The 72,089-nt window shown below is 39.0% G+C and overlaps 1 protein-coding gene across 1 annotated transcript; it reads right to left on the reverse strand.

The window, feature by feature from the left end:
* Positions 1-13,287: 13,287 nt before the first annotated feature.
* LOC101092919 (nuclear RNA export factor 2-like) lies at positions 13,288-46,952 on the reverse strand. Its single transcript, XM_045050388.1, has 22 exons — positions 46,762-46,952; positions 45,577-45,674; positions 22,756-22,939; positions 22,370-22,523; positions 21,999-22,082; positions 21,774-21,878; positions 21,574-21,654; positions 21,384-21,453; positions 21,148-21,236; positions 20,920-21,027; positions 20,635-20,744; positions 18,643-18,749; positions 18,247-18,311; positions 18,106-18,161; positions 17,873-17,980; positions 17,693-17,751; positions 17,466-17,581; positions 17,331-17,373; positions 16,701-16,773; positions 16,009-16,191; positions 13,682-13,742; positions 13,288-13,548 (listed from the first exon to the last, which is right to left on the reverse strand). The coding sequence occupies exons 1-22, from the start codon at positions 46,842-46,844 to the stop codon at positions 13,504-13,506; spliced, it is 2,082 nt and encodes a 693-aa protein (XP_044906323.1). The 5' UTR covers positions 46,845-46,952; the 3' UTR covers positions 13,288-13,503.
* Between the last annotated feature and the right edge of the window lie 25,137 nt (positions 46,953-72,089).

The raw sequence follows: 72,089 nt of genomic DNA on the forward strand, positions 1-72,089 counted from the left end.
CCAACTCATCTTTGACAAAGCAGGAAAGAACATCCAATGGAAAAAAGACAGCCTCTTTAACAAATGGTGCTGGGAGAACTGGACAGCAACATGCAGAAGGTTGAAACTAGACCACTTTCTCACACCATTCACAAAAATAAACTCAAAATGGATAAAGGACCTAAATGTGAGACAGGAAACCATCAAAACCTTAGAGGAGAAAGCAGGAAAAGACCTTTCTGACCTCAGCCATAGCAATCTCTTACTCGACACATCCCCAAAGGCAAGGGAATTAAAAGCAAAAGTGAATTACTGGGACCTTATGAAGATAAAAAGCTTCTGCACAGCAAAGGAAACAACCAACAAAGCTAAAAGGCAAACAACAGAATGGGAAAAGATATTTGCAAATGACATATCGGACAAAGGGCTAGTATCCAAAATCTATAAAGAGCTCACCAATCTCCACACCCCAAAAACAAATAACCCAGTGAAGAAATGGGCAGAAAACATGAATAGACACTTCTCTAAAGAAGACATGCGGATGGCCAACAGGCACATGAAAAGATGCTCAATGTCGCTCCTTATCAGGGAAATACAAATCAAAACCACACTCAGGTATCACCTCACGCCAGTCAGAGTGGCCAAAATGAACAAATCAGGAGACTATAGATGCTGGAGAGGATGTGGAGAAACGGGAACCCTCTTGCACTGTTGGTGGGAATGCAAATTGGTGCAGCCGCTCTGGAAAGCAGTGTGGAGGTTCCTCAGAAAATTAAAAATAGACCTACCCTATCACCCAGCAATAGCACTGCTAGGAATTTATCCAAGGGATACAGGAGTACTGATGCATAGGGCCACCTGTACCCCAGTGTTCATCGCAGCACTCTCAACAATAGCCAAATTATGGAAAGAGCCTAAATGTCCATCAACTGATGAATGGATAAAGAAATTGTGGTTTATATACACAATGGAATACTACGTGGCAATGAGAAAGAATGAAATATGGCCTTTTGTAGCAACGTGGATGGAACTGGAGAGTGTGATGCTAAGTGAAATAAGCCATACAGAGAAAGACAGATACCATATGGTTTCACTCTTATGTGGATCCTGAGAAACTTAACAGGAACTGTCGCGACCGGCACGACAAACACCAAGGCCAGGGTCCTGAGGGTAGGGGAATGCAAGAAAAAAAGAGAGAAGAGAAAGTTTGGGAACAGGAGGGTCCCCTGGGCTGATGGCCCAAGTGACGGCTTTATTGTTGCTGTACACAATCTTTTATAACCAGACTCTTATGGGTTAGGTCATTCTAAGAATAAACAGGTTTCACATAATTGCTGCCCACCAAAACATTTAGTTCTGTGTTTCTTGTGCATTTTCTAGACGGGTCACAAGACCTTGTTGATAAGATTGCTAGCAAAACACAATTCCCATGTTTGTTTCTATCTGACTCGGGGTAGAAAAAGGGAGGTAGCATTACTGCCAACACCTGCAGACCACAGGCTTCAGGAATTAACTTTCTCAGCCTTGACAAGGCTTTCGTATGCCCTTGAAAGTGGGGGACTGGGAGAGGGAACCACCGGGTTGGCTTGAGTCAACGGGGAACGTTGCTCGCCCCGGTCTCAGCCTGGTGCCGGGCCGGCCCCCCACAAGGAACCCATGGGGGAGGGGAAGGAAAAAAAAAAAGAGGTTAGAGTGCGAGAGAGCCAAAGCATAACAGAGTGTTAAAAACTGAGAACAAACTGAGGGTTGATGGGGGGTGGGAGGGAGGAGAGGGTGGGTGATGGGTATTGAGGAGGGCACCTTTTGGGATGAGCACTGGGTGTTGTATGGAATCCAATTTGCCAATAAATTTCATATAAAAAAAATAAAAAAATAAAAAAAATGAATAGCAAAAAAAAAAAAAATCAGTGCATATGTTTCCCCAAGTCCCTGGAAACATAGGAGAAATATAGATTTGTGTGAGGAATTATCCTGTATCCCCTTCTTCAACTTCTATTTCCTTCTCAAAATAACAACTCAATATATTTGTTAATATTCCCCATATATGTTTGTGTGGGATTGTTTATAATTTAAAATATGACATATGTATGTTCTTATGAAAATATAAATATTTCAAAAATTAGGTCATGTTGTACATTATGTTCTATATCTTTTTATGTATTTATATATCTCAGTGTTTCTATTGCATTTATTTTTCATTTAACTTTTGGTGTGGTTGAGCAATTTTACATATATTTGATTGACATTCATTTTTCTTCCTTGAATTATCTGTTGGTATATGTGAACATGACTCTTTCAGCTAGTCAGATTTCCTTATATGGAAATTAATGGTATATTAATTATATCTGTAAACTATGTTGCAAATGTGTTGTGTTTGGTACAAAACCCTGACCTGATCCCATGTCTACCTCTTTTTTCCCCTGCACACTTTATGGATACTCTTCTGGGAAGAGGTGGCCTGGTATCTACCCTGGACTTACACTACTGAGCTGTGACTGGTCCCTTCTGCCTTTAGGGAGGTGAAATATACTGGCACCCAGTTATTACTTCTGAGATCCAGACCACTGTTCTAAGGGCATTACATCTCTGTACATTATGGCCTCTTTGCTCTGACCCTAAGCAGTTTTGTCCACTGGCCTTCTCAGCACAGGGTTGAAGCGATTTAAATATGGCAGCTTTTACTATGAATTATACATTTTAAAATAAGAAAGAAGGAGGGTGCCTGGGTGGCCCAGTTGGTTAAGTGTCCAACTCTTTATCTCAGCTCAGGTCATGATCTCATGGTTTGTGGGATTGAGCCCTGGGTCAGGCTTAGTGCTGATGGTGTGCAGCCTGCATGGAATTCCCTCTCTCCCTCTCTCCCTGCCCCTCCTCTGCTCTCTCTCTCTCTCTCTCTCTCTCTCTCAAAGTAAATAAACTTTAAAAAAAAGTTTAGGGGCACCTGGGTGGCTCAGCTGGTTAAGCGGCTGACTTTGGCTCAGGTCATTATCTCACATTTCGAGAGAGAGTTCGCGACCTCTTCAGGCTCTGTGCTGACAGCTCAGAGCCTGGATCCTGCTTCGGATTCTGTGTCTCCCTCCCTCTCTGCCCCTCCCCTGCTCATGCTCTGTCTCTCTCTCTCTCTCTCTCTCTCTCTCTCTCTCAAAAATAAACATTTAAAAAAAAGTTTAAAGAAAAAGAAGGAATACAGTCATTTCAGAATAAGGGTTATTATTTAATTGAAAAGTATTTAATAACGAGTATTTAAAAATAAAATTTTGGGGATTTTATTTATTTTGCCAAATTAGTATATCAGGATATTAATTCTGTGGCCAGAACTCCCACACCAACCAGAAGATACTCATTATTAATTATGTGATGCATATTCTGTCAATTTTTTCCAGGATATATGCTAATAAAATGCACAGATATTTATTCAGATATAAAGTGTATATTTTTACAAACTTGTGATCACTATCTACATATTGTGTTGGTATTTACTTGTTTCACTTAGGATGAGAGCATTTCATCAGTTTTTTAAAGGATTTTATGGGGCATTTATGTTGCTTTGAATGAACATTCTCTGTTGTAATCTTTGGTTCATTTTCTTGTTGGTTGGAAGAATGAAGATGTTAACCTCATATCTGCAATATATCTTCCAAATATTTTCTCCCACCTTTTCATATACATGCTACTTTTAAATTTTGCTATTAAAACCATCTGTATAGCATATATAGATATATGTATATGCAGTGTATATATACATATATATAGTATACATCAGACATATACCGCCACCATATATATATTCGAATATATATATATATTCAAATATAAAAGTAGTAATGAATTATTAAAGCAAAACTCTAAATGATACACTTAGCTTCAATGACTCCTTACCCAAATAGCAGAGCAGAAAAACACTGACACTTTGTGTAATTCCAGGTTTTGAGTTCCTGAGCATTAATTTATAAGGTTATTTTCCCTGGGTAAAGTTACCTAATTTCTTATAACTCCTGAACTGTAATCTGAATAATGTCAACAATGAACACAAATTGAATAGCCATAAGGATTAAGTTAATGTATAAAGTACCTGTTGACTAAAGTCCTTGTGTAAATGTCAACAACCTTTTCTCAGGTCACCCTCCAAAACAGGCAACAGCTCTGTTGTCACAACAGCCTTGCTTAACACCTCAGAGACCAGCTCATCCATGTGGTTTCTATGCGCGGTCCTCCTGGCACAAGGTTCCATTTCTAAATTAAGTATCACATTGACTACCCATATGGACATAGTTCCAGAAGAGTTTAAAACAATCAGTTCTTAAACTGTGGAAGCCCAACAGCGAAAAGGGAAGCTGATGGGTATATTGTGGGGAGTGAGAGAGAGAGAACCCCATTCTTGTTCCTGACTTGATGTGTAACTCTGGAGATGTATAGTGCTCTGTGAGACTATCTTTTATCATCTGTATAATGGGAATAACAATACATTCTTCACAGAATGGGAAGAAATGGAAAAAACCTATAGAAACGTCTGGCACATTGTAGGATTTGGACAAACATTAGTACTGCCCAGCCTGCCTCTTTCTGCCCATAAAAGAGCTGACTTTGTAAAAAATTATGTATGTATGTATGTATGTATGTATGTATTTATAATTTACATACAAGTTATCATATAGTGCAATAATGATTTCAGAGTAGATTCCAGTGATTCATCCCCTACATATAACACCCAGTGCTTATCCCAGCAAGTGTCCTCCTTAATGCTCCTTGCTCATTTAGCCCACCCCCCACCCACACCCCTTCCAACAACCCTCAGTTTGTTCTCTATATTTGAGATTCTCTTATGTTTTGTCCTCCTCCCTGTTTTTATATTATTTTTCTTCCCTTCCCTTATGTTCATCTGTTTTGTATCTTAAATTCCACATATGAGTGAAGTCATATATTTGTCTTTCTCTAATTTTGCTTAGCATAATCAACTCTAGTTCCATCCACGTTACTGCAAATGGCAAGATTTCATTCTTTTTGATTGCCAAGTAATACTCCATTGTATATATATACCACATCTTTATCCATTCATCTGTTGATGGACATCTGGGCTAAAAGGGCTGACTTTTAAGTAAGCCAAAGGGCATATCTCTCATAGAGAGTATCCAGAAATGTAGCCAAGGGAGATAAATGTACAGACATTTTCCTGGTGTATGAGCTTTGGTGTCATTCCTGTGCTGTCGGATGAATTAGCCAACAAACTTTGAGAAAGGTAAGAAAATAGGTTTATTTTATTCCAGGTGATTTCCTGTCCCTTTCTTTTACCTTGTAGTTTGTTACTGGAGGAACAGTTTCCAACTGAGCCTCAGAAAAAGAGAGTATATATGGGAACAAAGTAATAAAATGTCTATTGGACAGAAGAATAGCTTCAGGAGACCTGTGCCCGTGTCAAACCACAGGACCTTGGGTGAATCATTTCTCCTGTGCTGGCCTCAGCCCTAACACAGAAGAAATATAACATAAAAACAGTGGTTCAGGGCATGGATTTGACCATGGGCACCTTTAGTTGCAGGATGCATTATTTTTTTCCTGATGTTTATTTATTTCTTAGAGAGAGAGAGAGAGAAAGAGAGAGAGAGAGAAAGCACAAGCACAGGAGGGGCAGAGAGAGAGGGGGAGAATCCCAAGGAGGCTTCATGTTGTCAGCATAGAACCCAATGTGGGGCTTGATCTCACCAACCACGAGATAATGACCTGAGCCTGTATCAAGAGTTGGTCAATTAACCAACTGACTACCTAGGTGCTCCAGGATGCGTGATCTTTAGTGATCAGTTTCCTTTGAGTCCCACCTTTTCTCTTGTATTAAACGGAATCGGGATGGTAGTTGTCCCTTAGAGTTGTAGTTGTAGTGAAGATTACATGAAACACTACATTGAAAGCAATCAGAACAATGAGCAATGAAAGCAATCAACACCTTTAGTGTTGAGTACATCTCTGTGTCATTCATTCTAATTACCACTACTCCCAGTCATTCAAAAGGATAATTGTGCGGATGGGCTTCACATTGCCAGGTAATGTGATTGTTCTGTGGTGCTGTAATTTCATCACTGCTGGGAAACAGACTGGTTGACATACAGATTAAGGAAGACTAGAAACCTCATGAGCAGGACCAGGTATTTCCATTATTTAATATGAAACAGGTGTGGCATTTCCAAGCCTAAGGATTAAAGTGCATTGTTCAAGAACTGGAACAGGTACAGTTGTAAAGGTTCAATAAAAATAGAAATTTAAAAAATGGATGCATGTCATCATACATTTGTCCAAACCCATAGAATGTACACCAACAGTGAACCCTAATGTAAACTATGTACTTTGGGTGATTATGACTTGTCATTGTAGGTTCATTAGTGGGAATAAAAGTACCACTCTGGATGTTGATAATGAGGGAAGTTATGCATGTTTGGGAGCAGGTGGTAACTTCCCCTCAATTTTGTTGTGAACTTAAAACCTCTCTAAAACAATAAATAAAGTCTTTAAAAAATCAGAGTTAAATACTTTCCTCATACCCAAGTGACTTTTTTAATGTTTATTTATTGTTGACAGAGAGACAGAGCATGAGGGGGGAGGGGCAGAGAGAGAGGGAGAGAATCTGAAGCAGGCTTCAGGCTCTGCGCTGTCAGCACAGAGTCCAACCCAGGACTCGAACCCACAGACTGCGAGATCATGACCTGAGCTGAAGTTGGGCGCTAAATGGACTGAACCACCCAGGCACCCCCAAGTGATTTAATGTTAATTACAAAAATCAAAAAGATGGTAATAACATAAAAACTGCATATATGGTATCACAGTTCTATGAAATGCCAATGTAATGTATATACAATATATTTACATATATGCAAGAAAATTAACGTTAGGGGAATTGAACACAGCAAAGTGTGACTCTTTTTCAGTGATAGTGGGATTGTTGATTATTGATGTTTTCATCTCTGTAGTTAACTGTAGTTTAATTGTTTGGTAAAATGAATATACATTTTTGATAAAAAATTCAGACCTTATAAGTTTGTTACTTATCAAAAATATAAAGTATACTAAATTTTACAAAGAGCTATAAAAACCCACTTGTGTACCCACAACCCAGGTTAAGCAATAAACTAGACAAATGCTTTGAGTCCATCTCCTTGATTGAACCATCCTTCTTTCCCCTCAGATGTAACTAATAACCAGAATGAGGTGTTTGTACACTCCATAAATTGCTTTATACTTTAGCTGTGAATGAAAGTATCTTTAAAAAATGTACAATAGCCAAATTATGGAAAGAGCCTAAATGTCCATCAACTGATGAATGGATAAAAAAATTGCGGTTTATATACACAATGGAGTGCTACATGGCAATGAGAAAGAATGTAATATGGCCCTTTGTAGCAACATGGATGGAACTAGAGAGTGTGATGCTAAGTTAAATGAGCCATACAGAGAAAGACAGATACCATATGGTTTCACTCTTATGTGGATCCTGAGAAACTTATCAGAAACCCATGGGGGAGGTAAAGGAAAAAAAAAAGAGGTTAGAGTGGAAGAGAACCAAAGCATAAGAGACTCTTAAAAACTGAGAACTGAGGGTTGATGGGGGGGTGGGAGGGAGGGGAGGGTGGGTGATGGGTATTCAGGAGAGCACCTTTTGGGATGAGCACTGGGTGTTGTATGGAAACCAATTTGACAATAAACTTCATATATTGAAAAAAACAAACAAAACAAAACAAAAAATAAATAAATAAATACATAAATAAATAAAAATGTTATATACAAATACATACATATACATATATATTAATCTTCCATTTGATAATTTGATATAACATTACATTTTTAAGATGTATATATGGCTTGATTTCTATAGGTCTAAGACATTCATTTTTACCACTATACAATATTACACTGTAAGAATGAATCACAATGCATTTTTTTGTACCACTTTTGATGGACATTTTCTTTTTTCCTATAGTTTTCTCTCACAAACAATGCTGAAATGAACATTATTATAAATGAAGCCATGTGCTCACTTGCCAGATATTCTCTAGTTTCTTACTACTCAAAATGTGATCCATGCAGTAGCAGTTTCAGCATTACGTGGTGTATTAGTTAGGGTTTTTCAGACAGAGTCAATAGCATATGTGTGTGCATGCATGTGTGTATGAGTATACATTTTTGATTTTATTCTTTCAGTTTGAGACATTATTGACATACAGAACTGTAAAGTTTAAGGTATGCAGCATAATGACTTGACATATATATTGTGAAATGATTACTACAATAAGTTTACTTAACATCCATCCTGTCACACAGATACTGTAAAAAGAAAAAAAATGTTTTTTTTCTTGTAATGAAAACTTTGAGGATTTGCTCTCTTAGCAACTTCCAAATATACCATACAGCAGTGTTAACTATAGTCATCATGTTGTACATTATATGGCCACTACTTTTTAATGTTATAACTTGAAGTTTGTACCTTTTTTCACTTTCATCCAATTCCCCACCCCTTACCCCCACCCCCGGCTTCTGGAAACCACAAATCTGATCTTTTTTCTATGAGTTTGTTTGTGGTTTTTTTCCCACATATAATTGAAGTCATACAGTATTTGTCTTTCTCTGTCTGACTTATTTCACTTAGAATAATGACTTCAAGGTATATCCATGTTGTCTCAAATGGCAGAGTTTCTTCTTTTTTATGGTTATACACACCACCAAGAGTAGACAAGTGTACACTAGCATTTATATTTCTTTGTCTTTTTGATGATAGCTATTCTAACATGTATGAGGTGATATCATATTGTGGTTTTGATTTGGATTTCTCTAAGTTAATTCCTTTTCATGTATCTGTTGGCCACTTCTATCTTCTTTGGGAAAATGTCTATTTAGGCCTTTGCTCATTTTTTAGTTGGATCGCTTGTTGTTATTGAGTTGCAAATGTATTTTATGTATTTTGGATACCCCTTATCATATATATGATTTGTAAAATTTTCTCCCATTGCATAGGTTGACTTTTTGTTTTGTTATTTATGTGTGTGTGTGTGTGTGTGTGTGTGTGTGTGTGTGCAGAAGCTTCTTAGTTTGACGTAGTTCCACTTGCTTATTTTTTATATTGTTGCTTGCCCTTAAGGTGTCATACCCAAGAAATCATGGCCAAGACTCATGTCAAGGAGCTTTTCTCCCTATGTTTACTTCTAGGAGTTTTATGGTTTTAGGTCTTACAAAACCTATAGTAAAAGAGAGAAGTCTAGTTTTATTCTTTTATATGTGAATATCTAATTTTCCCAGCACCATTTATTGAAGAGATAGCTTATTCTCCATTGTGTATTCTTGGTTTGCTTGTCAAATATTGGTTGACTGTATATACTTGGGTTTATTTCTGGGCTCTCAATTCTGTTATATTGGTCTATGTGTCTGTTTTTATGCCAAATACCATGTAGTTTTTATTGCTATAGCTTTGTGCTATAGCTTAAAATCAGGAAATGTATATCTCCCAGTTTGTTCTTCTTTCTTAGGATTGCTTTGGTTATTTAGCATCTTTTGTGGTTCCATATAAAGTTGAGGATTGTTTTTTCCATTTCCCTCACAAAAAAATGCCATTAGAATCTTGATAGGGATTGCATTGAATATATGGCTTTGGGTAGTATGGACATTTTTACAATATTCTTTCCATCCATGAAATAGGATACCTTTACAATTATTTGTGTTTTCTTTGATTTCTTAAATCAGTGTTTTGTAGTTTTCAGTGTAATGATCTTTCCCCTCCTTGGTTAAATTTATTCCTAAGTTTAATTGCTTTTGGTGCTACTGTAAATGGGATTGTTTTATATCTTTTTCAGAGAATTCACTGTTGGTGTATAGAAATGTGACTGAATTTTGTATGTTAATTTTGTATACTACCACTACTGAATTCATTGATTAGATCTAACAGCTTTGGGTGAAATCTTTAAGATTATCTCTGTATAAAATAATATCTTCAAATAGAGATAAATTCACTTATTTCTTTCCATTTTATGCCTTTTATTTCTTTTTAACACCTAATTTCTCTGGCAAGGACTTCTGTGCTATGTTGAGTAGACGTGGTCAAAGTGGTCACTTTTGTGTTATTCTTAATCTTTGAGAAAAAGGTTTTAACCTTTCACCTTTGAGAATTATGTTAGCTGTGGGCTTGTCATATATGGCCTTTGTTATGTTAAGTTCTTTCTATAACTAATTTGTTGTGAGTTTTTATCATGAATAGATGTTGGATTTTGTTAAATGCTTTTTCTGCATCTATTAAATTATCACATAATTTTTTCTTTTGTTCTACTGATGTGATGTATCACATTTACTGATTTACATATGTTGAACCATCTTTGCATCTCAGCGATAAATCCCATTTGATTATGGTGAATTATCCCTTAATGTGTTGCTGGAATTGGTTTGCTGATATTTTATTGATATTTTTTGCATCCAAATTCATCAAGGATATTGGCCTGCAGTTTTCTCTTCTGGAGTGCCCTTTTCTAGTTTTGATATAAAAGTAATGCTGGCCTCATAAAATGAATTTGGGAGTGTTCTTTCATCTTCATTTTTTTGGAAGGGTTTGAGAAGGATTGACATTATTTTTTCCATAACTGGTAAAATTCACCAGTGAAGCCATCTGGTTCTGAACTTTTCTTCATTGGGAGATTTTTTTTCATGCTCATTCAATCTTCTTACTAGTAATTGGTCTGTTCAATTTTTTTTTATTTCTTCCTAATTCCATCTTAGTAGGTTGTATGTTTCCAAGAATTTTTCCATTTCTTCTGGGTTGTCCAGTTTGTTGGTGTATAGTTGTTCATTCTTTGTTTTTAGTTAAGGAGTTCGCTGATGGTATTGTGGAACCTGACAAGCCCCAAAACTGCAGGAGAGGCTGGAAGGCTGGAGACCTAGGGAAGAGCTGCAGTTCAAGTTTGAAGGTGGTTCCTTGGCAGAATTCCCTCTTCCTTCAAGAAGGTCAGTCTTTTCTCAGGGCTTTCAAATGATTCGATGTGACCTACCCACATAATGAAGAGTAACCTGCTTTTCTCAAAGCCTACTGATTTAAATATTAATCTAATTCCTATCCTCACAGAAAAATGCAGAATAATGTTTGACCAAATATGTGGGTACCACAGTCTAGGTAAGTTGACACATAAAATTAGCCACCACAGCTGGGATCCTGTTAAAACTGCAAAATTTCAGACCCTGACACAGACACTTGCCTTTCCTAACCCCTCCCCCCCCCAAATCATGCCATCTTACCATTACTACCTTTCTTTGATGCAAGTTAGGGTGCTACACACAGCACTTCTCCCTGCTTTATTTTATACTGCTGGGGTGTGGGACAGTGTCTAATTTTGCATGATCTAGGTCTAAGACTTCTGCTCTTGGATATAGTCACTGAAGGGGTGATGTGATCACATCCAATGACTGACTTTATCCATCACAGAGGTTATAGGGTGATAGAAATAAGGAGCAGTGCCTGAAGATAAATTTTGTGATCATTAAAAAATGGTAACATTAAGGCCTTATACGGAGGCAAATAAAATCCATATTTAGGATGATTAAGCAGAAGTTATACACTAAAGCTAGGGGTGGACTTCCCAGGCATGGATCCTAGAGATGAGGGTATTAGTTCAAAGCAAGATCTGGGACAAAGTGTTGGAAGCAGAGTAACAAACTGGCATCAGAAGGATTTTTAGTGAAGGCACGGAAGTTACTTGGAGATAGAAAAAGTCATCAAGGCTGCTCTTCCTGGAGTTCCTGCAGCTGCTTCTGGGGTTCCTTTCCCACAGAGGCTTCTAGGTCATGATAGGGTACAGTGAGGGGTTCACCAGCCATCTTCAGCAGCAGCCTTTGTGATAAGTGCATCTTGGAGTTGTCCATAAACTTGATGCCTTTGTACCAAGGGACCAAAGGAATTGGGAGGATTGGCAGAAGAATGAGTGACTGGAGGACCATGGCATCTGAGTTAGCTAGGGGATGAGGCCAAGGATGTGGAAACCTAATGATGTATATGTAATGATGTGGAGAGAATAAGTAAAGGGGCCATGAGATAGGTACCATGGTCCCTGCCCATGAGGGAACTCAGACAACTTGGAGAGCCTAATTTGAGCCAGATACTGAAATTTCTTGCTAACATGTGAGGCTGCCTCTGTTCCTCACAATGTGGCTGGAAGGTGTGCACTGCAGTCTCTGTCTTTGCACTTCTTGTCTTTGATCACTGAGACACTACATGGAATAACATGGAATTACTCCTTATGTAATAGCAATTATTCCCTTAGTTCACATTTCCAAGAAATTCACACACCACTATATGGGTTCCTCCTGTAAATGTACATAAAGAACTGTAAAGTGGCAAGTGGTAGGAAATAACTTGTGTGAGACCTGATAATAGAGGCATAATTTGTAAACTGGTGGTACCTCACCTGTGTCATCACTTATAGGATGGCAACTTGAAATTTGTTACTGTTATTATTTTAATTTCAAAAATTTCAAAAATGCCTGCTGGTGGTCTAAAGTCCAAATGTTACAGAAGCATGGAAAATAAATTGTACAAGTGTCCCTTTCAACTTTTGCCTGCAATTCTGAACTTCCAATTGCCAGTCTTTGAGAAAGGTCCTACAGAACTGGCCATAATGTGAGATTCTATGCTACTGTTGTCTGTCTGGAATGAAGCAAAATGTCTGAATCCCCTCCCCACCCCAAGTACATGGATATAGAGCACCCTTGTCAGCTGTCTGAGAAATTAACTGGGGAGACAGTCTGACTCTCCCTCACTCTCAGGTGCTGAAGTGAGATCCCTCCTACAGTGCACTTTCAGAAAGGATGAGGGGGCAGTAGAGTGGATGGCTGAGAAGACAAATGCAAGCATGGTGAGAGGTGTGAAAAGGCCCATTTCCCATTCACCTGTGTGCAAATCATAAAACTGTTGATGGTGTGCCTTTGAATGCATTCAAATGATCAGGAATAAGAAGTAAACTAGGTGAGTCCTCATCTTCCTTCCTTCCACAGCCCTCACTAGCCAGTAGGCAACCCTTGCAAAGCCCCTGTTGTTCCAGGTCACATGGCTGCTTCTGCACGCCTCCAGGTAGAGCATCTGACTGAGCCACACTGTTTCCAAAGGCCAATCCCTGAAAGCAGTGCATGTCCCTTCTCATCAGAATTTATTGACACACTACCTATGAAGTCAAGCCTGGTGTACCTGCAAGGGGCCGCCAGTGTGAATAATGTGGAGGAGAGGGCAGGGCTTTTCAGTCCTGGACCCATTGCCTCATGCTTGGGGTAGGGGAAGAGCAATCTTGGACACACATACAACATGCAGCATCACTCTTTATTATGAAGATAAACAGAAATCACGAGTGGGGGAAATACACAGAACAACTAATACTTCAGGTGGTTATGTCACCTGGCCTGCTAGTTAAAGATAACTTTGGTTTCATGGTTAGCCTGGCCTCCATCCCCAGCCATGAACATGACCTTAGGCTGGAGTAAAGACAACCAAGATGATGTGGACATCCAAGGCTTCTTCTAGGCGATTTGCTTGAAGGCGTCCTCTGGGATCTTTCCCTCATTCTGAAAGGAAGGAGTTGGGACGTCAGAAGAGCCAGATCCCAGAGTTTCATTCCCAGGCTACCCAGCCTCCACCTTCTTGGCCTTCCTGAAGGCCCAGAAGCACCCATCCAACCTAATGGATCCCAGACCTCACCTTGAGCATAGTGAAGACCTGACCAGCTCTGGTGTAGTTCCACTCATTGTCCTGAAGGCACCTGGAGTGGGAGGACAGATGACCTCCATTAGTACCACAGTACAGAGACGCTGACCATGCGATGCTAAATATATGCCACCTTTTTGCTGGTATTCATGTACCACCAGTATGAGCACTATGTGTAATGGTGAAGAAAGACCTAGTGAAAATGTCTATCACATTGACACAAAATGCCATGCCCACTAGACTTCAAAACAGAAAATTAGAGCTCTCCAAAGAACAAGAGAGTTTAATATATGTTGATAAAGAAAAACATTCAAATAGATAAATGGAAATTTATTAAAAGTACAAGTTTCCAATCATTTTTTATTGAGATATAATGTACATACCATTGTGTTATTATTTTCGTGTACATGCCATTTTAAAGTGTACAATTGTTTTCTTAGTATATCCACAAGATTGCTCAACCATCACCACTATTTAATTCCCAAATAATTTTATCACCTCAAAAAGAAACTCCCTAGACATTAGACATGGCTCCCTATTCCTCCCCTTTCCCCAGGCCCTGGAAACCACTAATCTGCTTTTGGTCCCTGTGGATTTGCCTATGCTGGACATTTCATAGAGATGGAATCATACACTATGTGACCTTTTGAGGCTGGCTTCTTTCTCTTAGCATAATGTTTTCAAGGTTCATCCATGTCATGGCATACATCAGAACTGTATTCTTTTCTATGACTGAATGATATTCTACCATATGAATGTACCAGTTTCATTTATCCATTTATCAGCTAAAGGGCATTTGGGTTGTTTCCACTTTTTGGCTATTATAGATAATGCTGCTATTAACGTTCCTGTACAAGTTTTAGAGTGAACATACCTTTATTTCTCTTGGTGTATACTTAACAGTGGGATTCCTGGTTTATATGGTAACTTCATTTAACATTTTAAGGAACTGCCAAAACGTTTTCCCTAACCACTGTTCCATTTTACACTCGTAATATATGAGAGTTCTAATTTACTCACATCCTCACCTATGCTGATCTTCCATTTCAGTGACTAAAGCCATCTTCATGACTGTGAAGTGGTATCTCATTGTTTTTGATTTGCATTCCCTAATGTCTAATGATGTTAGGCATGTTTTCATGTACTTGTTGCCCATTTATTTGTATATCTTAAGATAAATGTTCATCAAACAATTTCCCCATTTTTAAATTGGGTTGTCTTCCTATCATTGAATTGTTAGTCTTTCAGGTATGCTCGATAGTAGACCTTATCACATATGAGATTTGCAAATATTTTATACCATTCTGTAGGTTGTATTTATATTTTCTCAGCAGTGTCCTTTGATGCATGAAGGCTTTTAATTTTGATAAAGTCTAATTTATTTGTCTGTTTTTTATTTGGTTGCTTGTGTTTTCGTGTCATATATGAGACCATTATCTATTTTAAGTTCATGAAGGTTATACACTTATATTTTATTCTAAGAGTTTTTATAGTTACAGATCTTACATTAGATCTTTAATCAATTTGAGTTGATATGCGTGGCATGGGTCAAATTTATTATTTTTTATTTTTTATTTTATTTTATTTTTTTTGCATGTGGATATCCAGGTGTCTCAGCATTATTTGTTGGGAAGATTTTTTTTCTTCATTAATTTTTTTGGCACTTAGCTGGAAATCAATTGACTATAAATGTCAGGGTTTATTTCTGGAGTCTTAATTCTATTACATTGACCTATATGTCTACCCAAATTTTAGTACCATGCAATCTTGATTATAATACCTTACCAATGAATTTCAAAATTGTGAGGATTGGGAATTCTGAGTCCTCCAACTTTATTCTTCACTTTAAATATTGTTTTGGCTATTCTGAATTCATTGCATTTTAATGTGAATTTTAGGGTCACTTTATCAATTTCTGGAAAGCAGCAAACTGGAATTTTGATACGAATTATGTTGAATATGTACACCACCTTAAGTAGTATTTCTATCTTAAAAAGGTTTTCAATTCATGAACATAGCATATCTATTCATTTTTTAGGTCTTCAGTTTATTCCAACATATTTGAATGAACTTGTGTATCGATATTCTAATAGTTTCTTAGTGAATTACCTAGGATTTTCCATATGCAAGGTCTTGTCATAGGAACATTATAATGTTTTAAAAGTTTTTAATATATATCATCATAAAATTAGGATACTTTATTCATAGGCCTTCTTTTTTGGGGAAGCAAAATATCCAAATACTTATTTTTCAAATTGCCTATGCATTCCTATTATTTATTCTCCCAGCTCCCTCTTATTCCCCTGTATACCCAATCTCACTTCTGAGACCACTCGGGTTTCATCCCAGACTGAGTGGAGAAAGCCTGCACCATTTCCTGCTGCTCCTTGGAGAGGATGAACACAGAGCTGGAAGTGGATGAGGACACTGGGATGGAGGACATACTCTGAGTCTCATTTGGGCTGGCATCTCTCACAAACAGCTCGTCATTCACGATGCATAAACTGGAGGAAAAATGGACCCTCAGACAACTGACAAATGGACAATCCCACACCCCTAACAATGACCCTGCTGCCACTGTCTCTCAGCAACCAGATTCCTTCCATACCCCTAACTGTGCCTGTCCCATAGCTTCCCTGGGTGGTAACTCTAGCCCTCCCACAGATGCACCTGTGGAGAGTTTGTCTACTAGCTTCACTAGATTTGTAAGTTTAAATCCAATGCATTTATTATGCAAAAACAGTCCAAGGGGCAGGATAGTCTAATACCATTTTCAGAGGAAGATGCTGTTTCACTGAAGGATTATGTGATTTGGCCAAGGTCACTCACCTAGTGAATGTTGGGGTCAGGAAAATAACACAATGCTTTGACTCCAGAGCCCACGCTCTTAACCACTAGGCAAGAATAATACTTTCCACAATACTGACAAAACCTCAAGGACATACAGTGCTACATTCCCAAACCCCTGAATCTCAGCTGAATGGGGTGTTTCTACACACAACACAGCACTCACCTGGAATTGTTGGTAGGTGTAGCAATAAAGGTCCGGGTGAAGGCGCGAACAGAACCCTGAGACCTTCCTTCCACTTCAACAACAAACAACAAACAACTGTTCAGTTCATTAGAACTGAACATGCTTCACATGCTTACATAGCATTCCCCAGTCAGAGTTTAACTTGATATTCATGTTGAAGGGTACAATTGTTCTATGAAAGTCAGGATGCCGGGAATGGGGAGGGCAATAGGAACAGTCTGCTCCCAGTGACACAGACCTTTTTATGTGCTAGGCCCTGTGTAAATAACTTTATGAATTCATTTGATGCATTTTCACAGGCACACAAAAGATGGGTGTTATTAGCCCCATTTTGAAAATGAGGAAACTTGGAAGCTTAATTAATGGGCCCTCCTTCTCCGAGTGAGGATCTGGGATGAGAGCCATCAAGCTACATAGCCTGTGTCCCTAACGCCTGAGATCTGCAGGGCAGATAGGCATGGACCCATGTCAGATCAGGATGGTTTGGGAGCTGAGTGGAGGCAAGAGAACACTGCAATATGAAGAGAAGGGGAAAGAAAGTTGAGAGGGAGCCCAACCAGAGGGAGGGAGCAGTGGGGAATCTGCAGAGGGCGTCCAACATATACTCACCTTCCTTGAACACCCCATTGACAGAGAAGCAGAGCATCATCTCCTAAAAAGGAATAACCCAGGTGCTAAGTCACCTAAACTTCCTACCCACCTGTGGCTTTCTAGAGATGCCCTTGGGAGGAAGCAGGTGCTCACCGTATGGAACCACATGTCCACCACGAAGGAGCTGATGTCATGCTGAGTTTTGGGCAGTGTGCTGAGGGAGCACACAATGTCATGTTTTGTATGCTTCAGCAGCTGAACACGCAGATCTATAGGGGGGAAGAGAAACAAGTGAAGGTCAGGGGCTGCCACACCTTGTGCCTTATGATTACCCCCTCACCCCCCCTTTCTCTGCACAATCTTCCCCATCAAACACGCACAGGGGTCCTTGATCTTCTTCATATTCCTGCTTTCCTTGAAGTACTTGCATAAGCTGCTTCTAGGGAGACAAAGAGGAAGAGGAGGTGATAGTCTGGCCAGTGTGGGTGTTTCCAGGAGCTGTCCTTCATCCACTGGGGAGTCACACAACCCAGGATCAGAGTCTGAGCTTTTCTACTCACGGGGCTGGGTCTTTGGGGTTGAAGGGAATGGTCAGGGAGAAGCAGGCCTTGTAGTGGTAAGCACAGAGGAGACCTTGGCGGTCTTCAGAGTCATAAATCAAATAGTACCTGTGGGGAAGCAATGAGGATAGTATATCTCTGGGGTCTGGACCTCAAATGAGACTTGAGAACCCCCATGAACAGACCTTTCTCAGCATCCAGTCCCCATTTCTTGTGGTCTCTAAAGTACTTACTGCTGAAGAAATTGCAGGATTAGACTCTTTAGTTTCTCAGATCCTCTGGAGCTTTCCTGTAATTAAAAGACATTTGAGACTGTGTAGCTGATAAAGCCTCCCTTGTAATACACCAAATGTTGTTTGATCCTACTTCCTCACCTTGCTGGACTTTATTAAGTATGGGGCATCAGTGTCAATAATTGCAGGGGTAACGTCTGGCCATCCTGGAGAAGGGAAGAGGAAGTCAGCAGTGGAGACCAGGGAGGTGGCCCTGGATACTTAGGGAAAAGGATGAGCCCAGGAGAGGATGAGGGTCAGAAGACAGGTGTGAAAGGGCACTAGAAATGCCCTTTCTTTCCAGGGGCAAGATTACAATGGGTGTCTTCATCATGGGGTCCTGGAAGTCTCTACTATTATATGCAACAATGTGTGTGTGTGTGTGTGTGTGTGTGTGTGTGTGTGTACATTTTTTCCAGGAAGAATATCCTTATCTTTTTCAGGAGTCCATGTTTCCTAGTGCATAAAGGTCATGGATACATGCAATCTAGACAAGACCAATGAGTTTGAGGGCAGATATGGAGATGATCAATGTTAGTAAGAGACAATGATGAGTGTAGGCACTTACCAGATGTAACAACTTGGGGAAACATTCCCTGATGGCACTGTCCAAGACCAAAAATAGAAAGAAGTGGTTGATAGCCTGGGGTTGCAATTCTTCATTTGTGTTAAAACACTGATGCCATAAACAAAGACCAATATGTTCTGCCCATCCAGAAGCCCCTTTTCCCATTTCAGCCTCTGATTTCAAGAGGTTTAGGTCCACTACTCTGCTGAGCACTAAACATCTTCCATATGGACTCTCTGAAGGTATAGCCTCCTTATCTCTCTCCACAGCTTCACATTCATATTCCCTACTGCTCTTCTTCCCTCCATCACTTTCTCTCTCTCTCTCTCTTGCTCTCTCTCTCTCCCTCTCTCTCCTCTCTTACCTACCTGCTGGGTATCTCCCACCTACGCTGTCCTGACTCCCATCTCCAGTGCCACCAGGAGCAACATTTGGAGCCCAGCCTCTGGGGCTCCCTTCCCCTCCCTGCCTCCCTTCCTTCCTCCAGGTCTCCACTGAAGACTCCAGACAGAAGAGGGAATGAGGTGGGAACCCATGGCTCTGCTACCTCACTAGGGGCCCAGAATTCTGCAGGATCATGACACCTCCCAGGGATGTCCCAGAATGCCAGGGCAGACAGGTGAGTGAGGCGAGACCCAGGAGGCAGGGAAGGAGGGGGAGGGGGTGGGGGTTCAAGAAAAAAGAGGGAGTAAGGGGAGGAGGGGAAAGGTGAGAGAGACATAGGGGAGTAGTGACAAAGGAGAAAGAGAAAGCAAAGCAAAGTGAAAGGAAAAAAAGCTCCATTATGTTGGTGGGGGCCAGGGAGGAAGAGAGAAGAAGGGGGGAATGGCTCTGTAGCTGCAGCCCTCTCCTTCATCTGCCCTGGCTGGCCCTGGCACCTGAGGTAGGAATGGAAAACATGCAGGTGTTAGGCTTGGGGCCCATTGGATGCTGGTTGAAACTTTGTCACCTGTGTGAGCTCAGCTGGAGCTGGGTATGGGAAACGAGGCAGATACAGGGGAAGGAGGCCTTCCCCAGAAGGAGCAGAGGGTCAAGCCCCAGCTCACCATGGGCCTGAGGGTCCATGTCCCCCTCTAATTGTCACTGCCTTCTCTCCTGATGGCCCCTGTGCACCTGTGCCTGTCTCAATAGATTCCTTGCCTGTGGAATTATACCCATGTTAGGCTACCCAGGGCTCTTCTGAACGACCAGATGGGATGATGTGACATATGTGGGAGGTGGATAGGGGGCAGTGCCTCTGAGAGGCCTGTCCTTCTGTATTCTCAAGCACTTCTGCCCTCTGCCTTCCATTACTACCTTGGGAAGCCCTCTGGTCACTGGCAGTGGTCCAGTTCTTGCCCCTTGACTCAGGGAACCCTAGTTTCTCCCAAAGAAGGTTCAGCTCCTGGCATATGGCCAGAGAAATAGATGTAATGAGAGAAGCCATCCAGGGCCTTGAGGCACAAAGCCACCATGGAAACCTGGGACAGATGGGGGAACATTTCGTTTAAGAGAAGGAAAGCCCTTCTCAGAACAGTTGAAGAAAGCCCCATACCACCACAGAGGCAGGGAGGCCTGTCTCAGCATGAGGCTCAGGGCTGGAGGACCCTACTTGGTCCAGGTCACCAGCATCTGTTTCAAGGCTGCTTATCCCTGGTCCTGGTGAGGAGGGGGAGACCTGCTTCTTGGAGCACATCATAGGTGGGTATCAAAGAAAGCTAAGTGCAAAGTCAGAAACAGATGCCAGAGCATGTAAAGAGGTGAGCAGGTCAGAGGGATAAAAGATCTTTAAGTGAAGGTGAGGGACACAAACAGAGAAGGCAAGGCTTGTGATACTCCCAGAGGACTAAGGATGCCACCACCAGCAGAGGGGCACTGTCAGGGATAGTTCAGGACCCCATGGGTGAAGTTATCCAAGAAGGGTGACAGAGGTTCACACTGACCTTATGTAGGTGGACTGGTCTGGGAAGGTGTCGCACAAAGGGTTCCCTTCTAGCCAAAGCTCTTCAAGCTTCAGCCCTTTCATCTTGTTTAACTCCCACACCAAGGTCAGCTGAGAAATATGGGGAGGAAGCTGGGAAGGAGTCCCAGGGAAAGAGACACGCGGGCCCTTGCACCCCCAGCCCCCACCCTTCTACATAGGTACCTTCTCTTGCCTACTGTCATCACTCGGATGAGCACTACCACCCACCGTCACCCCCAACTTTGATCTGGCTCCCTCTTCCCACCTCATTTTTGGAGAGGTTCAGGACCTTGACTGTGGGGACCATCTGTATAATGTCAGACAGGCCATCCAGCTGGTATAGTTTGTTGTTGCTCAAGTTCAAGGACAACAGCTTTTGGTGAAGAAGAGTTAGAGTGACAGTTACTATCTAGGGCCTCAGAGACAAATCTGTCCTCCACCTCATGAGTTCCACCCCCTACTATTGATAACAGCACTGGGACTAAGGCCTTACCTCAGGGAAATTCTCTTCAATGATCTGCAGGGTGGCAGCCATGCAGTTTCTTCGATTCAGTATTATATCAATATCATGGCCCACCAAGTCTTCAGGAAGCCAAGAGGAGGCAAACAGAAGGCTGAGAGGGGTCCAGGGCCAGCATCAACCCCTCCCCACGTTACCACTCCTCAGTCTCCCTCCCAGGCAGATCCCTGTGCCCTCACCTGCCCTATCATTACTGCTATCAACTGTACCTGGGTCAAAGCGGAGACTCTGGAGGTCAAGAGCTTCATGGGAGACATCATAGCGTTTGTGCATGGTCAGCTGCAGAGAAAGGCAGAGAAATCCACTCTGAGGCTCTGGTAGGGATAGGAAAATCGGGGGCTGGAGGAAGAGGAGGTGGGTCTGGGTGTGGGCATGCAACGGGCCTTGAGTCTGCATTACCTTTAGCTGCTTCATTTCTTCTGGCTTCAACTTATACCGCACAGAGTAGGGTTCATTAGAGGGATTGACAAAGATCGATATCTGCAGGAAGGTGAGGTGTTTGGGTAAGCACCAATAACTCTGCTTCCAAAGAAGACCACCAGACCCTGGCCTGTCCTCCCACCCCGGGACTAGGTACAGGTAATGCCCTCAACACATACCTTTTGGCTCTCCTCATCACATATCTTGTAGCTGACATCTTTCAATGCAGAGGCAATGCCAGCATCCTGGACAAAGAACCGAGCTTCATTTTTCACATAGTGAAACTACAAGAGAGGGAGGCAACAATAATTTTGAAGGATAGAGTCTACCTACTCAGTGGGCTCCCCCCGCCCCAGCCCCTCTTTCCCTGTGTCCACTCATATGTCTTCACCATCCTCTCTTACATCCACTGGAGTGAAAGGGACACTGCAATGGTCCTGGATTGAATTCACTAGCCATGTCTTCTCATACTTTCCCCCATAGGGAATCTAAAGATGAAAAGAAGGGATGGGAGTGAGGAGAGACAACACGGAATTAAAGCTGGAAAACAGACCCAACAGTGTTCTTTTCCAACTCTCTACTGAGCTGTACAGGGCTTCTAAAGAAGGGACCACCAGCATTATTTCTTATTTTTGTGCAAAATACGGATTTTCTAAACCCTCTTTCTCTCCATTGGAAAGCTCTCCTACAAATAATCGATGTAAAGTTGTTTAAAGTGGTATTCCTTTGATAAAGTTCCAGGATATTCTAATGAAGATCTTGCCAGGACACTCACGGTGATCTTGAACCAGCTCCCTGGGGTTCCATCTTGTGTGTTCTCCCTCATTTCTCTCTTCAGAGGTTTTCTATCTCTCCACACAGTAACATGGATATGGCCTTCATTATGCCATTTCACTCTCCTCTTGTTCTGTTGGTTGCTATAGAAAGTGCTGCAGAAGGGAAGTGGAGAGGAGAATGGTGGCCATAAATGCTAAGAAAGTCTTCATTTATACACCCTTACCTCTCTGCCACCAGGACTACAAGTAGGATTGCTCAACCATTATTCCACTTTGAGCATTCTTCAATTTTCCAGTGAGAGAAGGAAAAGAAGAGCAAGTAGAGTGAAAGAGTTGCATAATCCCAGGGGTTGCTACATGCAAACCAGGCTGTATGGTCACTTACTGTCTTACTTGGGGGTACTCCTGGGCATTCCTCATCATCACATTTCCATCATCCTCCTGGTGGTGTGAAAGCTGAGGCTCATATCCACCATGTTCATATTGGGGGTTACTCTTGCCAAAATTACCTCGCAAAGAACTCCAAACTCTCTGTCTTCCTTGAGGTGAGTTACCACCATCGTTGGATTCTAAAAGGGGGACAGAAATACAAGTTTGAAGATACACCAGTGGTCCACTTACCATGTACTATGTCTTAGGCTCACACCATAGTAGGGCAAGCAAAATGCCAACCTGCCCTAAGGGTCCAATCCCACAACCCCCAGAAAAGAAACTCCTCTGTTTGTCCAGACAGGAGAACCTTATTTTACAGATGGCACTATCAGGGGAGGAATCTTGGGGGAGGAGAAGGAGGTGACTGAGTAGGAGCAGGGGAAGAGGAAACTATATTGAACCCTTTAAAGAATGAAACAGGATTTATAAAAACAAACAAATAAAAACAATGTGTGATCCATGGGTTAGATTGCAAACCAGCCATACACCAGGAAGGCATCTGAATTGTGCCTTCTCTCAGGCTTAACAACCACACCAATACCACAGAGGCAATCTCTCTCATGCTTCCCAAATATAATCAGCCACCAAACTGATCCCGCTAACAATCAGCAAGCTGTTTCCTTTGCTGGTGTAGTACAAGCTTTAACGTCAAGAAAGACTGATGTAAACAGCCTCCTAAGTTTTCCCTCTCCCTCCAGCTTGCTGTCAACAATACTCAGTTTGAAACATCCAGAGTGAGCTTTCTTTTTGCCCAGCATGAAATGCCTTTCAGCTGAGAAGACAACTCTTTCTAAACTCAGCTCCTTTATAACAAGTATCTGAATGACAACGTGGAATAAGTCAACTACCATTTCCAAGTGTGTAGGGATTCTTTTTTTTTCTATTATTGATTTCTAATTTAGGTCCATTATAGTCACATAATGTATTCTGTGTGATTTCAATTCTTATAAAATTTGTGGAGGTTTGTTTGATGGTCTAGGAGATGATCTAGATTGATGAATGTTACATCGACATTGGGGGGAAAATGCACTCTGCTGTCATTGGGTGGAGTGCTCTATTTATGTCATATAGATCCTGTTAATTTATTATGTTATTCAGATGTCCTATATCCTTGCTGGTTTTGTCTCTAGTAATTTTATACCTTGCTGAGTGGCGGGTGTTGAGGCCTCAACTATAATTATGTATGTGGTTATTTCTTCTTTCAGCTCTATCAGGCTTTGCTTCATGTACTTTGAGGCTCTGTTGTTTGCTGCATATACTTTTAGGATCATGACTCCCCAGTGGATTGATCCTTTTATCATTATGTAACACCTCTTTCTGTCTCTTATCAATTTTCTTTGCTCTGATGCCTACTTTATTGGGCATTGTAGCCACAGGTATACTTAGACTATGTCTTGGTGGTATATCACCCTGTATTCACCCCTAGTTGTATTGATGTTCACCCCTCCCTCCACAAATACTCCCTGCCAACATATATCACTCACCACGTAAATTATAGATTTGGGAGTTTTCTGGCATCTACAGAAATATCAGTCCCAATTCCCTCTCCCACAGTGGATTCACTAAGGGTATTTTATTTGTACCATGTTAAACTCAAACACTGTACCAGCAGATAATAATACTAGTGGTTTGGGTGGGCAGTAGGGGGAGGATTAAGGTAACCAGACTGGTAGAAACCAGCTTCCTTTTGGATTCTAATATTTAAGGCTCTCTTGGTTTGTGTGTTGTACATTTTGTACCTTAATTATTCCATGCTGTCTCAGGGCACGATTATGAGTAAAAATCTGTTCACTGCTGATTGCTCCCTGATGTAGTGATTACGACCAGGCCTCAGATTTACTCCTCTGGGAAGTCATTGCTTTCACTCTGTGGCCTTGCTGTCAAGACAATCCTGCTACTCACAACCTTTGGGACTTTTCCTGTGTGGCACTGGAAGTGGAATTAAACATGGATAGAGCATTTGACCCAGAAATGCCAATGGCTCAGTCCTCAAAACTTGAAAGCAACCTGGAGTGCTCTCTCTCTCACACTCCATATCTAACAGATCAGGAAATTCTTTCACCCCCTCTCTCCAGTACATCCAGAATCTAGCCACTTCTTACCACCACCATTATTACCACCACCCTGGCCAAGACACCAACATCTATCTATCTCCTGGATTATACTGCCTTCCAGGTCCAGGTCACCAGCAGCAGAGCATAAGTCAAATCATTTGACTTCTCTGCTCAAAACAATGTAACAATGGTTTGATGTCATCAACATGTTAAAAGACCATGAGTTTATAATGATACTAAACAATAACAACAACAAAGAGGAACCTTATTGATGACACTTGGAGAATGGCAGGAAACCAACCGGTTTTCCTGAAAATCCACCAATTAAAGGAAAAACTTAAATATTAAAAGGAGATGGGGCGCCTGGGTGGCGCAGTCGGTTAAGCGTCCGACTTCAGCCAGGTCACGATCTCGCGGTCGGGAGATCGAGCCCCGCGTCAGGCTCTGGGCTGATGGCTCAGAGCCTGGAGCCTGTTTCCGATTCTGTGTCTCCCTCTCCCTCTGCCTCTCCCCCGTTCATGCTCTCTCTCTGTCCCAAAAATAAATAAAAACGTTGAAAAAATTAAAAAAAAATATTAAAAGGAGGAATAAGGGCTTGTGGTCAACGTATGGTGTATGGGGGCATCAGAGTCATTTTTGAGAAGTGACATTACTTCAGAAATAACATCGACAATGGGAAAGTGTAAAAGTGAGCTAGCTAACAGCTACAGCAATCCCCAGACTGACCAGTTAAGTTGGGTGCCTAAACAGGGACAGAGGCCTCCCTCATCAAGGTGATTCATACCAGAGCAATCTCGGGAATAGCCTTGTTTTGGGAATCTCAGAGGAGAGTGGGCACGTGATTAAAAAGCCAGAGGGACCACGTGTACACACACGTGTGTGCACACGCATATCCACTTACTGAAGGTTTTCATCTCAACACGATCCCTGTCTTGCCGTCGCTCTGTGAGAATCAAAGGCAATAACAGGAGTATCACAAATCACCTGGTAGCTCTCATCCAGGCTGCCTGAGTTACCCCTCAAGCTCCACCAAGCACCAACTGATCCTCCCTCCCATGGAGAAATGGTCGCGAGTATCATTTATGACATCGTATGTATTCACATGGCTACTTCCTGTGTCAGTTTGGAATTCTGCCTACATCATTGCTAGGCCTCTGAGCACATGGCAATGGCATCCCTGCTATAGTATGTAAAGAACAGGATGAGAAGTAAATCAAAACTTGCCCTGAGGCAGCCAACATTTGCTCAGTGTTGGGCAGACTCATTAGATTTCTTTGACCTCCTCACAGAAACCCCATGATGACTGTATCTACAATTCCTTCTCAGACCACAAATGTTAGGCTCACAGGGGTTAAGTCCATTTCCCAGTATTTCTCAGTCAAGTTAGTGTCAGAACAGAGATTGTATCCTCACATTTTGGTCTGCCTCCTAAGTATTTGGTCGACATCCTAAGTATTCCTCTAGCTACTATGCTGGTTCTAATTTAATGGTGAACTTTTGGGCCTCAAGGATAGATTTCTTTGACCAGACAAGGGATGATGTTTTGTGAATAGGATCTAGTAACTCTTGCTTGGGGGTTGGGAGGGGGAGTGTCCAGGTGCCTTGGAACAAATGGAGATATCTGTCTTGAACTAAATGTACAAATCTTTTTTAGATCACAGTTTTCACAGATTAGAAGTCACTTTGAGCTGTCAGTGTCTGGTATATAATGGGGCTTAATTAGTATTTGTTAAAGGAATGTAGACAACAATGTAGATTTGGGATCAAGAAAGCCACTTTGGAGAATCCATACATCTCAACCATTTCTACCCACATCTATTTATTCCATAAAAAATGGGCTGCAGAACTGTTTCATAACCTGTTTGTATAACTAACATCTTTTGAACTTTTCTTATGCAGAATTAGTATTTTTTCATTAGTGTACAGTTAGAAATACAGCTAATTACCCCCCTCTTGATTAATGCTAAAACTACTGATTTTCTTAGGAAGGGAGGGTTTTGTAACTGGTGACAGAAATGAGGAGACATTTCCCTTAAATCCAGCACAGATAGCTTCCTGAGTATGTGGTATGTGTAGTATGATTGTTCTGGACCTACATGCATGTCTGTGTGTGTTAAACCTTTTGGTACCATTATCGTCCTTGTCTCAGAGAAAAGTAAGAATGTGTGTGTGTGTGTGTGTGTGTGCGTGCGTGTACATGGGCATGTGTTAATATTATCTGTTTTAAATTTGCATAATTAGATTACACATACATATATTTCATATCATGTTGGAAAATGCATTGCCACAGAAAACTGGACCCTAATGTACATTTTCTTTTCATGTATTATGCATTATATATGGCCAATTTTTCCTTCTTGTTTTTTTTTAAATCTTGTCATTTTAACATTTGAATTGATTTTCAAATTTAAAGTCTTAGATTTCTGTATACAAGGTATTCCTAATGGTGGAGGCCAAATAACCCTGTGTAGCATGGCTTGGGATTTAGGGTGGTTCCAAGATTTGAGTCCATGTTCTACAGCTTCCTAGAAGAAGCACATAAATATCTTAAATTATAAGAGACAATTTCCTACAGATATTTACACCAATATACTTCTCCACTAATAGTGCAGGAGAGTCTGATTTCCTAGAGTATGCTCAACCATTCAAAAGTCATTCTTACACTTTCACCCAGACATTTCATTTTTAAACTTTATCATACAAAATATTCTCTGCTGGAATATATGCTTATAATTATATGGCTGTGCTTTACAGGCTCTTTGACACAGAAAAACAATGGGACCAGAGAGTGGTTGATATTGACAGAAGAGGGGGTAGAAATGATTGTCCCTGGAATCAAGGGCAGATGGGAAGTAAGGGACATGGATACCCTACATGCAGAGAAAAAAAGCCAAGGGATGGATGTATGGGCCAGAAAGGTGAGGGTGATCATTGGTAAGAAAATGAAACACAACTGGAAAAAGCCTCTGAGGACCTGAATTCATCCTGGCAATATGCACCTCTCTGGAAACCTTCCTTTCTCTCCATGTATAACCTGTCTGTTACTTCATCTTCAAGCCAAACAGTTTCCACACAGAGAAATAGTTCCCACACAGACAGAGAAAGGAGAGATGGTACAGGGGAACAGCATGCAGTGATGAGTCTCTTGGACAGAAGGCTGGAGCTCAGGGCATGTTGTTCCCAGACACAACACCCATCATTGCCCCCTGGACTTTTTGAGTCCTGTCCCAGTGCTCATTTCAGCCCTAACATGGGGTCACACATTATTGGTTTGGGGCATAGGATCTGAGGTCAGATTAATCAAGATTTGAATTGTGCTGCTAAATTCTATGGTCCAGGGAAAGTAACTTTGACTTCATGGTGACTCACCTTATTTTTTTTTTTCCTCTTACATTCAAAATAGTCACAGTTTTGCCTCATAAGATAATTGTGACAATTGAGTTAATATATGAAAATATATATAAAACACCTGGAGAAATGCCTGTGGCCCAATAAGCATGGTAAGTAAGTTAGCTACTACTATGTCATTACTTAGTACAAAATCTGGTATTTAGTAAAGGATGAATGTGTGTTATTTGCATTTATTGTTATTAGTCTTCTGGGAAATGAGAAAGAAAATGGAAGGGTGTATGGGAAAAGATTGTGGTGCCATCTATTAATGTATTTTACCAAGTAGCAACAGTAAAACGGGATAGCCCTGGTGAGAAATGATCTGACATACTGATTAAGAGAACCAAAGTAAAAAGCTTAGACTCTGAAACAGGCATACAAAAAGTTTTGAAGGGGGATTTACATTCCCAGTTGCTACATTTTTGCTAAAAATGTATTATTATTCAAAAAATGGTTCAGCTTTAAGTGTTAGGCCAAGTAAGTAAGATAGAATACTTCTGGAACCTTATATGACACTATATGAAAGAAAAAATACAGGATATAAAACTGTATATTACAGAGTGATGTAAGAAACATGGCTGACCAGGAAGCTACAGGTCTTCCTTCTGCCACACAGACATTGAGTTAACAGCAATATACGAACCAGAATACCTCTGTAAGAACTCGGGAGATCAACTGAGAAGATACGGCACTCAGGCCATTATAAAACCAAGAAGGGATTTTTGCTAAAGGGGTAGGAAAATTCATGTTGTTTGGCAGTACTGTTCATGCCCATCTGCCTATGTGACATACCATGAAACGACTGGGAGAAACTCCCCCTTATTCCCTTTCCTTCATTAGTATGGAAACAAAAGTAGACCATGTATCCAACATTCTGGCTTGTTAGGGGGATGATCCAGGACTAATTTCTGCTTTGTTTAGATTAGAAAACTTACTTGACTTGCATCAGAATTTAGAAAGTGCTGAAAACAGAGGTGAGCAGTAAGTTAGAGGTTCAGTTTCACAGGCAGATGACAGGGAGAGTAAAAGAGATCAGAAAAGTTATGAAAGGTCTTAGAACTTTCAGCAAGGTTGACTTTAGTGAAGGTCATCCCCTGGATGAAGCCTGTATACAACAAGTGGCAGAGACAGTTGTTTTTTCTAATGATCAAGTCTCAGGAAAAATTACAAGGCCTACAAAGAAACAGGGAAACATGGCCCAATTAAAAGAACAAAACTCCAGAAACTGACTCTAAAACAAAAAGCAGATCCATGAGCTGTCTGACAAAGACTTATAAAATAACTGTAAGAAAGATCCTCAATGAACTAACAGTGAAAACAGATAGACAATTTGATGAAACAGGAAAAAAATCTGAACAAAATGAGATCATCAATAAAGTGATAAAAACTTAAAAAGCAGAAATTCTAAAGCTGAAAAATAGAAGAACAACTGAAAACTTTGTAAGAGGAGTTCAACAGTAGAATTGGTCAGGCAGATGAGATAATTAGTGAATATGAAGACAGGTCATTTGAAATCAGTGAGTCAGAATAGCAAGAAGAAAAAAGAATAAAGGAAAGTAAGGAGAACACATGGGACTTATGATACATTATAAAGAAGAGCAATATGTGTAGGAGGGGAATCCAAGAAAGAAAAGAAAGGGACAGAGATCTCACTTGCAAAAATAATGGCCCCAAACTTCTCAAATCTGAGGAAAGAAAGGGACATGAAGATTCAAGAAGCTGAAGAAACTCAAATTAGGATGAATTCAAAAAGAATTACACTAAGATATATTATCAAATTGTCTAAAGTCAAAGACAATGAGAAAATCTTGTAAGCATCAAGAGAAAAGCAGTTCATCATGTGCAAGTGAACTTTTTATAATATTATCAGTTGATTTGTCAGCCAAAACTTTGTAAGCTAGAAGGGAATGAGATGATACATTATAAGTACTGAGGTAAATAAGAAAGGAACTGTCAACCAAGAATACTGTACCTGGAAAAATTGTCCTTCACAAGTGAAGGGGAAATTAAGACTTTCCAGATAAATGAAAGCTGAGGGAGTTCATTATCACTAGAATTGCTGTATAAGAAATGCTAAAGGGAGTCCAATTTAAAATGAAAAAAAATAGTAGAAAGAAAATAGTAAGCTGTATGAAAATAATATGTTCTGCAGTAAAGTTTAATACATGCACAAATATAGTAACCTGTACTATTGTAACTTTGGTGCATTTCATGACAATAATAATTTACATGACAAAAAATATTTTTAAAAACCTACAAATCTATGTTAATTAATATACAATATATAAAGATATGATGTGCAATCTCAATAGCATAAAGTAAGGAAGGTGGAGGTGTAAAGCAGTAAAATTTTTGTATGTAATTGAAGTTAAACTGTTACCAACTCAAAACAAATGCTATAACTTTAAGATGTCTTATGTAATTACAATGATAACCACAAGGAAAATACCTACAGAATATACACAAAAGCAAATGAGAAGGTAATCAAAGAATATCACTACAAAACATCAATTAAATACAGAGGAAGACAGTGAGAAATGAAAGTAGGGACAAAAAAGCTACAAGGCATACAGAAAACAATGAAGAAAATGGCAGTAGTAAGCCCTTCCCCATCAGTTATCACTTTAAATTTAAATGTATTTATTTCCCCAATCATAAGACACAGGCTGAATGGATTGAAAAAAACATGATCCAACTATATGGTGTCTACAAGAGACTCACTTTGGATCTAAGGACATACATAAGTTGAAAGCAACAGGATGGAAAAAGATATTCCATGAAAATGGTAACAAAAAGAGGGCAGCAATGACTATTCTAATACCAGAAAAAATATACATTAAGTCAAAAACTGTCAGAAGAGACAAGGAAAACATTATGTAATAATAAAAGGATTAATTCACCAAGAAACTATAACAGTTATAAATACTAAACTACAGACTCTCTAAATACATGAAGCAAACTGATAGAATTGAAGAGGGAAATAGCAACACAATAGTAGGAAACCTTACTACCTACCTTTCAATGATGGATACAACAGTCAGAGAAAAGATCAATAAGGAAATAGAGGACTTGAGCAACAGTATAGATTAATTGGGCCAAACGTATACAAAATGCTCCCCCAACAGCATACGTTCTTCACAAGTGGCACATGGAACATTCTCCAGGATAGACTGCATGTAAGGCCATAAAATAAGTCTTAGCAAATTCAAGAAGACTGAAATAATACAAAGCATCTCTTTCAAACACAATGGAATGAAACTAGAGATCAATAGTATGAAGAGAACTGGAAAATACATGATTGTATTGAAATTAACACATTCATAAATAACCAATGGGTAAAATAAGAAGTCACAAAGGAAATTAGAAAGTACTTTGAGACAAATTAAAATGAAAATACAACATTTCAAAGCTTATGGGATGCAGCATGAGCAGTGCTAAAAGGAAAGTTTATAGCTTTAAATGTGTACATTAAAAAGATGAATGATCCCAAATCAACAACATACTTTTATAGTTCAAGAAATTAGAAAAAGGATAAGCTGAACCCAAAACTAGCAGAAAACAGTAAATAATTAAATAAAAGCAAATAATAATGAAATAGAGAAAACAAAAACAATAGAGGGAGGAGGAGTTAAGATGATGGAGATGTAGGGGGACCCTAGACTTGCCTCCTTCCTCAAACAAAGCTGTATTGAGGTCAGATTACTTGAAACACCCAGGAAATTGATCTATGGAGTGGCAGAAGGATCTCCACAGTGGGAGGGAGACAGCTTGGCAAGTGTGAGGTATGTGGATGTAAATTGGGGGAGAGGAAAACAGTGCTGCTGTGGAGTGGAGGGAACCCTTTCTGTAGAGGGACAAAAGGGAGAGAAGAAGGGAGGTGTTGAGATAGTGCTGCATCGAGTTAGCATAACAGGAAAACCTCCTGGGACCACGAAATGGGGAGCAAGAAGTACTGAAGTACTGAGGGTCCCAGTTCTTTTTTGCAAACAGCATCTGGAGCTCAAACAATGAGGTTTGGGAAGCATGTGACTTTCTCCAGAGCAGAGCTGTGGTGCATGCCCCTGGAGAGCAGGGAGCTGGCTCTGGAGTGCATAGCATGGTGTAGAGATCTCCAGGTGGACTGGGAAAGAACAGTCCCCTTCCCAGAGTACTTTTTGGAAGGGGGTTTATTGCCTTCTCAAGGACAAAAGAGCCTGCAGGTGCCAGTCAAAGGCCTTTCATCAGAAGGGTGGCGAGGCTCTACTCCAGGGGAACGGTAGCAGATCTATGCCATGCCGAGTCCTTTAAGACTTTGGATTTTGAATCCAGGCTGAGTGCCAAAGTAAAAGAACAAGAGAGTTGTGGCACAGGGCAAGCTAACTGTCCTTGCCATTCTGTGAGGACTGCCTGAACAGCAGGGGTTGAGATCCCCAGTCAGGGAAGAGATTGGGGTGGCACCATTTTCCCCCCAATACCAGCACAGTGGGACTTCAGAGAGCAACACAGCAGCCTCTAATGTAGGCGGAACCCACTTACACCAAACCTTGCTCCTCCATGCCTGGCAACTGCTTATTTACTGGTGCAAGACTGAGCCAATGCAGCTAGCTTCTCCTCTAGACCAGCACAGCCAGAACCTCCCAGGCACCAACAGACAACTCTTTTTTTTCTTTTTATCCTCCTTTTTTTTTTCTTTTGGAATCAGGTGCATAGTTCCTTTCCTTTCCTTTCCTTTCCTTTCCTTTCCTTTCCTTTCTTTTCTTTTCTTTTCTTTTCTTTTTTTCTTTTCTTCTTTTCCTTGTCATTTACTTTTCTTTGTCATTTACTTTTCTCTTGTTTTTGGACCAGGCTTTTTTTATTCTTTTCTTTTTCTTTCTTTTCTGCTTTTTTTTTTTTTTTTTGCTTTTTGTTGTCTTTTTTTTCCCTTTGGAATCAGCCTTATAGTTTTTTGATTATCTGTTTTTTTTTGTTCCCTTTATTTTTCTCTTTTTATGGAATCAGGCTTCCTGACTCCTTTTTTTCCAGGTTTAAATCAACAAATGAATCAAAGCACACCTAGTTATTTAACTAGCCAAATAATCCACCACTGGAAGCAAGGAGCAGCTCTGCAGAGAACTGACTCATGGTAAAGAGCAACCAAAATGCAACAGCAGAGGGCACACAGCATAAAAAAGAAACACTTCTTGAAATGCCAGGCCCTGGAGAACATATGACCATTTTTTAATATAGTTGTGCATTCAGGTATGGGAAACATAACAAGTTTTTAAAATATGAAAAGACGAAAACTTAGCCAAAATGACAAGACAGGAATTATCCCCAAAAGAAAGGTCAAGAAGAATTCACAGCCAGGGACTTGCTCAAAACAGATATAAGAAATATATCTGAACAAGAATTTAGAACAGCAGTCATAAGACTACTAGCTAGGCTTGAAAAAAGCATAGAAGACACCAGAGAAACCCTTGCTGCAGAGATCAAAGACCTAAGAACTAGTCAACATGAATTAAAAAATGATATAAGTGAGATGCAAAATAAACTGGATACAGTGACAGTGAGGATTGCAGAAGCAGAGGAGAGAATAGGTGAAATAGAAATAAAATTATGGAAAATAATGAAGGTGAAATAAGAGAGAAAAGAAATTATAAGAGCATGAGGGGAGACTTAGAGAACTAACTGATTCCATGAAATGAAACAATATCCATATCATAGCAGTATCAGAAGAGGAAGAGTGAGAAAAAGGGGCAGAAAGTTTATTTAAAGAAATTATAGCTCAGAACTTCCCTAGTCTGGGGAGGGACACAGGCCTCCAAGTACAAGAGGTACAGAGATCTCCCTTTAAAATCAACAAATAAAGTTCAACATCACAACATACAATAGTGACACTTGCAAAATACAAAGATAAAGAGAATTCTGAAAGCAGCTATGGAGAGAATGTTCTAAGTCTACAAGAGTAGACACATAAGGTTAGCCACAGACCTGTCCACTGAAACTTGGCAGGCCAGAAAGGAGTGGTAAGAAATATTCAACATGCTGAATGGGAAATATATGCAGCCAAGAATTCTTTATCCAGCAAAGTTGCCATTCAGAATAGAAGTAGAGATAAAGAGTTTCCCAGACAAACAAAAACTATAGGAGTTTGTGACCACTAAACCAGCCCTGCAAGAAATTCTAAGGGGGACTCTCTGAGTGGGGAAAAAAAGAAGCCCAAAGCAACAAAGACTACAAAATATCAGAGAACATCATCAGAAATGCCAACTAGAGATAACACAATGGCACTAAATTCCTATATTTTAATAATAACTCTGAATGTAAATGGACTAAATGCTCCAATCAAAAGATATAGGGTAGGGGCACCTGGGTGGTTCAGTTGGTTGAGCGTCTGACTTTGGCTCAGGTCATAATCTCACAGTTCGTGGGTTTGAGCTCTGTGTCAGGCTCTGTGCTGACAGCCTGGAGCCTGGAACCTGCTTCGTATTCTGTGTCCCTCTCTCTGCCTCTTCCTTGCTCAATGCTCTCTGTCTCTCAGGGAATAAATAAACATTAAAAAAAAAAGATATAGGGTATCAGAATGGATAAGAAAACAAGACCCATCTATCTGCTGCCTACAAGAGACTCATTTTAGACCTAATGATACCTGCAGATTGCAAGAGAGGGGATGGAGAACTGGAGGTAAAAAGAAAGCCAGAGTAGGAGATGCACCAACATGACGGAGAAGTTGTCCCTCAAACACAGCAGTGTTAAGGCCAGAGGACTTTGAATTCCAAGAGTCCGGCTGCAGAGTGACAGAGACGTCTCCAGGGACCCACGGGGACAACCTGGCAGGCTACAGGTGTTTGCAAATTGGGAGAGATAAAACGGGCTGCATAGGCATGGAGGGGAGGGATCCCCTTCTGTGAAGAGACAAAGGGAAGAGAAAGGGTGTGGAAGTGTAGGACTGTATTTGGACAAGAGAAAAACCACGGAGAGGGGATCAGAAAAAAAACGGAGAAAGATCCAATCTCTAACTGCAGGGCTTTCTTCAGACTGGGGACAGCTGTTCTGTGTGAGCACCTGGGGAGAAGGGGAGCCAGTCCTCGCCCCAGTTACTAGTCCAGAGGCACAGTCCGCAGTGGGAGAAAACAATCCCCTCCCTTGAGTGCTGTGGGAAGAAGGTATGCAGGTTCAAAGGACAAAGGACCCTACCTGCGCCCTCTAGCCAGAGGCCATTTATCGGCTGGGCTAGCGGCACTTCCCTGGAACCGGGTGCGTGCAGAGTGGAACCTGTTAAGACATCTGGGTTTGAATCCCAGATGAACTCCAGGGAGGTACCGGAGACTGTGGGTGGGGAAAAAAAAGAGCCCGCTCTCGCCCCTGAGGAGAGGCTGGATTGTTGCCATTTTTCTCCCCATCACCAACAGGTGGGGCTTCAGGGAAAGGAAAACATGTCCATAGTGGAGGCAGGACCTGCCTACACCAAACCGCGCCCCTCCACACCTGGTAACTGTGTATCTACATGAATGAGGTTGATGCTGACCATCCAGACAACCCCTCCTCCAGGTCAGTGCTACCACGGGTTCCAAGGCACCCAGCGGTTTTGCATTTTCTGATTTAATTATTGGGAAATTCTTATTTTATATACAATATATATTAATATTAATATATAAGTATATATTAATATTAATATTAATATTAATATATAAGTATATATTAATATTAATATTAATATATAAGTATATATTAATATATATAAGTATATATTAATATATATCTTCCTTTTCTCCTTCTTATTCCTTCCCTTCTCTAGTCGGGTCATTCTGGCTGTTGGTTTGTTTCAGCAGACATATTTAATCTATTCTCTTTATACCTGTTCTCTATCTCCTTCTTTATTTTCCTCTCTCTCTCTGGATTAAGCTGTATAGTTTCTCTGCCTGATCATTTTTCTTTTCTTTTCTTTTTCCTTCCTCTGTCATTTCTCTCTTTGTATGGGATATGGTCTTTTCCACCACTGCCTCCACCTTTTTTCTTTTGTAAGAAAATATTTTTTCCAAGGATACTTCAATGAACAAATCAAAGAGCACCTGGTGGAGGGTCCAAAACATCACTACGAGTAGGGAGATAAAGCAATCAGAGTCACAACAATAGACAGCATGCAACACACTCCAAAACACAGCTACTGAAGGACCAGGCCCTGGACAGCATATGATCTCTCTTTAATACAGTAGTGCTCACAGGTGCAGGACACATAACAAGCTTTTAAAACACATAAGGGACAGAAAACTAGCCAAGATGATGAAATGGAAAAATTCTCCTCAAAAGAAATTCCAGGAAGAAATGACAGCTAAGGAATTTCTCAAAACAGATATAAACAATATATTTGATCAAAATTTAGAATAATAGTCATAAGATTAATCACTGGGCTTGATAAAAAGCATAGAGTAGAGCAGAGACTCTATTGCTGCAGGTATCAAGGAACTAAACAATAGTTATGATGAATTAAGAAATTCCATAAATGAGGTACAAAATAAACTAGATGTGGTGACAGTGACGATTGAAGAAGCAGTGGGGAAATTAAGTGAAATAGAAGATAAAATTATGGAAAAAGATGGAGCTGAGAAAAAGAGAGATAAAAAAATTCCAGACCACGAGGGAAGAATTAGAGAACTTAGTGATTCAATGAAACATAATAATATCCATCTCATAGGAGTTCCAGAAGAAGAGAAAGAAAGCAGCAAATTATAGCTAAGAACTTCCCCAATCTGGGTAAGGAAACAGACAGGGAAATCCAGAAGGCACAGAGAACTCCCTTCAGATGTAACAGGAATCAATCTTCAGCATGACATATAATGAAACTGGCAAAATACAAAGATAAAGAGAGAATTCTGAAAGCAGCTAGGGACAAATGGGACTTAACCTACAAGGGTAGACACATAAGGGTTGTAGCAGACCCAACTACTGAAACTTGGCAAGCCAGAAGGAAGTGGCAAGAAATATTCAATGTGCTGAATAGGAAAAATATGCAGCCAAGAATCCTTTATCCAGCAAGGTTGTTATTCAGAATAGAAGGAGAGATAAAAGTTTTCTCAGACAAATAAAAACGGAAAGAGTTCATCACCACTAAACCAGCCCTACAAGAGATCCTAAGGGTGTATCTGTGAGTGGAATGTTGCAAAGACTACAAAGGAGCAGAGACATCACCACAAGCATGAAACGTACAGATAACACAATACCACTAAATCCATATCTTTCAATAATAACGCTGAGTGTAAATGTACTAAATGCTCCAATCAAAAGATATAGGGTATCAGAATGGATAAAAACCAAGATCCATCTATTTATTTGCTGCCTACAAGACACCCATTTTAGACCTGAGGACACCTTCAGATTGAAAGTTAGGGTATGCTACTGGAAGTCAAAAGAAATCTGGAATAGCCATACTTTTATCAGACAAACTAGATTTTAAACTAAATGTTGTAACAAGAGATGAAGAAGAGTATTATATCATAATTACAGGGTCTATCCATCAAGAAGAGCTAACAATTATAAATGTTTATGCATCCAATTTGAAAGCACCCAAATATATAAAACAATCACAAACATAAGCAATATTATTGATAAGAATACGGCAATTGCAGGTGACTTTAATATTCCACTTACAACAATGGACAGATCATCTAAGCAGAAAATAAATAAATAAACAATGGCCCTGAATGATACACTGGACCAGATGGACTTGACAGATATATTCAGAACTTTTCATCCTAAAGCAGAAGAATACACATTCTTCTCGAGTGCACATGGAACATTCTCCAAGATAGATCACATACTGAGTCACAAAACAGCCCTCAATAAATATAAAAGAATTGAAATCATACCATGCACATTTTCAGATCACAACGGTATGAAACTTGAAATCAACCACAAGAAAAAATCTGGAAAGCCCTCATATACATGCAGGTTAAAGAACATCCTACTGAAGAATGAAGGGATTAACCAGAAAATTAAAGGAGAAATTAAAAAATGCATGGAAGCAAATGAAAATGAAAACATGACAGTCCAAACCCTTTAGGATGTTGCAAAGGCAGTCCTAAGAGGAAAGTACATTGCAATTCAGACCTATCTCAAGAAGCAAGAAAGGTCCCAAATACAAAATCTAACCTTACCCCTAAAGGAGCTAGAAAAGGACCAGCAAATAAAGCCCAAATCCAGCAGAAGAAGGGAAATAATAAAGATTATGGCAGAAATAAACAATACCAGAACAAAATTAAAAACCCCAGTAGAACAGATTAATGAACCTAAAAGCTGGTCTTTTGAAAAAACAAACAAAATTGATAAACCCAAAAAAACAAATAATCCAGTGAAGAAATGGGCAGACGAAATGAACATTCTTCCAAAGAAGACATCCAGATGGCTTAACAGACACATGAAAAGATGCTCAAAATCACTCATCATCAAGGAAATACAAATCAAAACCACAATGACATACCACCTCATATCTGTCAGAATGGCTAAAATTAACAACTCAGGAAACAACAGATGTTGGTGGATGCAGAGAAAGGGGAACACTTTTGCACTGTTGGTGGGAATACAGACTGGTGCAGCCACTGTGGAAAACAGTATGGAGGTTCCTCAAAAAATTAAAAATAGAGCTACCTTACAATCCAGCAATTGCTCGACTAGGTATTTGTCTAAAGGATACAAAAATGCTGACTCATAGGAGCACATGCACCCCAATGTTTATAGCAGCATTATCAACAATAAATAGGAAACTATGGAAAGAGTCCAAATGTCCATCAACTGATGACATGGATGTCATGGATGTCTGTGGAGATTATATGTATATATAATCACACACAATGGAATACTACTTGATGAAAAAGAACAAATATTGCCATTTGCAACAATGTGGATGGAAAACCATAATTATTATGCTAAGTGAAGTAAATCAGTCAGAGAAAGACAAATATATGTTTTCATTCATATGTGGAATTTAAGAAACAGAATAGATGAACATAGAGGAAGGGAAAGAAAAATAAGATAAAAACAGAGGGGGAGGCAAACCATAAGAGACTCTTAAATACAGAGCACAAACTGAAGGTTGCTGGATGGGAGGCAGGTGGGGGGGATAGGCTAATGAGTGATGGGCATTAAGGAGGACACTTGTTGGGATGAGCACTGGGTGTGATACATAAGAGATAAATCACTGGGTTCTACTCCTGAAGCAAAGACTACACTGTAGGTTAACTAACTTTAATTTAAATTTAAAAAAGCCCCACAATGAGATATTTGTATATACCTATTAAAATGGTGATAATAAAAAATACCATGTGCTCAGAAGTTCCAGAGCAACCAGAACTCTCCTACACTGTTCGTGAAATGCAAAATGGTGCAGTCACCCTGGAAAACAGTTTAGCAGTTTCCTAGGAAGTTACACATAAGCTTACCATATGACACAGCAATCCCACTCCTGAGTGTTTACCTCAGAGAGAAAAAAACTTAGGTACAAATTAAAAGGAGCTACTCATAATCACTAAAACATAAATGTCCTCCAATGAGTAAATAAACTATGGTTACTTTATAGAATACATGATAAGTGGGGGAAAAAACTATTGATACATGTAACAATTTGTATAAATCTCAAAGGCATTTTGCTAAGTGAAAGAAGCCAGTCTCAAAAGGTTAAATGCTATATAATTCCATTTAAATAACATTCTCAAAGAAAATTATAATGATAAAGAATCAGTGGTTGCCAGGCATTGGGGTTTGGGACGGCATGACTATAGACTTACAGCATGAGGGAGGTTTTTGGAGTGACAGAATTGTTTTGTATCCAGTGGAGATGGTTATAAAATCTACACAGGGGTTAAAATTTGTAGAACTGTACACCAAAAAAATAAACTCAGTGTATTATTCTTTTAAATAATAAAAGAAAAGAAAACAAAAAAATTGATAACTTCTTGCCATACTTCTCAAAAAGAAAAGAAAGAACCCAAATAGATAAAGTTACAAATGAAAGAGGGGAGATCACAATCAACACTACAGAAATACAATTATAAGAGAATACTATGAAGAAATATATGCCAACAAACTGGACAATGTGGAAGAAATGGACAGAGTCCTAGAAACTTACACACTACCAAAACTCAAACAGGAAGAAATAGAAAATTTGAACACGTCCATAACCACCAAAGAAATTGAATCAGTAATCAAAAATCTCCCAACAAACAAGAGTCCTGGGCCAGATGGCTTCCCAGGGGAATTCCACGAGATATTTATTTATTTATTTATTTATTTTATATATGAAATTTATTGACAAATTGGTTTCCATACAACACCCAGTGCTCATCCCAAAAGGTGCCCTCCTCAATACCCATCACCCACCCTCTCCTCCCTCCCACCCCCCATCAACCCTCAGTTTGTTCTCAGTTTTTAACAGTCTCTTATGCTTTGGCTCTCTCCCACTCTAACCTCTTTTTTTTTTTCCTTCCCTTCCCCCATGGGTTCCTGTTAAGTTTCTCAGGATCCACATAAAAGTGAAACCATATGGTATCTGTCTTTCTCTGTATGGCTTATTTCACTTAGCATCACACTCTCCAGTTCCATCCACGTTGCTACAAAAGGCCATATTTCATTTTTTCTCATTGCCACGTAGTATTCCATTGTGTATATAAACCACAATTTCTTTATCCATTCATCAGTTGATGGACATTTAGGCTCTTTCCATAATTTGGCTATTGTTGAGAGTGCTGCTATGAACATTGGGGTACAAGTGGCCCTATGCATCAGGACTCCTGTATCCCTTGGGTAAATTCCTAGCAGTGCTATTGCTGGGTCATAGGGTAGGTCTATTTTTACTTTTCTGAGGAACCTCCACACTGCTTTCCAGAGCGGCTGCACCAATTTGCATTCCCACCAACAGTGCAAGAGGGTTCCCGTTTCTCCACATCCTTTCCGGCATCTATAGTCTCCTGATTTGTTCATTTTGGCCACTCTGACTGGCGTGAGGTGATACCTGAGTGTGGTTTTGATTTGTATTTCCCTGATAAGGAGCGACGCTGAACATCTTTTCATAAGGAACACTTCTAAGTGTACTCTGTAAGACCAGCATTACCCTTATAATAAAGCCAGATTGACACTATAAGAAAACTATAGACCAATAACCCCTGGTGAATACTGGTGCAAAATCTTCAAAAAAATATGAACCAACCAAATTCAACAGCACATTAAAAGGTTTATACATTGGGGTCCCTGGGTGGCTCAGTCAGTTGGGCGTCCGACTTCGGCTCAGGTCATGATCTCACAGCTTGTGGGTGGGTGTGAGCCCCGCATCAGGCTCTGTGCTGACATCTTGGAGCCTGGAGACTGCTTCGGATTCTGTGTCTCCCTCCCTCCCTGCTCACACTCTGTGTCTCTCTTTCTCTCTCAAAAATAAACATTTAAAAAATGTTTAAAAAAGTAAAAGAAAAAACCACATTTGACAAACTAGGAATAGAAGGAAACATCATTAATCAGCAGAGGGATGTAAATAAAAAAACACAGTGAAATATCACCCATACCCATTAGGATGGCTACAAAAAAACACACACATAAAGTGTTAGCAAAGTATGTGAAGAAATAGGAACCCTTATGCACTATTGGTGGGAGTGCAAAAACAGTACAGCCTCTATGGAAAATAGTATGGAGATTCCTCAAAAAATTAAAAATAGAACTACAATATGACTCAGCAATCCCAATTCTGGGTGTATATATTCACAGAATTGAAAGCAGAGTCTCAAAGAGATATTTGCACACCCATGGTCATAGCATTATTCAGAAAAAGCCAAGAAGTAGATGGTAAACTGTTCATTGATGGATCAATAGGTAAACAAATTCTGCTGTAAACAAATTCTGCTGTATACATACAGTAGAATATTATTCAGACTTAAAAAGGAAGGAAATCCTGTCACATGCTACAAGATGGATGAAACTTGACAACATTATGCTAAATTAAATAAGCTGGTCACAATAAGACAAATACTGTAGGATTCCACTCTTATGAGATATCTAGTCAAATTCATAGAAATGGATAGTAGAATGGTAGTTACCAGGGGCTGGGGGAAGAGGGCAAAGAGTTTCAGTTTTGCAAGATGAAAAAGTTCTGGAGATCGGTTTCACAACAATGTGAGTACACTTAACAGTACTGAACTATACACTTAGAAATGGTTATGATGGTAAATTTTATGTTATGTGTTTTTTTACCAAAATTAAAAAAAATGTACATCATATTACTCATAAGTAAATATTAGTGGAAATTTATATTCTGATTTATAAATAAAAACATAAAGAAGTCAAGGTAAAAGAACATAAGAATGTCAACTGTGTTTATAAATGGGTGGTTGGAATGTGGAATATTTATACTTTCATGTCCACGCTATACTTGTACATAAGGCTGGGTTTGGGTTTTGTCAGGTGCTTGGGGAGAAGCATTACTCCTGTTGACTCATTACACAGCACAATAGAAACAATTTATTATTTATAATCAGATCCCCCTTCCTTCTCTGTGATTAACAAGCTGCAACACTTTGGATGATTCACCCAATATATCCTGATCCCAAACTACTTATATGTAAAAATCAGCGATTAGAGTTAGCCACCACCTTGATCAAGATATAAAGCATATTCCACACTTTAAGAGGTTTCCAATTAGTCTCTTCATCTCTTAGCTCCATGTAAACCTTGACCTGCATTCTGTCACTATATATTAGTTTTGCCTGCTCTAGAATCTCATATAAATGGAATCATACATCCTGTATGCCTTTGTCTCTGGCTTCTTCAAGTCAGCATAATGTTTTTGAGATTCACCCATGTTTTTGTCTTTTTAATTGCTGAGTAATATCCCATTGTATGTACCTGTTTACCTTTGATATTGTTTTAAAGAAATATCAGGAAGAAGTCAAAGTATTTATATTAAATTAGCAATTTTTCTTGATCAGTTTTCTATTATTTTATAATGATATAATTTCTTCCTTTACCACTCCTTTATCTCTCTAAAAATATTATCTTCAGGTCCTGTTCAGCCTTTTCTATTTTTTTATTCCCTTAGTGAAAATAATTTAATTTACTGAATTTGTTCTGTCTCTTCCACCTTTACCTTGGATTGTGACTGTCTCCTGCAAAGAAAGCTTCACTGCCATTCTTCATTGTGCTTGTGGGTGCTTGGCTTTCACCTATACCTTGTTCTGGCCTTGCCACTGGTTTAGCTTCCTTCCTGACCCACCACTGGTGATCCCTGATTTCCCACTGTATTTTCCCATTTCCTTTCTTTTTTTAAAAAAGAGATTCTTCTCTCTTTCTTACATGGGAATTTTTACTTCATATCTCCAGCATAATTATCTATTTATTACTGTTTCCATGATATATGTATTTATTAATGTAACATTGTTCCAAAACCACAAATATATATTTTCAAATTAAATATTTTTAAATACTTGCACTCTCATCATTTAAATCATTCAGATAGTTCTGAACCTTGTTCACATGCTAAAGCCACTAGGGGAGATTGAAAAAACTTACTAGCACCAGGCTACACCTATAACACTTAAAGCAGAATTGGAATCAGACTAGGCAACTACATTTTTAAAACTCTCCACATGACTGCAGTGTGCAACCAAGATTGAAAACCACTGTGTTAAAGTATCAGTTTTTTGGTTTAGGCTTGCCAGAAGATCCTAAGAATGACTTCCATCTCATTTGCTGATCTTTCACTCAGTGATGTTTTGGAGACCTAGTGGTTCCATTAACATAGAGCAGGGAATTGGCAAACTGGTCCATGGACCAAACCTATCCTGTTGCCTGTTTCTGTGGGCCCTGTAAGCTAATAATGGCTTTTACATATTTCAGTGGTTGAAAAATCAGTTCCCACAACTCAGCCACACCATAAACAAATGGATTCCTGAGAAAAAAACCCTACAATCTTCCTGGGCTTAGCCAAAGGCACTTCCAACCACTTACCAGTTACTGTGCACTAGCTTTAAGAACACTTGCTCTAAGCCAGAGTTCAAGAAACGTTTCCTGGAAAGGATCAGTTCATAAATATTGAGGCTCTGCAGACTTTTCACTCTTTGATGGAGCTAGTCAAATCTGTTGCTGTTGGCCAAGAGCTGTGTTCTAATATAACTTTATGTATGCCATGGACGTGTAGAATTTCAAATAATTTTCACATGTAATAAAATATTATTTTAAATTGAAGAAATTGAAAATAATAATATAAAGAGTATTCTTTTTTAAATTTCTTTAAAGTTTTATCTTATTTTTTTGAGAGACAGAGGACAAGCAGGGAGGGGCAGACAAAGAGGGAGACACAGAATCCAAAGCAGGCTCTAGGCTCTGAGTTGTCAGCACAGAGCCCGCCACAGGGCTCAAATCCATGAATGGGAGATCATGACCTGAGCCAAAGTCAGACACACAACTGACTGAGCCACCCAGGCATCCCTAAAGAGTATTCTTTTTTAACAGAAAGCAGATTCTTGACAAAAATGCACGAAAAGGCAAAATTACTATTCAATCCTAATTAGCTATAGAAATGCAAAAAATTAGAAATAATAGCAAACCAAATCCAGCGATGGCTAAAACACATAATACAACATTATAAAGTTGTGTTTATCCCAAGCTTGCAATGTCAGATTAACATTAGGAGATCCATAATATAATCCAACACATTAATAAGATAAAGGAGCAGGAAAAGGATAATCATCACAAAGATTTCAGGAAAAAAGGCATACCATAAAATCCAATAACCAATCAAGATTAAGCAACAACAATTCTCAGCTAGCCAGGAATAGAGAGATATTTCTTTAAACAGATAAAAGGTTTTTTTTTTTAAACTAGAACACCATACATGATAGTGAAACATTAAAAGCATTCCATATTAAATCAAGAGGCAAAGACCACTCATATAATCAGTTCTGTTCAACATCTTACTGAGTCTCCTAGGCAGTGAGTGAGTGCAGTAACCAAAATAAATACATACACACATGTATACATAAATTATTAAATGTGTAATAGTGAAGAAACAAAACCATCTTCATAAAAGACTGAAGAGAATCTACAGAAAATTATAATAAAGATTAACCATGTTATTGGATGTAATACTAATATACACAAAAGAATTATAACAAACAGAAAATAATATTTCATTGTGAATATATCATTTACAATAGCAAAAAGATTTGGTTCTGTAAAATATAGTATGAATTGACTCACTTTGCAACCCTTCCACTTGTAAACTCCATGATGTTCTGTTACAGCAGCCTGAATGGGCTAACACTACCTCTCTCTTTGATATTCAAATTGCATATTAGCATAGTTATCCTAAAAACATGACAATATAAAAATCTTTTTACCTTCATTTCTGTATGTCTCACATTTCTTTAATGGAAGAACACATTTTTGTTGTTGCTGTCTTTCAGACATAGTGTTTTGTAGATCAAACTTGGAAGTGCTGAAATGAGAGAAAAAATAAAGTGCATATACTATAATAAAAATATTACACGTGAAGATATTCTTTAACCATCTATCAAACAATACTTAAAAACACCATAAATGTAAACGCAATCCTTTATTTGCTGAATTCAACTCATTAACTAACACCTACATTGTCTTTATGAAATGTCTCACCTGTAATTTTACTTAATATGCTTTTCTAAAATAAATTGCTGTTTCCACATGAAGAAAACGAGGGAGGGAGAGGGTTTTCAAGGAGTCCAACAAGCAATGGATAGAAAATCAGGAGGAATATCAGAAGTTAATAGTGTCTGGTTAGATTAGTTTAAGCCATTTAGAAAGTCCTAGCACAAAAATATATGTGCCCAATATGTACTTTGAAAAACTGCTGAACTCCAAATTAATATAAGAAATATATTTTAAAACTTCATATAGTGGCTACTTTCACACTTAAAAATATTTTTTATTATACTTGATCTTTCACACTTTTATTAAAAAAATGTCCAATTCTTAAAAGAAGTCTCCTTCCCTATTTTCTTTTTTTTTTTTAACATTTATTTATTTTTGAGACAGAGAGAGACAGAGCATGAACGGGGGGAGGGCCAGAGAGAGAGGGAGACACAGAATCTGAAGCAGGCTCCAGGCTCTGAGCTGTCAGCACAGAGCCTGATGCGGGGCTCGAACTCACGACGGTGAGATCGTGACCTGAGGGAAGTCGGACGCTCAACCAACTGAGCCACCCAGGCGCCCCTCCTTCCCTATTTTCTAGAGAATCAAGTAACTGACAGAAATTAAAATCATATTTGGAATTGTCTATACAAATTAGCATCTAGGAGGTCTCCAGGGTCCTTGATAACAATATGGTCAGATGATGGCAGATGAATCCATTACACTGCACACACAGTTAATATGCAGGGCGATAATCAAGAGTATGGCTTTGGTGTGGGGGTGGGGAAGAGGAACGTGAAGGAGGTCCCACCGCGTTTCTAGAGACTAGTCATTGAGAGCAGTCCATGAACCCCTGCCGCATCCTTTCGTTTCAATTCTCCGAGTAAACATCTAGTACTTGCTGCTGCCCCACCTACCCGAGTACTTTTTGCCACGGCACGGTATACAAGTTGGTGGAAACACTGGGATCTGAACCAGAGTCTCCCGAAAAGTTTCCCATTTGTCAGGGTGCAAACCACAATTTTAAAAGACATCTGCGTGTATAGGTCTGACTTCTCAGAAAGCTAAGTTGAATAACACTTCAGGAGATTCTCCACACACTTAAAAGCACAGACAGACATTCGCACACGACCGTAGGGGGATCACATGACTGCACGATCCCTGTAACCCACAGCTGTTGGGGTCTACCTGACTTCCAGGGCCTTGACTGGCAGGGTCCGTTTGGCGGAAAAATCTAAGCTACCTCAGGTTCAGGAGCCCTCGATTTTCGCGTGACTGAGAACGCTGAGCCTCACGTGACCATTGGATATAAGTGACCAACAGTGATTGGATAGCTGCAGTGTTCACGTGACTGCAAGGGTTTGCCTGTCACGTGATGGTAGGAGCAACATGGCTGCTGACTCATAGATCTGAAGAGTTTGGCAGTCCATGAACTTGTGTGATAGAGACAACTAAACCTGACATGTGACCATAGCATTCCATATGACCATCGGAAGCAGGATACCCACATGACTCCCAGAGCTTAGGCTTCCACATGCCATTAGCTACTCAGGGTCACATGACAGTAAGAATACACGTGATAGGCAGGATTTAGGAGTCCATGATGCTGTAGTGACTTGAAGAGCTGAATCTACCACATGATCATAGTGGCAACTGGTCCAGAGAGACCAGGTAAACTCAGGGTTTAGAAGCCCATGGTATTGACATTACCAGTAGGTTTGGGCTTGCCACATAATTGTAGTGTCCACATGATGACAACATTCACGTGACCACAGCCTCAGGAACCCACGATGATCACTGCTTTGTGACAGTTGGGCACAATGACAGTAAGCGTCTCCCAATCTGCATGTTTCAGGAGAACATGCTCTTCATGAGACCTGGAGATCTGATTGCCCACGTTCTTCGGCTCCCTAGTGATGGTGGTGATGACAAGTGACCTTCCTCAGCACACAAGCTTGGGCTTTTACCTGCCTCATCCTTCTTTAATATGCTAATTCGATGTTATTTTTCTAATATATGAAATTTAACACATAAGTTAATACATAACAATGAAATAGGTCCTCCACAAAGCCATAACAATTGTCATATTGTACAGATTACTTCAAAAGCGTAAGGAGTGGTTACAGGTAAGCATTGGTGACAATTTTATTCAAGTGTAAAGGAAATGAGAGCAAACCAAATAGGTGAGTTTTAGCTGTGAATTTGGTAAAAAGGCATAATAATTACTATATGTCAAGGACTTAAATGTTAACTAATTTAATAGTGGTAATTCTATGGAGTAGGTACTATATTATTCCAGTTTTCATTGATGAGGAAGTTGAAGCACAGATGTGTTAAATCACTTGCTTAAGAAATCAGAATTTAGGGGCACCTTGCTGGCTCAGTCAGTTAAGCATCCGATTTCAGCTCAGGTCATGCTCTCCCAATTCATGAGTTCAAGCCCCATGTCAGGCTTTGTGATGATAGCTCAGAGCCTGGAGCCTGCTTCAGATATTGTGTCTCCCCCTCTCTCTCTGCCTCTTCCCTGTTGGTGTGCGCTCTCTCTCTTTCAAAAATAAATAAACATTAAAAAAAATCAGAATTTATATGTGTCAAGACAGGGATTGCTCCCAGGAACTCTCCATCCAGAGTTTGTATTCTGATCACCCACCAGATTCTCAAAAAGAAAGTTAATATTAATTCAATCTTCCTTATTCAGACTATCTGGAAAGCCATCCACAGTTTGTCAAAAGTCGAGATAATGGAGGAAATTCCATTGAAATAATTTCAAGTACTACCAGTTACTAGAACTAATCAAAGAAAGTTGAAGCTAATTAAGACCTTTAGATTTATTTTAATACAGAAATAAAAATGTATTAATATATGAAATATTTGTTTATATAATAGGTGGTATAAAATGATACATGCTAGTTGAAAACATCTTTTAAATAAAACCCAAAAAAGAAATATTGCAGAGTTTAAAAATCATGCCTGGCTCTTGCCTGAATTACAAAAATTAAAACTGAGTGGAATCTGAATTAGGTATTACTGCATTTATACTTTTAGCTTTCCGAGAAAGAACAGAGAGAAGGGAAGAAGAATATACAATGTAGTTTTTTTTGCAGTTTTATGAATACCATTTTTGCTGATTTGTGTAAAACTGAAGCTTTGTATGTATATCCACAGACAATTTGATGTGATCTTTCCAGTTTGCTGATTTAGGCAAACTTAATGCTATGAAAGCAATGGAATTATTTTGCTGGGTCCTTGTAATGTAGCATAGTTACATAAATAAACTGAAGAAAATTTAACAGACCAAATTTTGCAGCATGGGTAAATTTGAATATTTTAGAAAGGACAACAGACTGTGTGTTTGTAGTTCTAAGATTACTGAAGGAAGTTGTGATTTTTTTGAGTGACTATACTTGTGCAAATTGGTGCACTGTAGATAATTTTGAAAAATTATTTATGGGACACATGTAAATGCAGGTTATGAAAATGGAGCCATGTATTTACAATAGAACCTATTATAACACTTCAAATTAGATTTAGGAAGCATCTATATACAGTCACAGGATGGAATCTGACATCAAGACCTGATGCTTGTCCCAACCTTAGTTTCTATAATTATCTATAGATAGATGAATCACAGTCTAAGACACAGAAGAATTAAATCTAGCCTATTTATGCTCAAATGAGAATTACACATGATGATGGTGATTGAGATCAGCTTCTTTCACCTTTCAATGAAAGTTGTTCAGATCAGTTGTCTTCCAAAGACAAACACTATAGTTCTAATTATAGCTTTTCCTCAGAAGAATCAGATTTTCTCCTGTCAGACCTGATAGTCATATCATTTATTTTTTTCCCTGAAATTACTACCAGGAATTTTTAGGATTAAAAAAATTAGTTACATCAATGGGTGCTGTCAGCACTCTCTAAAATATACACTGGGGAGGGGGCTAAGCCTGTGGATAAACATCTGTATGAACACAGCTTACATGTGCTAGGCAGTTTATGCACTGCATTTATCAGGTGCTGAATTTATTTAGGTGAAGCAGGTTGATAAACTATTCTTTTTGAACATTATTTGGCAAGATTCACTGGGAACAACTCTTACTTCTTTTATATTTCTGTTTTGTGGTGAACATTTTGGAGGTTAGTGCTAGTGGCTTTTGGAGGAGTGGCTTTACCTAACACAGAAAGATGGGAAAGGGGAATAACAGTTGTGATCAGTTAAATTAAACATAAATACTCAAATGCTTTTGGTTCAAAACAAATAGGTAAAACTGAACTAGAAGTCCCATGTAAATTTACTTTCAGAAAGGAAAATTGACTACCTGATAACATTATACAAGGGAATTAATCAGATGTGGAAATATCTTTATAAAAATTGATATAAAAACATGTTTTCTTTGTTCCTTTAAGAAATTTATTATTTAACTTGAACTAACTTTTCTGTCAGTGTCAAGCAATGGGAAAGAAGAGAACCAGTTGTAGATAATGCTCAGTGTCAAAGTGCTCAATATGCTCCCCTCCCCCAACATTAATGTATAATTCAAAAGCTACAGATAATGAGCTTATTCCTGAGGACTTCCACAGGATGGAAATAGAAAAAATTATATCTACATTGAAAACACAAATAGAAAAAAGTACACCCACAATTAAAACTTCTTTTTTTTAATATATGAAGTTTATTGTCAAGTTGGTTTCCATACAACACACAGTGCTCATCCCAAAAGGTGCCCTCCTCAATACCCATCACCCACCCTCACCTCCCTCCCACCCCCCATCAACCCTCAGTTTGTTCTCAGTTTTTAAGAGTCTCTTATGCTTTGGCTCTCTCCCACTCTAACCTCTTTTTTTTTCCTTCCCCTCCCCCATGGGTTTCTGTTAAGTTTCTCAGGATCCACATAAGAGTGAAACCATATGGTATCTGTCTTTCTCTGTATGGCTTATTTCACTTAGCCTAACACTCTCCAGTTCCATCCATGTTGCTACAAAGGGCCATATTACGTTCTTTCTCATTACCACGTAGAATTTACGTAGAATTCCATTGTGTACATAAACCACAATTTCTTTATCCATTCATCAGTTGATGGACATTTAGGCTCTTTCCATAATTTGGCTATTGTTGAGAGCGCTGCTGTAAACATTGGGGTACAAGTGCCCCTATGCATCAGTACTCCTGTATCCCTGGGTAAATTCCTAGCAGTGCTATTGCTGCGTCATAGGGTAGGTCTATTTTTAATTTTTTGAGGAAGTGCCACACTGTTTTCCAGAGTGGCTGCACCAATTTGCATTCCCACCAACAGTGCAAGAAGGTTCCCATTTCTCCACATCCTCTCCAGCATCTATAGTCTCCTGATTTGTTAATTTTGGCCACTCTGACTGGCGTGAGGTGATACCTGAGTGTGGTTTTGATTTGTATTTCCCTGATAAGGAGCGACGCTGAACATCTTTTCATGTGCCTGTTGGCCATCCGGATGTCTTCTTTAGAGAAGGGTCTATTCATGTTTTCTGCCCATTTCTTCACTGGGTTATTTGTTTTTCGGGTGTGGAGTTTGGAGAGCTCTTTATAGATTTTGGATACTAGCCCTTTGTCTGATATGTCATTTGAAAATATCTTTTTCCATTCCGTTGGTTGCCTTTTAGTTTTGTTGGTTGTTTCCTTTGCTGTGCATAAGATTTTATCTTCATAAGGTCCCAGTAGTTCATTTTTGCTTTTAATTCCCTTGCCTTTGGGGATGTGTCAAGTAAGAAATTGCTACGGCTGAGGTCAGAGAGGTCTTTTTCTGCTTTCTCCTCTAGGGTTTTGATGGTTTCCTGTCTCACATTCAGGTCCTTTATCCATTTTGAGTTTATTTTTGTGAATGGTGTGAGAAAGTGGTCTAGTTTCAATCTTCTGCATGTTGCTGTCCCGTTCTCCCAGCACCATTTGTTAAAGAGACTGTCTTTTTTCCATTGGATATGCTTTCCTGCTTTGTCAAAGATTAGTTGGGCATACGTTTGTGGGTCTGGTTCTGGGGTTTCTGTTCTATTCCATTGGTCTATGTGTCTGTTTTTGTGCCAATACCATGCTGTCTTCATGATGACAGCTTTGTAGTAGAGGCTAAAGTCTGGGATTGTGATGCGTCCTGCTTTGGTCTTCTTCTTCAAAATTACTTTGGCTATTCTGGGCCTTTTGTGGTTGCATATGAATTTTAGGAATGCCTGTTCTAGTTTCGAGAAGAATGCTGGTGCAATTTTGATTGGGATTGCATTGAATGTGTAGATAGCTTTGGGTAGTATTGACATTTTGACAATATTTATTCTTCCAGTCCATGAGCATGGAATGTGTTTCCGTTTCTTTATATCTTCTTCAATTTCCTTCATAAGCTTTCTATATTTTTCAGCATACAGATCTTTGACATCTTTGGTTAGATTTATTCCTAGGTATTTTATGCTTCTTGGTGCAATTGTGAATGGGATCAGTTTCTTTATTTGTCTTTCTGTTGCTTCATTATTAGTGTATAAGAATGCAACTGATTTCTGTACATTGATTTTGTATCCTGCAACTTTGCTGAATTCATGTATCAATTCTAGCAGACTTCTGGTGGAGTCTATCGGATTTTCCATGTATAATATCATGTCATCTTCAAAAAGTGAAAGCTTAACTTCATCTTTGCCAATTTTGATGCCTTTGATTTCCTTTTGTTGTCTGATGGCTGATGCTAGAACTTCCAGCACTATGTTAAACAGCAGCGGTGAGAGTGGGCATCCCTGTCGTGTTCCTGATCTCAGGGAAAAAGCTCTCAGTTTTTCCCCATTGAGGATGATGTTAGCTGTGGGCTTTTCATAAATGCCTTTTATGATCTTTAAGTATGTTCCTTCTATCCCGAGTTTCTCAAGGGTTTTTATTAACAAAGGTTGCTGAATTTGTCAAATGCTTTTTCTGCATTGATTGACAGGATCATATGGTTCTTACCTTTTCTTTTATTAATGTGATGTATCACGGTGTTTGATTTGTGAATGATGAACCAGCCCTGCATCCCAGGAATGAATCCCACTTGATCATGGTGGATAATTCTTTTTATATGCTGTTGAATTCGATTTGCTAGTATCTTATTGAGAATTTTTGCATCCATATTCAACAGGGATATTGGCCTGTAGTTCTCTTTTTTTACTGGGTCTCTGTTTGGTTTAGGAATCAAAGTAACGCTGGCTTCATAGAATGATCCTGGAAGTTTCCTTCCCTTTCTATTTTTTGGAATAGCTTGAGAAGGATAGGTATTATCTCTGCTTTAAACGTCTGGTAGAACTCCCCTGGGAAGCCATCTGGTCCTGGACTCTTATTTGTTGGGAGATTTTTGATGACTGATTCAATTTCTTCGCTGGTTATGGGTCTGTTCAAGCTTTCTATTTCCTCCTGATTGAGTTTTGGAAGAGTGTGGGTGTTTAGGAATTTGTCCATTTCTTCCAGGTTGTCCAGTTTGTTGGCATATAATTTTTCATAGTATTCCCTGATAATTGCTTGTATCTCTGAGGGATTGGGTGTAATAATTCCAATTTCATTCATGATTTTATCTTCTTGGGCCATCTCCCTTTTCTTTTTGAGAAGTCTGCCTAGAGGTTTATCAATTTTGTTTCTTTTTTCAAAATACCAACTCTTGGTTTCGTTGATCTGCTCGACAGTTTTTTTAGATTCTATATTGTTTATTTCTGCTTTGATCTTTATTATTTCTCATCTTCTGCTGGGTTTAGGCTGTCTTTGATGTTCTGCTTCTATTTCCTTTAAGTTTGCTGTTAGATTTTGTATTTGGGATTTTTCTTGTTTCTTCAGATAGGCCTGGATTGCAATGTATTTTCCTCTCAGGACTGCCTTCGCTGCGTCCCAAAGCATTTGCATTGTTGTATTTTCATTTTCATTTGTTTCCATATATTTTTTAATTTCTTCTCTAATTGCCTGGTTGACCCATTCATTCTTTAGTAGGGTGTTCTTTAACCTCCATGCTTTTGGAAGTTTTCCAGACTTTTTCCTGTGGTTGATTTCAAGCTTCATAGCATTGTGGTCTGAAAGTATGCATGGTATGATTTCAATTCTTGTATACTTAGGAAGGGCTGTTTTGTGACCCAGTATGTGATCTATCTTGGAGAATGTTCCATGTGCACTTGAGAAGAAAGTATATTCTGTTGCTTTGGGATGCGGAATTCTAAATATATCTGTCACGTCCATCTGATCCAAGTCTCATTCAGGGCCCTTGTTTCTTTATTGATTCTGTGTCTAGATGATCTATCCATTTCTGTAAGTGGAGTGTTAAAGTCCCCTGCAGTTACCACATTCTTATCAATAAGGTTGCTTATGTATGAGTAATTGTTTTATATATTTGGGGGCTTCTGTATTTGGTGCATAGACATTTATAATTGTTAGCTCTTCCTGATGGATAGACCCTGTGATTATTATATAATGCCCTTCTTCATCTCTTGTTACAGCTTTTAATTTAAAGTCTAGTTTTCTGATATAAGTATGACTACTCCCGCTTTCTTTTGACTTCCAGTGGCATGATAAATAGTTCTCCATCCCCTCACTTTCAATCTGAAGGTGTCCTCAAGTCTAAAATGAGTCTCTTGTAGACAGCAAATAGATGGGTCTTGTTTTTTTTTCCATTCTGATACCCTATGTCTTTTAGTTGGTGCATTTAGTCCATTTACATTCAGTGTTATTATAGAAAGATATGAGTTTAGAGTCATTGTGATGTCCGTAGATTTCATGCTTGCAGCGATGTCTCTGGTACTTTGTCTCACAGGATTCCCCTTAGGATCTCTTGTAGGGCTGGTTTAGTGGTGACGAATTCCTTCAGTTTTTGTTTGTTTGGGAAGACCTTTATCTCTCCTTCTATTCTAAATGACAGACTAGCTGGATAAAGGATTCTCGGCTGAATATTCTTCCTGTTCATCTCATTGAAGATTTCCTGCCATTCCTTTCTGGTCTGCCAAGTTTCAGTAGAGAGATCGGTCATGAGTCTTATAGGTCTCCCTTTATGTGTTAGAGCATGTTTCTCCCTAGCTGCTTTCAGAATTTTCTCTATATCCTTGTATTTTGCCAGTTTCACTATGATATGTCGTGCAGAAGATCGATTCAAGTTACGTCTGAAGGGAGTTCTCTGTGCCTCCTGGAATCAATGCCTTTTTCGTTCCCCAGATCAGGGAAGTTCTCAGCTATGATTTCTTCAAGTACACCTTCAGCATCTTTCCCTCTTTCTTCCTCCTCTGGAATACGAATTATGCGTATATTATTTCTCTTTAGTGCATCACTTAGTTCTCTAATTTTCTCCTCATACTCTTGGATTTTTTTATCTCTCTTTTTCTCAGCTTCTTCTTTTTCCATAATTTTATCTTCTAGTTCACCTATTCTCTCCTCTGCCTCTTCAGTCCGAGCTGTGGTCGTCTCCATTTTATTTTGCAGTTCATTTATAGCATTTTTTAGCTCCTCCTGACTGTTCCTTAGTCCATTGATCTCTGTAGCAATAGATTCTCTGCTGTCCTTTATACTGTTTTCAAGCCCAGCGATTAATTTTATGAATATTATTCCAAATTCACTTTCTGTTATATTGTTTAAATCGTTTTTGATCAGTTCATTAGCTGTTGTTATTTCCTGGATGTTTTTTTGAGGGGAATTGTTCCATTCGGTCATTTTGGATAGACCCTGGAATGGTGCGGAACTGCAGGGCATTTCCCCTCTGCTGTCTTGAATAACTTGCGTTGTTGGGCAGGGTCACAGTCAGACCTGATGTCTGCCCCCAGCCCACCACTGGGGCCACAGTCAGACTGGTGTGTGCCTTCTCTTTCCCTCTCCCAGGGGCAGGAGTCACTGTGGGGTGGCGTGGCCCGTCTGGGCTACTTGCACACTGCCAGGCTTGTGGTGCTGAGGATCTGGTGTATTAGCTGGGGTGGATCAGCAAGGTGCACAGGGGCAGGAGGGGCAGGCTCAGCTCGCTTTTCCTTTGGAGATCCGCTTTGGGAGGGGCCCTGTTTGCTCCGGGAGGGAGTCAGACCCGCCGGAGGGATGGATCTTCAGAAGCACAGAGTTGTGTGTTTGCGCGGTGCAAGCAAGTTCACTGGCAGGAACTGGTTCCCTTTGGGACTTTGGCTGGGGGATGGGTGAAGGAGACGGCGCTGGCGAGCACCTTTGTTCCCGCCAAGGGGCTCAACAACTCTCTCTCCCATTGTCCTCCAGCCCTCCCGTTCTCCAAGCAGAGCTGTTAGCTTATAACCTTTCAGATGCCAAGTCCTGCTTGCTGTCGGAATACACTCTGTCCGGCCCCCCCCCGCTTTTGCAAGCCAGACTCGGGGGCTCTACTTGGCCGGCGGGCCGCCCCTCCACCCTGGCTCCCTCCCGCTAGTCCGTGTAGCGTGCACCGCCTCACCGCCCTTCCTACCCTCTTCTGTGGGCCTCTTGTCTGCACTTGGCTCCAGAGACTCCGTTCTGCTAGTCTTCTGGCGGTTTTCTGGGTTATTTAGGCAGGTGTAGGTGGAATCTAAGTGATCAGCAGGACGCGCGGTGAGCCCAGCGTCCTCCTACGCCGCCATCTTCCCAGCTGCCGTTTCTTTTATTAAAAACATCAAAAAGTATGTTGACTCTTATAAAATGACTGATTGGCCAGGTTTCTCAGTTGGCTTAGTCAATCATGAGATCAGTAACAAACGAAACAACCAACATGATTATTTTTATTTATTTATTTTGGAAATAACACTTAACATGAGATCTATCTTCTTAACAGATCATGTACCAACACAGTATGGTTATCTGGAGGCACAATGTTGTACATCAGTTCTCTAGAGTTTATTCATCTTACATAATTGAAATTTATACATGTTGATTGGCAGTAACTCCCCATTTCTCCCTCCTACTCCCTAGCCCCTGATAACCACCATTCTCTTCTTTGAATATATGAGATTGATTATTTTAGATGCCACATATAAGGGTCATCATGCAATATTTATCTTTCTGTGACTGGCTTATCTCACTTAGCAAAATGTCCTCAGGTTTCCTCCATGTTGTTGCATATGGCAGGATTTTCTTCCTCCCTGAAGTTTTATAATATTCCATTGTATGTATATATCACATATCTTTATTCATTTATCTTTCTATGCACCTTTTGGTTGTTTCCACATCTTGGCTATTGTGAATAATACTGCAATGAACATGGACTGCTAATATCTCTTCAAGATCCTGATTTTAATTATTTTCAATAAATATTCAGAAGTGAGATCTCTGTATCACATGGTTGTCCTTTTTTTATATTTAAAATTTTTTTCCCATTAAAAATTTATTTACCTTGATTGTAATTTAAACAGATTGAATTTTTCTTATATTGATCATATTATATAAGATACATTGGACTGATTATATATATGTACATTATATATATATGTGTATATGTAATGTATTATATATACATATATAATATACATATATATTTATTACATATTTATTATATATATATATATAATTTATTGTCAAATTGGCTAACATACAGTGTGTAAAGGGTGCTCTTGGTTTTTGGGGTAGACTTCTTTGATGGTTGTCTTGTTTTTAATTTTTGAGCAACCTCCATACTGTTTGCCATAGAGACTGAATTATTTTGCATTCCCAGCAACAGTGTACAAGGGTTCCAGTCTTTTCACACACTCATTAACATTTGTCTTTTGTTTTTTGTTTTTTTTGATCATAGCCATTATAATATATTTGGTGTGATCTCATTGTGGTTTTAATTTGCATTTCTCTGATGATTAGTGACATTGAGCATCTTTTCAGATACCTGTTGGCCATTTGTGTTTTCTTTGGAGAAATGTTTACTCAAGTTTTTAACACAAAGGAAGATAGCAAAAGAGAAAAATAAGGATAAAAGAACTATAAGACAAACAAAACAGTTTTTCAAATGGCAATAGTAAACCCTTCCCTATAAATAATTACTTTAAATATAAATGAATTAAACTGAAAAGACATAAAGTCATTGAATGAATAAATTACAAGATCCAACTATATTCTGTCTATAAGTGACTCACTTTATTAATTTTTTAATATAATTTATTGTCAAATTGCCTAACATACAATGTGTAAAGTGTGCTCTTGTTTTTTGGGGTAGATTCCCGTGGTTCATTGCTTACATACAACACCCAGTGCTCATCCCAACAAGTGCCCTCTTCAATGCCCATCACCCATTTTCCCCTCTTCCCCACCGCCCCATCAACCTTCAGATTGTTCTTTGTATTTAAGAGTAAGGGACTCACTTTAGATTTAAGGACCCACATAGGTGGAAGTAAAGGCACGGAAAAAAATATTCCATGCAAATGGTAATAAAAAGAGAGCAAAATGGCTATAATTATATCAGACAAAATAGATTTTAAGTCAGTCAATAGCCATCAGGAAAAAAGAATATTATATAATGATAAAAGGATCAATTCACCAGGAAGATATAACAATTATATATGCATACCACACCAGAGCACTTAAATATATAAAACAGACCTTGGCAGAAAGGATAAATTGAGAGAAAAACACTCATAGTAGGAGACTTCAATACCCAACTTTTAATACTGGATAGATCAAACAAACAGAGAATTTTTAAAAAGTAGTAGATTTGAATAACACCATGGACAAACAGACATACACAGAATTTTTTTTAACTTTACTTTTTATTTTTTAAAATTTACATCCAAGTTACTTAGCATATAGTGAAGCAATGATTTCAGGAGTATATTCCTTAATGCCCCTTACCCATTTAGCCCATCTCCCCTCCAACAACCCCTCCAGTAACCCTCAGTTTGTTCTCCATATTTATGAGTCTTTTCTGGTTTGTCCCCCTCCCTGTTTTTATATTATTTTTGCTTCCTTTCCCTTATGTTCATCTGTTTTGTCTCTTAAAGTCCTCATATGAATGAAGTCATATGATTTTTGTCTTCCTCTGACTAATTTCACTTAGCATAATACCCTCTAGTTCCATCCACGTAGTTGCAAATGGCAGAATTTCATTCTTTTTGATTGCAGAGTAATACTCCATTGTATACATATACCACATCTTCTTTATCTGTTCATCCATTGATGGACATTTTGGCTCTTTCCATACTTTGGTTATTGTTGATAGTGCTGCTATAAACATGGGGGTGCATGTGTCCCTTTGAAATAGCACACCTGTATCCTGTGGATAAATGCCTAGTAGTGCAATTGCTGGGTCATAAGGTAGTTCTATTTTTAGTTTTTTGAGAAAACTTCATACTGTTTTCCAGAGTGGCTGCACCAGCTTGCATTCCTACCAACAATGCAAAAGAGATCCTCTTTCTCCACATCCTCACCAACATCTGTTGCCTGAGTTGTTAATGTTAGCCATTCTGACAGGTGTAAGGTGGTATCTCATTGTGGTTTTGATTTGTATTTCCCTGATGATGAGTGATGTTAAGCATTTTTTCATGTGTCGGTTGGCCATCTGGAGACATACCCAGAATTTTTAACTCAACAACAGATTTTACATTCTTCTCAAGCATCCATGGAACGTTATCCAGAATAGATCACATGTTAGGTTACAAAGCAAGTCTTAATGAATTTAAGAACACTGAAATCATACCAATTATCTTTTCTGACCACAATGTAATGAAACTAGAAATCAATTGCAGAAATGGCCAAAGTGTACATAATGAAAATTTTCTTAATTAAAAAATAAAAATAAAAAATAGCACAAAGAAAATTACAAAATTCATAAATAGGTAGAAATTAAACAACACAGTTTTGCACAACCAATTAGCCAAAGAAAACATTAAAAATGAAATATAAAAGTATCTGGAAAAAAATTAAAACAAAATCGCAACATATTAAAACTTATAGAATATAGCAAAAGCAGTACTACAGGAAAATTTATAGTGAAAATGTCTACATTAAAAAAAAGATCTTAACTAAACAACCTAACTCTACATCTCAAAGAACTATAACAAAGAACAAACTAAAGAGTAAACTTGATTAAACTAGTTTGACTGTGTAGATGCAGCCTGAGACAAAATGTGAGCAAAAAAACCACAAACAAACAAAATACACCACACAATTTATCTAAATGATATAAAGCATGTTTATTAAAAGTTTAAATTTTTATCTCTTGGTGTTTGGTTTTCATATCTGTATATTTTCAGATTGGATTGTTATCTTATTTTAAATTTTCTTTTACATGCATATTTTGTGTTTAAGACAAATATTCCTATTAACCTACAGGTATATCTCGTTTTATTGCATTTTGCTTTATTGTGCTTCACATGCACTGTGATTTTTACAAATTGAATATTTGTGGCAACTTGTGTCACATTTTGGCAGTTTTCCAACATTACTTTCTCACTTCAGGACTCTGTGTTCCATTTTGATAATTCTCACAATGTTATAACTTTTTCATTATTATTTTATTATGGTGATTTGTGATCAGTGATTATGACTCACTGCTCAGATGGTGGTTAACATTTTTTAGCAATAAATTATTTTTAATTTTTTTTGAGAGAGAGGGAGACCGCAAGTGGGGGAGGGGCAGAGGGAGAGGGAGAGAGAATCTCAAGCAGGCTCCATGCCCAGAGTAAAGCCTTATGTGGGAATTGATCTTACAATCGTGAGATCATGACCTGAGCCAAAATCAAGACTAGGACGCTTAACTGACTGAGCCACCCAGGTGCCCCAGCAATAAAGTACTTTTAAATTAAGATGTGCAATTTTTTTTTACATAATGCTATTACACACTTACTAGACTTCAGTTTAGTATATACATACCTTTTATATCCATTGTGAAACCAAAAAATTCATTTGACTCACTTTATTGAGATATTCACTTTATTGTGTTCTGGAAGCAATCCTGCAATGTTTGAGGTGTGCTAGTATTTACAAGTACATGTGCTAATGGAAGATATTGTTTGATTTTAGTACATTTATATGAGGCTGACTTTCTTCTAAAAGCCCAGAGCTTTTAAAGATATTCTATATTAAAATTCAATGATGCTCTTTTTTTGTTTGTTTGTTTATTTATTTATTTATTTTGAGAGAGAGAGAGACAGTGTGATTGGGGAAGGGGCAGAGAGAGGAGAGAGAGATCTCACAAACTGTGAAATCATGACTTAAGCTGAAATCAAGAGTTGGATGGTTAACCAACTGGGCCACTAAAGGGCTAATAATGCCCTTTAAAGAAATTTGTTGATGACTATGAATGGTAACAATGTTCTTTGTTCCTATCTTTCATATCTTTATGAAATTTGTGTTATATGTTTACAGAATGGTAAAACTTGATAAAACAATAAAGATGAAGAATTCATTCCCTTATAGTAAAACTATCCTGACACAATAATATCTAAGTACAATAGTGAAGAAAAGGCCCTGCTAAAAACTTGAGAAAGAAAATGAGATTTAAGCTTGTCCACACTGGATGTCTTTGAGATTCTTCCAAAATTTATGCTGCATGAGTGAGAGCTTTAGTGCTTTGTAACTACCCATTAACTAATTCTTTTTTTTTTTTTGAGAGAGAGAGAGGGAGAGAGAGAAAGAGAGAGAGAGAGATTGCACAAGCGCGGGAGGGGCAGAGAGAGAGACACAGAATGTGAAGCAGGTTCCAGGCTCTGAGCTGTCAGCACAGAGCCTGATGTGGGGCTCGAACCCACAAACTGCAAGATCATGACCTAAGCCTAAGTCGGACCTCAACCGACTGAGCCACCCAGGCTTCTCCGCCCTTATTCATTAATCAATGTAGGTATTTCCTGAATAGAAATACCTGTCTTCATTACCTGGATAGACAGTATTTGGAAACAAGTAAAGATTTAACTATTATAGGTATTACTATACTCATATTCATAAATGTGCTTTGAGTTGGTGCCTACAGGTTACATCTTTGTTTACCTGCACAATATTCATTCCTCACTGTTCTAATGGACTCAGATTTTCATTATTGCACCTCTTCTCTCCTACAGTCATGTGTTTGGGTGGAAATTGACCACTAGCTCTAAGGGTGGGTCCAGACTGTCTAAGTGAACTCAATAAACTTATGCTCCTGGTCACAGTGATTGGTTCAAGATTGAGCCTGTATCTTTATACCTCTGAGCCATTGTATTGACTAACCTTGAAGTCGCCTCTACTTCTGGACTCTCAGTTATATAAGCAAATGAATTTTCCTTGTTGTGTAAACAAAAATGACTTTTACTATCTGTTTCTAGTAACTTTGTTACTTATTGCTTTATATATTTTTGAAGCTATGTCAGCAGGTAAATATAAATTCATAATTTTTATATTTTAATAAATTTTCTTTTTTTAAAAAAAATTCCAATGTGTATATATTTGTTAGAGACAGAGACAGAGCACGAGTAGGGAAGGCGCAGAGAGAGAGGGAGACACAGAATCCAAAGCAGGCTCCAGTCTCTGAGCTGCCAGCACAGAGCCCCATGCACGGCTCAAACCCAGGAACCATGAGATAGTGACCTGAGCCGAAGTCGGATGCTTAACTGACTGAGTCACCCAGGCGCCCCCAATTTTCTCTTTTTTTCTTAAAGTTTATTTATTTTTGAGAGAGAGATCATGAGTGGGGGAGGGGCAGAGAGAGAGGGAGACACAGAATCTGAAGCAGGTTCCAGGCTCTGAGCTGTCAGCATAGAGCCCGATGCAGGCCCCAAACTCACAAATCATGAGATGATGACCTGAGCTGAAGTTGGACACTTAGCTGACTGAGCCACCCAGACACCCCAATAAATTTTCTTTTTATGATTATATAGTAGCCTTCTTTATTTCAAATAATGCTTGATCTCTATTTTGCCTGACACTAATACAAATAAACCGTGTTTCTCTTGGTTTCACAGGTCATTGATAGTTTTGATCATCACTTTATTTTCATCCTTTCTGTGACAGGCTATTGTGCCTGCTTTATAACTTGCAAAACTCTGCAACCTGTTCATAATGCTTATTTTAGACTGTCAGGCTGACATAACAAAAATGCCACACACTAGGTGGTTTAGCAACTGAAATTTGTTTCTCGAGCCCAAATGTCTATCAACTGAATGGATAAAGAAGATGTGGCATGTATGTGTGTATACACATACACACACACACACACACACACACACTAGACTATTACTTGGCCATCAAAAGAATAAAACCTTGCCATTTGCAACAATATGGATGGAGCTAGAGAGTAATATGCTAAGTGCAATAAGTCAGTCAGAGAAAGACATACCATATGATTTCACTCATATGTAGAATTTAAAAAACAAATCAGATAAAAAAAAAGAGGTTAGAGTGGGAGAGAGCCAAAGCATAGGAGACTGTTAAAAACTGAGAACAAACTGAGGGTTGATGGGGGGTGGGAGGGAGGGGAGGGTGGGTGATGGGTATTGAGGAGGGCACCTTTTGGGATGAGCACTGGGTGTTGTATGGAAACCAATTTGACAATAAATTTCATATATTGAAAAAAAATAAAAAATAAAAAACATTGCACAAAAAGGAAAAAAAAATAAAAAAAAACAAAGCAGATTAACATAGAGAAAGGGAAGGAAAAATAAAATAATATAAAAACAGAAAGGGAGTTAAACCAGAAGAGATTCTCAAATACAGAGAACACACAGGGTTGCTGGAGGGGAGGTGGATAAGGGGATAGGCTAAATGGGTGATGGGCACTAAGGAGGCCACTTTTTTGGGATGAGCCTTGGCTGTTATATGTTATATGATGATTCACTGGGATCTACTCCTGACACCAATACTACATGGTATGTTAACTTCCTTGAATTTAAATTTAAAAAATTGTTTTGCTTAAAAAAAAAAAGAAATATGATCACAAAGGATTTATCCCAGCAATAAAAGCATAGTGGGCATTGAGAAAAATCTATCCATGAACTTCTTATTCCTGGAAAGTTGAATTCAAATGCTTTTTTGCTCCCAATAGAAAACATCCTCAAGTGAAGAAAAGGTGGGAAAAAAGGACTTCAAACAAAAAAAAATCTCAGCAAAATTTTGGAACCTGGAAAACAGATTGATCTGTAATAAATCCTAAGCAGACCATAGAAACTAAACACCAAGTCTTTAAGAAATAAATTTCAGAAACGTAAAAGGCTCAGAAACTGGTAGTAGTATCTTCCAAGGTAGACACCAGAGTATGGATCTAATTACTGGAGGATTCGCGAAAAACATCTGAAAAAGAACATTTAATCTCCTCCATATTTTGTGCAATCTGAAACAGTTCAGATTTCTATCTGAGGCTCAACATCAACCCCAGTTTTCTTTAGACCTTCACTCTATGTTACTGGTCCCTGTAATAACCATTGAACATCATCCTACAACAGTTTATCCATTCTGTGGGCATTGTTGTGGGGTGAAGTTGAAATTAAGTTGCCAAAAAAAGACCAGAGCAATCTACATCTTCTCTCTTAGGACTGGAAGACAGCCAATTGAACAGGCACAACACGGGGCAAGAACAGGGTAGGAGTAGGAAGCAGTAGGCACCTGTCAAAATCCATGCAGTGTTTTTAAAACCTCTCTGAAGAACACTGGAGCATCTTCTGCCACTGTACTTGTGGCAAGTTTGAAACTGCTCTCTGTTTCTTCAGAATTAATCCATTTCTCTGAAGGTAAAGTCCATATTTAACCATTCAACTTCAGTTGAAATAATTTGCAATAATGGGCAGCAACCTTATTGAAGCAGAATATTATTGAGACACTTAGGGGCACCTTTGTTTTTGACCCAACTTTGACAGCAGGTGCTGAAATACATTTCCCATGCCTCAACCAATGATAAATTTAATTACAAAAAATATTCAAGTTGCCTTTTGTTGATATTCTCAGGGGAACAAAAGAATAAGTTACTGGGTATATTGCACAATAAAACTTCATCAAACTTTTTTCATCAGGCTCTCTTGCTTCCTTTCCCTGCAGTCTTAAGAGATAGAAGAGGATCAACCCCTGTCCTTCTTGAACAATCTCCTCTCCAAGTCTGTGTCCTAAGTGGAGCCGTTTACATCTCTTAGCTTCTTATGACCGAATACTCACATATACATCACCCTGTTCTCGCACATATAGAATCATTTTTTATATCCCCTCTCTAAAGTACGAGAGAGTTGCATATAATAAATGTGTTTTTTTCATTGTCATAGATTTTCTTATTTCCTTCTCATAGTTTCCAATATAGCTCTTACTTACCACACAGATTTTTCAGCCCATGGCTCACAGTGTCTCTTTTCAACAGATGTTGTAGGCTGGTGCTGTGATGATCCTGACTAGTGCCAACAATTTCAGCAAGCTCATCTTTTGCCTATGAGATATCAAGTGTGTTCACTGCTGCCAAGTCTTGGCCAGATCAGAGCTGATCGTCCAAGAAGTCTTTTCTTTCATACCAGTTTTTACCAAGGTTTGGGGTGGGGCTGTGTTTGTTGGGTCTTCCATGTACAAGATAAGGATAGAATGGGCAATTATTTTTCTAAAGCTCATTCCTAAGATTTGCAGAGAGTGAAAACTTAGGGGCCTGGTTACTTAATTGTGAAATATGAAACAGAGAATGTGCATTTGAAGTAGGTTTTTGGGAAACAGCTGTCTTAGGTTATGAGTTCATTCTTTTATCCAACCAATAATTATTTTAACAGACTTTTTGACATATAATTGACATGCAATTAACTGTATATATTTAAATTGTACAACTTGTTAAGTTTTGACACATGTATGAAATCATATCATCACTTCTATAAAGATAATGAACATATTAATTAAACTCCCCAAATTGCTCATACTCCTTTCTAATTCTTCCTCACTCCCTCTTGTACCCGTTTGACCATCCTTAGGCAAGCACTGATTTGCTTTGTTACTATAAATCATTAATGTTCTAGACTTTTATATACATTGAAAAATACAGGTATATATTCTTTTTCTTCTAGATTATTTGATTTTTCACAATTAGCTTGAGATTCATCCATGTTGTTAAGTGTATCAATAGTTTGTTCCTTTTATTGCTTAACAGTACTCAACAATTTGTTTTTCCATTTACCAAGTGGTAGGTGTTTCACTTGTTTCTAGTTTTGAGCTATTATGAATAAAGTTATTATGAAACTTATGTACAAGTCTTTGGTTGGAATTATTTTTTCATTTCTCTTGAATAATTATCTAGGAGTAGAATGGATATATTATATGGTAGGTATAGTATAAGTTTAACTTTTTAAAAACTTCCAAACTCTTCTTCAGAGTGGTTGTACCATTTTACATTCCCACTCAACAATAATTATTAAGGTTCTACCATGCTATAGGCACTCTTCTGGATGCTAGAAAGATAGCATTAAGAAAAGCAGACAAATATGCAAGTTATCATTTAGAAGAGCTGAAGGGGGTCCTGAGGTAGTCTCAAGAAACAATCTTTGAGATTAAATTTAGTATGCTAGATATTTATTACCAAGTTCTATAAGGATTAAAAACTATAGATTGGAGAAAGAACTAGGATTAGGCCAAGGGAAAAGTCAATCTATGATGCAAGTCTAGTCATAGCTTTTGCCCACTCCATGTGGCATTGAGGAGCTAAAATTTCCCATGAGATTTGTCAGGCATTGGGCCTAAATGGCTGGGCCTTCATACCCTACCTCCATCAGTGAGCAACACCATAGGGAGGGCATGACTATGGGCAAGACAGCTCTCTCCAGCAGAGGTTATCCCTGAAACCACTGATAGCTGAAGGCTATCTGCTGATATCAATTCCCAGAGGGTGAGCAACAGATCATCCTTTGAATGGGATATCTAGAGAACATAACTCTGAGTTCCTCACTGTCTACCCTTTGTTCTGATTGAATCCACTTCTCCACATATGCCCAGAAAGCAGATTCTCTAGGATCCAATGGGTCTATATTACTGAGGGAAATTTAGAATATAATAATTACCAGCCCATATCATTGCATCTAGTCTTGTGGACACAACCAATACCAATCTTTTTCTTCCACTACACATTCTAGATTCCCTTCATCTTCAGCTCCTAAGTCTTATGGTTATGATAGGTTATGAGTGGCATTATATAGACCCTTATCCTTGGTCAACTTATTCTTCCCTAGCCTATGTTTCTCCATTGTCCTTTTACTGTCAAAACTGGGCAGCAGAGTATTAAGAAGCTATCATTGGATTGCTCGGTAGCCAAACATATTTCCTCCTTCCCTCAATGTGTAATAATGTCCATACCCTCTCCTGATGATAAAGAGTTCATTGCCTCTGCCAGGATGGTGACTTCTCTTCTTGCAGGATAGTTGATAAACCCAAGGAGGACAAAGTGCACAAGTGGGAGTTGTAGCTTATAATTCAATAACCCAGAGTTAGAGAAATCAGGCACCCAAATTTTGCTAACCTGGTCAATTGGAATGATACCAAATTATGGGTCCTGCTTATACTCCCTTGTTTTTTAGATCCACATACTATCTTTTTTGAGGACCAGAACCACACAAAAGTCTTTTACTCATGGTGTATACTGAGTCCTAGAGGATGACTCCCAATGCTATTAAAATATTGCCTTTAAATGGAACCTCACCTGGGCCTTCAGCAATCCATTCCAATCCTCTATTAGGCTGCAGCTTCTGGGTGGTGCAAAGTGTCATATGACCAGTGAATTCCATGTTTGTGGGTTCATTTCCACACATTATTGCTATAAAGTGGATCTCTTAGTTTGATATAATGTTTTCTGAGAATTCCATGGCAGTGGATCAAACACTATACTTTTAGATAAAGGTGATGGCAGACACCCTGCAGGCAAACCATTACCCATACTATGTGTGTATTTCTTTCAAAAGAGTCATTGGCTTTTTCAGAGTGAAAAGGTCCAATCTATTCAGCCAGTCCCATATTTGGGGCTCAACACCGGTTTCTGTTGCAGAAAGATTAAACATTCAACAGTAGCAAAGTTGTATCCACCTAGATAAGTCAAGACTCATACTGTTAGGATCGGACATAGCCTCCATCTCTCACACTGTGGCCACGTTGTACATGTTACCATCAATATGAATAAACATAGACATTAAAAATTTATTAACCCATGTACTTTGTCTACACATCCCCCTGCCACACGCACACACACCATTTTCTAGGGCTTCCCCCAATCCCTAAATGAACTCATGCTCCCCCAAAATCCTCTTTTTCTCTGGACTAAAACAAATATCACATGCTTCCTGATAGGGCTTGTCACCACCAAATGATTTAAGATATCTGAAAGGAAGGAAATATTTCTCTTGTCAGGTTAAAAAATAAAAACAGAGTTGTTGAGAAGATATGGAGTACTTGCTTTACTAATCCCTTATTTATACTGAAGTTCCTATTCTCTGATTAGGTGACAGCCAATAAATCTTATAATGACATCATAAGCGTGTTAGTGGAATGCTGGCTTTCTACATATCCCACAGACATCTCTTTTGGAAGATATATGTACATTTTATTACTTATATTCCAAAGATAATTCCAAATATTTTAAGACAAATAATTATGGGCATTTCAGATTGGTGAGATTTCTGGGGACAAGAAAGTCATGTGCCCTGGATTGACTTTCCCCTGACATTTTACATTGATGGGAAGCTTCCTGCCCCAAATGTATTTGCATTAGAGTCAGGCATTTCCCAATGGATATTCTCACCAAAGTGACATCCCTCAAGAACTGTTATAGTCATTGAAACTTACCCTTTACTTCCTTATATTTTTGTCTAACTTAGGTATTGCATTTCTTTCTAACAACATGATGAACGTCATGAAGAAAGTGACAAGGATCTTAGAAGCCTACATATCGATGTTCGATATGTCCACTGTAGTGGTTATATATGTAAATGAATTTATCCAAATTTATTAAATTATACACCTACAATGGGTGCACTATATTGAACATAAGTTATAGCTCAGTAGGTTGATTTTTAAAATGTCTTTGTATTCCTTCCAGAATCTAGAGCTGAGTCCTGCTGATATGTGGAATCAAATATTTTGATTGAATTATTTTGTTAAATTGTACAGCTGTTTTGTTTTTTCCATAGCCAAGAATATTCTCAGAAGCTCCAGACTTATATATCCAACAACATGACCCCACTCAGATTTTTCATAGGCTCCACAAACAACATGACCAAAACAGAACGTTCATTTTCCCGGCATTGCACTAAACCTGGCCCTCCACTCAATTCTTCATCTAAAAAAACCACTCTAACCCAGGTGCAAAAATCAACATTCCAAGAGACACACTTGATTCCTTTATATGGCTTTCACCACAAGCATGGATTTCACCAGAAAGTTCAATACTTCTGGAATACATCTCATTTCAAACTCCTTCTCACTCTTTCCATTGCTAAGACCCTGGTCCATGCCACAGTAACTTCTCACTCTTGTGTTTGTAGTAGTCTCCTATCTCAGCTCCTTGCTCCTACTATTTCAGTCTGTTCTACAAAGAACATTTAGAGTCAGCTTTAATAAAGTAAATTTTAATATTCATTCCTTTCTTAGTGGCTCCATCTTAATAACAACAAAACCCAGACTGCTTACCATGGCCCATAAAGCCTTCTGTGATCTGGCCCCTCCTACCACTCTGACCTCATTTCCTAACACTGTTTTCCTAATGCACACTGGCATCCAAGCTTTTTCTTAAATGTGTCAACCTTGTTCATACTTTAGGACCTTTCTTCTTGCTGCTCCCTCTGCTGTTCCCTCAGTTCAAGTATCTTTCCAAAGCTGACTGCTTCTTGCTATTTGAGAATCAGATTAAATCATTTCTTCAGAAAAATTTTTCCTGCCCTTCCCACCCTAGTGGCTCTCTATAATATTTCCCCATATTATTTTCTTAATAACACTTTTTTTCCCCTGAGTGTATCAAACACTCTAAAATGTAAGTTCAATGGGAACCAGGACCGTGTCTGTCAGGTTCTCTGCTTTAATCTCTAGTACTTATCACAGTGTCTCTCATATCATTAGCAGCCAATAAATATTTGTTTAATGAATGAATGAGTAAATAAATGACATTGATTAAACATATGTATGCTAAGTTGTGGTGAGCCAGGCAGTCTGGGACAGGGGATTTGGGAGGATGGGAGAGTGAGCATAGGTGTCTCTCAAACAGCAATTTTGTTTGAACCCAAGAAAATTGTGGTTGGAAAATTAGGTAGAATGGACACAATAATTGAGGGAGTGCTTCTATCTGCCTTGGGCATAAAAGTGTAGTATATATTTTATACTGATTATTCTTTTAAATTATAGAATCCAAATTTTGGGGAGGACAATAGTGTTCACAGCAAAGTACCTCATTTGTTGCTTCCTTTGCAGCTATATGTGGCCCCAATACCAACTTCTGCCAAACAAGGTGATTCCAAAATTTTTATGTGGTAGTTATAGGAAGGCAGCTAAAAGGCAGCTGAATTTCTCAGACCAAAGTATTTCGTACACCATCTGTTGCAGACTGAATTGTGTCTCATTCAAATTCCAGTTGAAGCTCTAACATTTTGTACCCCAGAACATGATTGGATTTGAAGCTAGGGCCTTTAGGGGCGCCTGGGTGGCGCAGTCGGTTGAGCGTCCGACTTCAGCCAGGTCATGATCTCGCGGTCCGTGAGTTCGAGCCCCGCGTCGGGCTCTGGGCTGATGGCTCAGAGCCTGGAGCCTGCTTCCGATTCTGTGTCTCCCTCTCTCTCTGCCCCTCCCCCGTTCATGCTCTCTCTCTGTCCCAAAAATAAATAAACGTTGAAGATAGGGCCTTTAAAGAGGAGATTAAGATAAAATGAAGCCATTAGGGTAGGCCCTAATGCAATCTGATTGGTGTTCCTATGAGAGGAGTTTAGGATATACAGAGAGATACCATGGCTATGTATGCACAGAAAGATGAGTATGTGAAGAAGGAACAAGAGAGTGGTGACCATCTGAGAGGTTTCAGAAGAAACTAGTGCTACAGATACTCAGATTTGGGCTTTCTAGTTTCCAGAACAGTGAGAAAGAAATTTCTGTTGTTTAAGCCACTCAGTCTGTGGAATCTTGTTATGACAATCTTATCAAACTAATATACCATTAGATAAGGTTTTTGATTTTGACAGCTCATTAGAATCAACTAGGGAACCTTAAAAATACTGATGACTGGATCTACCCTTAGAAATTCTGATTAAATTTGTTGAGTCTGGGCATTGAATGGGATATTAATGTATATCCAGGGTTGAAAACCACAGGTTTACAAGTATAATGTTTTGCATCCTATAGAGGAGGCAGAGATATTGGATCCTGAATCATGTATAAGGCATTCCTCCTCCCCATATCTCCTTGCACTGTTTTTTCCCACCCCACAGCTTCCCTTTTTTCCTTTTCTATCCAGATCCCCCAAGATAGACCCAGATATTCTCCCACCTTTTGTTGTTGGGATAAGTTTAGGAATTCTCGGAGCTTGTACCAATGGGTTAACAAGGCTTAGGATGAAAATTCCGAGAATAGGTAATCAGGTCGAAAGTGCCCCCAGCAAAGAACAAAAGTGTAGAGCAAAAAAAGCTGCTTCCATAGGATGAAATCATCCAGAATAGGTAAACAGGTAAACAGGGTGATAGACAAATAAAGCAGGGTGAAATTGCCTGGAGCTGATTAGCCAAAAAAAAAAAAAAAAAAAAAAAAAAAGGGTGCTTTCTTGACCCTGAGGTAGCATGCTCTATCTGTCTTAACCCCTAGGAAATTTGGTGCCTTCCATAAACAATGATCTGCTTGGCACCAGGTTTTTGTTTTATATTGACCCAAACCCCTAACACCGCATATCTTTGAAATCCCCTTTCTCTCACACCCTTGAGTTAATGATCACTGTTTCATTGTCTCTTTTTGTATGTCCATCATGTTTGTAAGCCTTCTAATCCTAATAAATGTGGAGCAAGGACCCTTACTCGGGGCTCTTGTCTCCTCCCAGACATTAGCCTCTCTCATATTCAATTCTGTATTCACTCTCTTGCTGGACAAGAGAGAACTCCAGACTCAAAGTCTGTGACACTTTGTTTGTTACAAATCCAAGAAAAGTCTCAAGGAGAATTACATTTTCTTATTCTTCCTATTATGCTGAGGCAGGGCTCAGAAACCACCTTCTGGCCTCTTAATCCCATTAAGACAATGGGCAAAACACAAAAGCATAGATTTTAATGATGGAAAATAAGCATATGAAAAGGTATTTAACATCTTTAATCATCATGGAAATACACAATAAAATATTAAATACACTTATCAGAATGGCTAAAAAATAGTGACAACACCAAATGCAGACAAGTGTATGGATACACTGAGTCACTAAGGTATTGCTAG

The sequence above is a fragment of the Felis catus genome, chromosome X (genome assembly GCF_018350175.1).
Source record: "Felis catus isolate Fca126 chromosome X, F.catus_Fca126_mat1.0, whole genome shotgun sequence".
Lineage (NCBI taxonomy): Eukaryota > Metazoa > Chordata > Mammalia > Carnivora > Felidae > Felis > Felis catus.

Coding starts and splice junctions, on each gene's coding strand:
- LOC101092919 (XM_045050388.1), bottom strand. CDS start 46,844: ATGGGAAACTTTTCGGGAGACTCTGGTTCAGATCCCAGTGTTTCCACC. Junction 21,655..21,773: donor GTGATGAGGAGAGCCAAAAG/GTATGTGTTGAG, acceptor ACCTTCCTGCAG/ATATCGATCTTTGTCAATCC. Junction 13,549..13,681: donor AGGTCTTCACTATGCTCAAG/GTGAGGTCTGGG, acceptor CCTTCCTTTCAG/AATGAGGGAAAGATCCCAGA.